The 70,861-nt window shown below is 45.7% G+C and overlaps 4 protein-coding genes and 1 long non-coding RNA gene across 5 annotated transcripts; 3 read left to right on the forward strand and 2 right to left on the reverse strand.

The window, feature by feature from the left end:
• Positions 1-3,113: 3,113 nt before the first annotated feature.
• Positions 3,114-7,696, reverse strand: LOC144106740 (uncharacterized). Its single transcript, XR_013309104.1, has 3 exons — positions 7,601-7,696; positions 5,007-5,049; positions 3,114-3,189 (listed from the first exon to the last, which is right to left on the reverse strand). It is a non-coding gene; the product is annotated as an uncharacterized LOC144106740 (long non-coding RNA).
• Positions 7,697-24,425: 16,729 nt separating this feature from the next.
• On the forward strand, positions 24,426-29,518 carry LOC144107631 (RING finger protein 151-like). Its single transcript, XM_077640732.1, has 2 exons — positions 24,426-24,741; positions 29,208-29,518. The coding sequence occupies exons 1-2, from the start codon at positions 24,430-24,432 to the stop codon at positions 29,508-29,510; spliced, it is 615 nt and encodes a 204-aa protein (XP_077496858.1). The 5' UTR covers positions 24,426-24,429; the 3' UTR covers positions 29,511-29,518.
• Positions 29,519-31,652: 2,134 nt separating this feature from the next.
• On the forward strand, positions 31,653-38,307 carry LOC144107197 (uncharacterized). Its single transcript, XM_077640206.1, has 3 exons — positions 31,653-31,741; positions 35,727-36,206; positions 37,770-38,307. Exons 2-3 carry the CDS (start codon positions 35,727-35,729, stop codon positions 38,199-38,201), a joined length of 912 nt encoding a protein of 303 aa, XP_077496332.1. The 5' UTR covers positions 31,653-31,741; the 3' UTR covers positions 38,202-38,307.
• An 8,651-nt stretch (positions 38,308-46,958) lies between these two features.
• On the forward strand, positions 46,959-50,760 carry LOC144106308 (RING finger protein 151-like). The gene is made up of 2 exons (XM_077639088.1): positions 46,959-47,511; positions 50,241-50,760. Exons 1-2 carry the CDS (start codon positions 47,200-47,202, stop codon positions 50,550-50,552), a joined length of 624 nt encoding a protein of 207 aa, XP_077495214.1. The 5' UTR covers positions 46,959-47,199; the 3' UTR covers positions 50,553-50,760.
• Positions 50,761-52,927: 2,167 nt separating this feature from the next.
• On the reverse strand, positions 52,928-62,695 carry LOC144106309 (uncharacterized). Its single transcript, XM_077639089.1, has 6 exons — positions 62,514-62,695; positions 61,828-61,973; positions 59,388-59,474; positions 57,378-57,416; positions 56,203-56,253; positions 52,928-53,059 (listed from the first exon to the last, which is right to left on the reverse strand). Exons 1-6 carry the CDS (start codon positions 62,584-62,586, stop codon positions 53,033-53,035), a joined length of 423 nt encoding a protein of 140 aa, XP_077495215.1. The 5' UTR covers positions 62,587-62,695; the 3' UTR covers positions 52,928-53,032.
• Positions 62,696-70,861: the final 8,166 nt, after the last annotated feature.

The following is a 70,861-nucleotide window of genomic DNA, read 5'->3' on the forward strand; positions in this document are numbered from 1 at the left end:
AACACGTTCTGGGCGTGTTTTGGGCTGAACACGCGACATTTAGCTATAACATTTGGTCAAAAATGGCCTGGATGTAAGCATGTGCAGTTAAACTCACAGGATTTCATCGTCATTTTTGCCTTCCTGGTCGCAGCGGCTTTGGGAGCTGCGGAATACGCAGTTCGGTCGTTCAAGACAGGCGTTTTGCCCTCTGTACATTGCCATGAATTTCCTAGCTTATTGAAGCCTAAATAACTCATTATAAGCCAATTAAAGCAGCAGTTAAGCGCTTCCCATTATTTTGTTTCGGTTCTGTCTGTGGCAACCAGCTCCCGGCGACTTCCTCCACTAACCGGCAAGTGAAGAGGGTGATTTAGCTGCATATCTTCCGTGTACGCTACTAAGCCGGATAACGGCATTCCTTCCCGATGGGAATTCTAATGCTAACGCAATAAAAAGTTTACTCCTCCATAATTTCTTTGTAGAGAAAAAAGTTTCTGGAAGCTCAGTCGCTCATGCATTCGAGAAGCCCTCGGCAAGTGGTAAGAAGGCTGGCCATAGGCAGAACGGGTGGATCGCGCTATGACAAAGGGTTGGCAGGTCGCGTGTATAGCCTTTCGATCCGAGAATTGCATAAATTATAGAAAACAGCCAGTCTATTTCACATGCGCCAATAAGTGATATTGCTTAGCGGTCATATGCTATATCGTGCGGGAGCTGTTATTGGGAGCCTAGAGAGAGACATCGCGTAGATAAATCCCGGTACACTTTTTGTCATCGATCCTGCGGCCAAGATAGAAAGAAGATGACAGACGGATTACCAAAGACAAAGAGGGAGCAGAAAGATTAGAGACGGCGACGTGGAGAAAGAAATGGAAAGAGAAAACAAGAGAACTTAAGCTCAAGCCGTAAAGAACGCAGCAAAAAGTGGTGTGGTTTTCACGCAGCTAAACCGAGTAGACGTGTGAAAGCATGTGTTTAGCGTTGTTGGCTCATAGTTTTGCTTTGGTGGCTTGTCGGCACATGTGGCGAGAGTATTAGACATTAAAGTTCTGATCGAGGATAAGCTGATCTGATCTCTTGGCGCTACAAATGGAAGTTTATTCAGACGACAATGGGCAATGCACAGCGCGAGACTGTGTTGCAGATTAACACGAAGTGTGATTGGTTGCGTCGATAGCATAGTGCTCTTTTGCAGAGCACGACGAAGCTGATCTGTTCCCGCCGCAGCAGGCTCGAAACCTGGTCGCGGCAATATTTATTTTATTTATACGTGGGTTGTTGCTAAGCTAGGTTTTGCTAATGTCGCCTTCAAGGTTAGGCTTCACACAAAGCGGGACAGCCGGTAGACCTCGTGAAGCAGTGCTTCTGCACTAAAAACCGAAAGTCAGAAAAAAAGGGAGCATCGCTGGAAGCCTTGCGCCGCCTCTGCCGAGGTAGGCCAGGTGACGGAGGCTGCGCAGCATCCTATCGGCGCACGCGAGACGAAAAAAGAGCGAACCTTCAACAGCCGTCTCGGAGAGCTTTGTGCTAGAGGGACCACTAAGCAGCGGTAGCATAGGAAGCGCAGCCGCGAAGCAGCTTCCACCGCCGAATGATATTTGTGACGAAGCACGGCGGTCGCCAAGAGAGAGAGAGAGAAATACGGAAAGGCAGGGAGGCTAACTAGGCAGCGCCCGGTATGCTACCTTACATGTGGGAAGGCGAACAGAGAGAGAGACAGAAAAGGGAGAGAACAAGGGGATATGTTCACTTTTCCCCGTGTCCGTTGGGCGTTACTTGCAGGGTACACAAGGCACACACTGATTGTTCACAATCTTGCACTTAGTCCTGAGTCCTTCAAGAACTTAAAAAGTGCCTTCAAAGCTGTCCTCTGCGATGAAGGCTTACCCCAAGGACCCAGAATCTTGGCTTCGGTAAGGGGCCGAGCATCTAAACGGCGGAGTGTTGCAGCCAGGAGTGCACGCTCACACTGAAACCGAGGGCAGTTACAAAGAAGGTGTTCTATAGTTTCGTCGCATCCACACATCTCACATGCAGGAGAGTCTGCCGTTACGATTAAGTGGGAGTAGGCATTTGTGAACACAGCATTTTAAATAAAGTAATCAGCTAGCTTTGCCAGTTTTTGACGGTAAGCACTGTTGCTCTATCTCATCCAGATTTCGAGGTGTTTGAATTCATGTAAAGGTAGTCGCTCGGCGACCGCGTAGCCAGTGGGGAATGGCCTCGCAAGCGAGGACATACCACCGAAGAGGGACTCCAAGAAAGTAAACCTCGACGCCTGCAACCGTTGTGGGAAGACGCCCGACAACGACGTGCCGGTGAAATCGACTTCGCAAGACAACCGTGCTTCCAACAGACGTAGGAAGACGCCGAACAGCGGGGCGCCCACGAAACCACCGATTATGTAGGCCAAATCAATAATCGACAACATGTGAAGCCGGTGTTTAATGTAGCAATAAGGACAACAGACTTATTGCGAGCAACACGACATGGTAGTGTATTCGACCACGTTTTCACTACAGGAGTCGGCTTAATGACTTGCAAATACATCTCCTTCGCAAGTGTACGCTGACCGTTCGCCTCAATACTAGGAACGGAGAATGAAGGCAACAACGACCACGTTGAGGCTATGGATGAATAATGATTACTCAAAATAAACAAACTGCATCGTTGTATTCATACTCAGTTGAGTATAATGACGAATGCACTCGCACTTTATAGATAACCAGTACAGTGGTTTCAGGAACATTCTCCTCTTTCATATCTCTCCGCGTCTGCATCCGCCCGTTTACTTTCCTTCTCTTTTCATCTATCTTGGCCGCTTGGATAGGTTCTAAACATTGCAACTAGCTTCAACCGTGCAGCGGGAGAGGGTGGACTTCCAATAATGGCTCTCGCCGTAAAACTACGTGTCGTTCCGACGCGAGAGCACTCACTGATAGCGGTGGCCAACTCCCTCGCGGTCTACTCCGTGACCTTATATGACGTGACGGTTTGGCGTCGTCATTTGAGGCAGCGTATAAACTCCCTCCTTGTCGTTACGGCGAAACTCTATGACCAGTAAATATTGTAAAACTCTGGTAAGATGCGAACTGTTTCATACCTATGAAGCTCATACCTTTAAAAAATGCCATTACGTCGCGCAGCTCTTCGCTACTCCAGGTGCTGTTGTCTTTGTGGTCATCCTTTATATCTTCTTCCGGCTGCCTGCATACAAACGACCGAATGCAATTATTACACGTGCACGATTTTGGTGCTGTATGTTGGTGCTCGGAGTCTCAGAAAGCATCTGCAGATAATTTAATGAAAGAAGTGCTTTTACAAGAGAAAAAATCCCGCGATTGCTTTAGTCGACATGCTTGATAGCAGCGATTATTTTACAGCCCTAGCTGTTAATGTCAAGGTTACCGGCCTCTGCGTAGTTGTGGTAGTAGCTGTCAACGTCTAGTATCCGCAAATTTGCATCCAGAGCGTAGTAGAAGCAAGAGGAGGAGGAAGGATGGGGAGAAAGGATGAGGAGCAGAGAAACGGAAGTCGCGCCGATTATGGAGACGTTGAGTCGCCCATACAATCCGAAAAGTGGCGAGACAGTATTCGCAGCCTTTATGTACGGTGTCGCCGCCACTCTGCCGTCTCCAGAACCGGATGAACGGCGATGCCGGTGCAAGGCGTACGGCGTTTCCCGCCCAACTTATTTTATTTTAGTTCAGTAGCACTGACCTTTTAGCATATTTCTGCGTTTTGGGTTGCGTTTTGCACCCAGCCTCATCAGTATGTTGATACAGCACGCAGCGTGCAGGATACAACAACGCCATGTTTACAAATAAAGGGGAGGTTCGCGGCAGCCGGATTCGACCGAAGGTGTAAAGTAGGCTTAGCACCCATAAGAATACGTGCAAGCAAAACGTTGAAAAGCAGCGTTTCTGATTACACGGTGCACCTGTGATGTTGACCCTTCATGAATATTAACCGGTTTTATCCTAGAACAGGTCGTCAAAGCGCTCGTGCGCAATGAATGTATCAGCTGCACTGTCTGCGACTTGGCTCTTCCGTATACACGTGGTAGCAGCATAAAAGTCGAAGCCAACGGGGCTGGCGTCGCACACCATGTGACCAGCGTGGGCAGCTAGGTATTCAAACTTTTCTAATCGCTGCCGCTATCTGATCCAAGGCTATGCGCATTAGCTTGACTTACAACACTGCCCCTCTAATTCAAAGTAAAAATATTTTTTCGTCCGAGAGCAACGAACAGGTGATTGAGCGACCAGTTTTCGAACAGCAGCTTCTGAAATGATTATTTTTGCATGCAAATACAGAAAAGCACCCTACAGCAGGCCTCGCTCTCTCTAAGACGACGCGATATCATAGCACTCAACCATTATCTTTGCTTCGTGTTTTTGTAGCGATAGCTACATTACGCTAGCATTTCGAGCCTTCAGCGTGGCCACCGTGGCGGCGTCGTGGCTGGTCACGTGGGTGGTCACGTGGTGCGGAGCAGCTGCCGAAGGCGCGGCGCGCCGGCCAGCGAAACCAAGCAAAGGGGGGGGGGGGACTGGATAGGGGGAAGGGTAGAGAGAGTGGATCCACGTCCATGGAGGAAGATGAAGAAGGAACGCCCAGCGAAACGCAGCGGCGAAAGGCTGACTTTACAATTCGACTGAGAGAGTTCCACTCGGCCAGCTGTAGCTATCGCGTCACTCCAGGTTTAACCAGCGCTAAAGCACAGCCATTTTTTCTTCCTGCGTTGTTCAGCTCATGTCTTCGCGCTGGCGTTAAAGCTGAACAGCGCGCCGAACATTCTCAGCAGTTATAGATTTTGTGATATCTTAGTTTGCGAGTTTGATACAGCCAGTATATTCGTCCAATATATAAATGTCGGATATGAATTGCATGACGTAGTAAAAAAATAAAAAAATGAGCGCTTCAAACGCATTTCGTGGAAGGGAAGCCGCCCATTAATATACCTACATGTCCACAGGAATCTGATGCAAGACCGTTATCAGAAAGAATTTCAAAAAGCTTACTGGTTATTCTCAGGCTCCCTCTCAGGTAAGTCGCATGATGGCCCTGTAAAATAACGCCTTGTTAAAAACACAATTGTACGCGTCTTCGAAGCGGATGCCGCTATAAAAATGGTCACGGTATGCAAAAATACTAATACGTTGTGACATCATGGCGTTGAGCTGAAGCGTGCTTAATGGATTGAGTTGACGTGCATGCTTTGTTAGGCGAACTCATTGACTCCCCAGGAAACTCGCACATTAAATAATACACGCTCCATCTGAAAGCCAAACTTACCAGTGCAGGCTTCGTCTCCACACTGACTGGCGGATGTCTCGCTACCTCGCGTCTTTATGTCCCCACTCAGGTTGCAGGTTACCCCAACAACGGATGAACGACATCAATCTTTTATGGTAACAATTCTCGGATTACAAAGTGGCATATTGACAATATTAATCTTTCTATGCCACGAGCAATAAGAAGCTATCACGAACTAAAAGCCTTTAACCATCGTACCAAGATACTGAAATGCAGTTTTCTGCAGGTACCATAAAACTTTGAAATCCCATCCTGATACATCGCCGGTTTGAATTCCAAAAGATATATAGACATCAAATCATTTAAGCTCCGAGAAAGCTTGAAGCTTTATCGACAGTCTAAGGCAGATATCTTAGGCAACCAAAAAATCACAGGACAGGTACGAGTGTGTAACCTTAAATGTGTTACGGTTAGCTGTGGTATAACAGTAAAAAATATTTGACGGACGTGTTCAGTTTTTTTTTCTCGCAAAGTCAACGATACGGAGATGGATCCGCATTTGCCCAGGACTGCAGGCGCACTGCGCAGTGGGTTGTGGTACTAGGTTTATGCGGCTTTTGAATCAACCACCTCCCGCACCCAAGGCGGTCGTACCAGCCATAGGCCAACCGTCGCCGGCCAACTTCTTCCCTCTCACTTTTTCCCCTCTCTTTACTCTTCACTTTTGCCACCCGTCATTAACGAGGTCCTCTTTCTTCCCTTTCCAATTTTCTCTCTCCGCCAGATCACCTAAGTGGGGAACAGAACATTTTTGCCTCTCTTCACTTTGTCGCCTGGCAACTCAGGTACGTGGCTAGTGCAAAGTGCCAAATGGCAGGTGGCAGTGCGGACGCCAACGACGACCACGGCGCGTAATTGAGATATGAGCTAATAAAAGTTAACGCTCTAAAATGAAGCTATGCTGAAATTGATGTACAAGTAGACTTGATTTTCTGGAAATTTTCCCTCGGAACGGTATCCAGCAAAGATCGGTTTCAATACCATCGTTCTTTTACTGTTGCAGAGCAATTTGTAGTGTTCTCATCACCTTCGTGGTCGTTATTCTCTACATGTTCTGGCTGCGCTTCCAGATGCGCAGTGGTTCGTGCGCAGTGGTACTGAAGGCGTGGATGTGCTATCGAGCATACTGTCAAAAAGTTGAATGGCTTCTCATGTCGTGAAAGACAGCTTTATGCAGCCTCAGGCGAAGGCGTAGGGCACGTCAAGGAGGCCGAAAGTGCCGCTAATGCATTTTCACGTCCACTTCACGTCAATCAACGAAAGCAGCATGGGAAGCAGATCCCACTGTCCAGAAACGAAAAAAAATAACCTGCTTAAGGCGGCCGCATGAAACGCACAACGCACATAAACTGGCAATAGACGCTGAGAATTCGAACCACCAAAAACAGAAGTTGGTGATGGTGATGGGTTCTCAGGCCAAGAACGTAGCCCTGTAAAGTGAGCTTGCTGTACATTTCGAAAACCAGAAGCGTGCGGAGATAGCAGTATGTCGAGCACACTAGGGTTCTCGCTAATAAGCTCTTAAGGATTGCGGCTAACACCGTTAGCGAGGCGTGCTAGAATTTGCTGCGCCTTTATTAAATGTACTTCATGCGTCTATGTAGTCAGTGGTTAGGGCGCTCGACTACAGATCCGGAGTTCCCGGGTTCGAACCCGACCGCGGCGGTTGCGTTTTTATGGAGGAAAAACTCTAAGGCGCCCGTGTGCTGTGCGATGTCAGTGCACGTTAAAGATCCCCAGGTGGTCGAAATTTTTGCGGAGCCCTCCACTACGGCACCTCTTCTTCCTTTCTTCTTTCAATCCCTCCTTTATCCCTTCCCTTACGGCGCGGTTCAGGTGTCCAACGATATATGAGACAGATACTGCGCCATTTCCTTTCCCCAAAAAACCAATTATTATTCATCTATGTAGTCTTGACGAATGGACGCATAAAAACTGTCCAGATACTGCCTAGTACTTATTAGCGTTATGCATTCTACTGTGTGCTTTCTATGTGGTGCTCACTGTGAGTTAATTGTTTGTATTTGGGGATTCTTTAAAAACCGCAGTAGTTGTAGAAAATATTGATTTCAGGTATTCATTGAACAGCGTGGAGCATACGTGCCAATTTGCTGGAATATCTTACGCCTACTGCAGGTTCTAGTATCTGCGTGCTTACGCTACCATTTAAACATATTTAGCTAAGATCGACCAGAAAAAAAACCCTGGCTCTCTTAAAGTGTGCAAGCGTTGCCGTTATCCAAATTCCCGACAGAATGCTTTAATTGATACAAGGTTTTCACCATACAAACATACTTACTGAGCTCACCGAATTCTTCCATAAGCATGTGTGCTACGTCGGATGGCATTCTTTTTTCGACAAGATCTTCAATCGTTAAAAGCTTAATGTCTTCCACAGTTTTCACGCCCATAGATTTCAGCACATCCATCGTGTTGGCGAGGTTGTCGATGTCGTAGAGGTCATTTGCTTTCAGCACTGTTTTTATGTCATTGCTGAGTTTCCTGCTCAGGAAGGAGAAAAAGCGACCGCCCGTGACTATACAAACCTCCCATAAACGCTTCGTAAAATTGCTCTGGACAATTTGTTTCTTTCTGATGCAGCAATTATGCGTCGAAGGCAGGTCGTTGAACAAATTAACTCTGAGGCGTCTCGACTCCTTGAGTTCGAGTTACGGAGGGTCAACTTGAGGCCTTTGCCTTGAAGTGGGCGTACTCAGGCTGATGATTATGATGATTATATAGGCGCATAATTAAAGGGCCTCATAGATGTTTTAGTATTTACCTTTTTCTTGTTCTCTCAGATAGAATTAATAACACTTGATGCTTGCAACCGTGCTAACACATACGAGACTCTAGAGCTACCCTTTCTTGCGGGCTTCCCACGCGTTTTCTATATGACCCAGGAGCCAATATGGCGACGCACAGATAGCGCTTTTGATAACTCTTCACACAGTGAAGTTGAATCCTCTTATTCGGAAATCTATTCCCAACTTACTACCGGTTTATTCAAACGACGGTCTGGTCCCGCGAAAGTCAAGGGAATCAAAAAATGCTCTCCTTGGAGCCAACTTCACATAATTCGCAGAAATCATCGACTCCTCGAGTTCGCGTTGCGGAGGGTAAACTTGAGTAATAAGGCATCATGGCATGTGCTTAAGGCATGGTGCGATATGCAGTCGCCTGTACTTTCGCGGCAATGGGGCGTTGCATAAGCTTCGCTTCAGCTACTTTTGCAGTGGTTTATGCCGCACTAATCTTGGTAGCCTTTGTCTCAGCGTACCCTATCTTGGCGAGCTGTGTGGCGGAGCGAACTTGGCGCAACGTTCGTGCCTTTGCGTCTAACAACGTTCACTTCGCCATCCATTTCCAGTTACGAGTGGTGCGACGGGCGCCACAGCCAATACGGGACTGCGTCGGTCTCCAGAATCATGAAAAAAATTTATCCCAAGCACCTATTTCCTTGCCTCCGCAGAGCGGTCATTTATTCATTTCTATTGGTTTCTTTGTTTACTTTGTTTATCTAATTGCATATAGGTATCTATTTAAAAGAAGCTGAACCGGGTTAGCCAGCACAAACATTGTTAAGGTATGACATAGTTAGGGTATGTTACACTCACAATTCTTGAAAAGTAGCTCGCTCTTCGTAGTTGAGGGCCTCTCCGTTGTCTCGGTGGGACGGCGACCTACTGAAACAGGAAAATGCCGCAAATGGCCCATATCAGTGGAAAAGCGGCTCATGTTGACGAATGTGGAGACAAGCAGGGAATCTAAAAAATTTTATACTGAGCAGTACTTCTTCATCGCTACGAGAAAATGTGATCTGAAAGTGCGGGTGAAAGTGCTGAAATATGGGGAAAAACCCACCTGAAAAAAGTGAGGCCATTGGAAACATAGCTTTTACATATATTAATATGTGGTGGTGATGCCGTAGCTGGGAGAGGGGGAAAGCTTATGGTTTCGAAGACATCCCAGATGGCCTACGTGGAGTCACTGATCCCAGGGACTTAAGCTCTGCCCGGCAGTTTCAAATGTCACATGCGTGGATGATGACGGTCAAATCAGCGTTGTCCGAGTCTATAGGCTCTTGAGCTCCGAAGATTTACAGGTGACAAACCATCGTTAGCTTTTCACTGACCGGATCCCAAAGTCTGTCAAATTTATTCTCCTCTGCCTTTCAGAACATCTGTAGTATTCCTGCATATAGAGCGCCCTCCAAGCCCGCGGCAAGGCGACCTCCCTCAAGGCACAAATTCGGAGCCTATAAAACGGAGGAAACGCGGAGTTTAAATCGTGACGGCGTCTTGACGCTTGTGGATGGCGTCACCGCCAGTGACGTGCCCCATCTTTTCTCTGTTTGCGATTCAGTGCCTGGTTTTGGTTTCCGGCAAAGCACCCCTTAGTATTGGTGGTCACTGTGTGAGCACATACGCCACCACTGCCGTACATCTCGTACGGGGTTTAACCTTTTTGATCAGTAATACGCAGTTTCTTATGCTGAGAAACTCCGCAATTGCGCATACGCCTTGAAGAAGCATTGCATCAGTGCTACCAAAGTTCTATATGACATCCTCTCTGCGAGGAACTGGCCACTGCTTGCAAGACAGAAGAGCTACAGCGCCTCTCAGGGGTGCAGATCAACGCGAAAAGTCCCACCCCGGTGGGTCACCGCCAGTTGTCATGGATACCTGACTCAAATAATATTGAACGAGTAGCAGCTGACAATCGCAGCGCTGAGCGTTCGCGGGCTCTGGTCTCGGCAAAAGCAAGTTCAAGTGATCCTGTTTTTTTCGCAATAAACTTGATCGCTTAAAAGGTGACTAGAAATTACTTTAAAAAGACCTTCATATGCTGAAGTTATATACTCGGCTGACTTGGAGGAGCACCTTATATGTTGCGAGTTTGAGTGCTATGGCATATCGTGGAGGTTAATCATTGTATATGCTTGCAACTATCAGGCGAAGCGGCCACGTTTTGTAGCGAAAGCTACATTGGCCACGAACTGGCAGTTTCGCCGTGCTCCCATTCCCACCGTGAACGCACCACATGAACAACCGCGGGACAAACCACGTGACAAACATCCAGCCAGACAACCAGACTAACCTGGACTTGCAATCAAGATTAACCAAGGTTGACCAATCTATGCCTTAGCTTTCACTAGGTATATCCTGGCATAGCCGAACTAAGCCACTGCCAATTTTTTTTTTATAATAATGGGGCTCCTTGGGACTGTTATACTTCTGTTGTTTTCATGAGAGACTTACTGCGTGTGTCACAAAAAAAAACCGTGCTGGACCTAGCCAGAAAACCGATATTATATCTTCAGTGCTGTCATGCACCACTGAAAACGTTATCTGCCATGCTTTCCCTCATTGGATTTACGAGTCCATAACACTGTTTAATTGGTGCATTTCTTGTAATACTCAGCCTAATTCATTTCTGATCAGTTCATGGCCATGGCGCGCATCTGGAAATGCGTCCATCTCAAGTTTAATCCGAAAACGTCGCTTTTGAAGCGCAATTCTTCGCTTACAAGTGAAGATGATTTCTATATAGCCAGCGAGGAGCTAGATCTTTGGGATCTTGCATATCCATACCTATTCCATTATTTGCAGGCATCGGATGTTTCAGCAGGGAGTTAGGGATAGTCACTTAGGACAGTTCCATAAGGTCATTCCGTAAGAGAGAGATGCTGCGGCGGCGATCTTCACCCAGTCAATTAGCTTTCTCTCCTTTTCCGAGTTCCCGCTGGAGAGCGCTGCCTTCCAGATGCTTTTTTGTAGCATTATATATTTTGGGAGCTCCCCTTATATTTTGGCAGCCCCGTGTGGCGTGATATAGGATATGTTCGTCCCCGCGCCAAGGACAAACGCTTTGATATTGTGTGAGGTGAATTTTATTTACAGCGTGAAGAGTGCTAAAAGTTTTGTCTTTAATTGTCTCCAGTGAACAAGCCGTTCTTTATTGATCCTGAAGTGAGATTTTGGATATCGCATGCGGAACCGCTGGAGATTTTCCAGGATAGCACAATATGCTTGAGAGGCCTCTGCGGATTTCCGTTCACCATTTCCCGCTCGGTTTTTGCAGTTTCGACCGATATCATCAGCGACATAATTTTTCTTCACGTCGTCGAATCCTGGAGTTCATGTAACGTTATGATGCTTGTCATGAGACTCCTATTGCCTCAGTATATTAATGTTCTTCTCCAGAGTACGCATTTTGTGAGGTTTCGGCAGTTAGTTTTGGGGTCTGATATTATTTTCAAGAATTTGCCTTGTGTACTGCCCTCGGACATAGCTAGAGCGATCGCTATGTCTTCGACTTCCTGTTCGGGACATTTGCGTCAAGTGACGCTAACGATCTCACGCTAATTAGTGTTGACCACTGTAGCCACCATGTCTGTACTTTGGGAGTAGCCAGCAACGTCCTCATAAAGGTACGCGGGTTCGCCTATACCATAAAAAGCTCACGTGGAGCTGTTGCTCGAGATACTTTATAAACTCCATGAGCTTTAATGGAAGGCTCTTGGCTCCTAGGAAAAGAACAATGCTACTATAAAAAATCCACCTCCAAAAATTCGATGCGGACAATTATTGGACGGCCCGTTTGCAGTACCGCAATAATCTTCTTTCGCACTCTAGGGAATCAAATTGAGGGGCTTGCTTGATGTGTGCCGCCTCCGGCTGTCAGCGAATTCCGGAACGCTCAGTAAAAAAAAAAAATAAACTTCTACGCGTGAAATCAATTATGAGTTTGAAAAAGATACCATGAACCTCTTTCTCCATGCCACCACTTTAAACACCTCAGATGCTGTTCCTGCAGCAGGCGTAGTATCCTTTGTAAGCCCCTTTCAAAGGATGAGTGTACCAAGCTGACCGTTAACGTCAGCAGAAAAATTATGTCACTGACCAACTGTCACTTTCAAGAACTCCCAGAGCTGATGACCTTTCAAGAAATGTTACGAGACATTTATATCGGGCTTATCGCCTCGTCGACTCCGGGTGTACACGACCAGTGTAGATGTTAGAATTCTGCTACATCAACTTTTGAAACGTCACAATTCTAAAAAGAAGTAATAAAACCGCGTTGCTATTTATATATTTCTACAGACCTATCACGTTTGCTAATGTAGACTAAAAGATTTTCGCAAATGTCCCATTGAATAGGCCGCAGATTGGAATGTGCACTTCAAATGAATATCACCAGATCTGTGTCTTCAGTAGCCTATTCACACAACCTAACCTTCAAGTTCCACGCACAATATTCAGTGTTTTAGCGACTGTCAGGATCAGCTAATGAATATGCAAAGTGATCTTGAAGAGGTGTATATTATATTGCGCCTCTCGTACCTTTTTTGTGTTTTGAGCAGGTCAGTTTGAGCTCACTAGTTTTCAGTAGAACATGGCTTGGACTAACTGTTCCACACGCTAGACTGTAAACGGTAGTATTTCTAAACCAGTGACAAAATATGTCTTCTGTGAAAAAATGTTGCCCGTTATCTCGTAAGATGTTTTTTGTACACTTAAACTGCTTTATATGATGACTCTGAACGTTGCGTTCATGGGTCTTGTATTTTGAGTAACGAGATCAAGGTTTAGCTTATGCAGATGATCTTACGTCTTTCTGTGCTCACAAGGCGAGCATGGGTGAAGTTGTTTAAAGTGATGACATCAATCCTTCCAAGATTTGTTGTCTGTGACTTGATATACAGCTGCATTTGAGGAATACGCTGGTGTCGCTTAGACGAGTAAGTTTCCGAAGTACATTGACGGTCCTTGGGATGGATTTAAACAGAGCAGGCATCACTGGAAGGAACGCGTATCAGAGCTACACTCATACTTCTGTCCCTCATGATAACTCTATATATGGAAGGAGAACACTCTGTAATAGTGTGTGACTAAAATTTATTCCGTCCCGGAAATTATTCTTCCTGCTAGACTTTATACACAGCACATCTACCGAGTGCTTGCGACTTTTTCTTGGGATTCATGTTGAGAATCTAGGACACGTGAATAACCTTTTCCGCCCTGTCACCGCTGGTGTCTTTAGCTTAGGTCATCTTGGTGTGCAAAAGTTTGTTCCGTGTTTTGTTTTTCTCCGAGACTCTTCACACTAAATACGTCGTGCGCTTTAACTATTCAATTAAGTTTTCCTTCCTTTTTTTGCCATGTAATATATCTCATTTGCCTTTTTATGGCACTTAATACTTGAGATGTGTTTTTCTTTTCGGTTCTTAGTGTTTCTTTGTGGGCAGTTCATATTCTCAGCGGCACGGTAACGGTTGAATAAAGATTCGGGTTCTATGCTGTTTTCTCCGCTTATGCATCGAAAAGTATATTTTAACGTGTTGCGAGATGACTTAGTTTCGATAGTACGTATAATTCCTCTTTCAGTGCACGCAAAGACTCTTCGTTAAGCAACACATTGATATATCGGCTGTTTAAACTTGGTTGAAAAAATAAACTGATTTATGTTGTGGATAAATTGTCGCCTCAGAGATATGCCGCAAAAGGTTGTGCATTGCTATTTTGGGATGTCGTGCAGCGCTCACTGAAAAAGCGAATTTGATTAAGAAAGTTTTACGATACCTTACTGCTCTAGCTGTAATGTGTTGTTGAATGCCTATACATGCTCTTCCTTACTGGGGTTCACAGCTAAAGGAAAACACGCATAATGGACCGGCATTGTGAAACCGTTACTGCAACAAAATATGATTCCAATCGAGTTATTCCTAATATGAGGGAAGTGTATGCGCAGAAAGGCTACAACCCGGAGAGGCATTCCGTCTCGTTGGCGTGTTGCATGTGATACGAGGGCAAGATAACCGGTGCTGTTTAAGAGTAATGGACTGTATACCAAAAGAAGGCAAGCATAGCAGGGGGCCACAGATAGGTGGGCGGATGAGATTATAATGTAGGGTTAATTAGAGGGATATGAAGGAGACTTCTGCATTGCAGTGGTCTTAGTCAGGCTGATGACGATGGCGCGTTTACTGTGGACGTGCCTTGTTCAGAAATAAATTTCGTACTCCTTCCTAAAAAATTTCTAAACCGCTTATCTAACAGAACATCATTTTATTATAAAAGAAGCCTGGTAACATATAATGTGGTGATAGCCGAGCTGTTTAAAACGTAACACATGATACCGGTCAAGCATTCAAAGGGCATAAGTTCGAAACCCGATGAAACCCGAAATTGTTTTGGGAATATTTTATTGTCTGCACTTTACCTAGCTGGGCGACGTGTGTCCCGAGGTGTCACATCAGATGCATTTCTTCATTAAAACTACCGTGAACATAAAAAAGACCCAGATGCTCTCCTGCTTGTATTATTATGCAGACTTCCTATACACAAGAAATCAAGACTACACCATCGTATAAAACAAAGAAAACGAAAACAAGCAAAAACACGAATGAAAATTCTAAAGCCTGTAGTAGAAATATTTGCAGGCAGTATTTATAGGCTTGCAAATTTTTGCGCTGAGTGCCGTTTTCAGTGCTTCAGTATCTACGTATACAATCAAAGCATTCTTTCTAACCTGAAACAATCAAGCGTGCTTAAACGGGGTACTCCGCCGTTCACTGTTAGCTCACTGCTGTGCGCCTCACATACAGATCAGCACTTACATTTTTTTCCGCGTATTTTGGCGTTCTCACCGGACACGAAATAACTCGTTCCGTAGAGGTCGGCTGCACAAGCCTTGGCAGCTGCATTTGCGAGGGGGTGAAGTGCAAAGAGAAAGTGTGTTGAGATTTCGCTGCATCCTGAGCCCACAACTCCAACATGCCTTGGCGCGTCTAAACCAGTTGATTAACACCACTGACGCCGTAAAGCAAGCTTCCTTCTACGCCCCCCAACCCATAGAGAGGAATCTATTTAGTCGCCCCTCTCAGTTTCTTCATGGACGCATAGTACTTTTGACAATTGGTTGCATTCGCGCATTGCTGGATTCCAAGCGAAGGCTAGCGTAGCAGGACCGGCGAAGAGTGAGTGGGAGGGGATTTAACAAATTTGCTGAGATAGGTCGACCGCTGGTGGTGGAGGAGAATGCTTCTTGATGGTCAGTGACCGAGGTGTTTCTCTTGCAGTAGGCGTTACATAGCCGATAACGCCCATGTTTACGTTGACTGACTGACTGCATCGACTACTTGACTGCATTCAGACTGGCGAAACATGAACGATATAACGCGAAGTCTTGAGCATTATTATGTCGAAATGTCGCAATTTCTTCTACGCAGTTTGTTTAAATTTACGGGAGTTGGGCATTTGTTGAAAGAAACTTAAGTGTAACCGATTGCCCGCCAAACAAATGCTTGTATTTGCCAGTATTGCCAAATCGCATGACATTCTGGCATCCGTACAAGGAAGATTGTTGTTTTAAGTATAATAAAAACAAGACATGATCGAATTGCAGAGTTCCATAAGAATATACTTGAAAGATGGACTCACCCCTCGAATTTACGCCGCATTTTAAAGTAGAATACTCCAAGACAGCGAGAATGCAGGTTCCGGCGAAACCCCTACAATCGTCAGTGCGTATCACGAAAGGTCTGCGCCTACTGGTACTATCGGTCACTCTGCTGACAGTCTAGGTGAGTGCTACGCGAGAAGTTCCCCGTGCACTGCCGTTATCGTCGGCCAAAGTACCTCCGCGATACAACGGAGAGTTGTACTATCGGTCGGACTTTGCACGACACTATTACAAAAAGAGAGCAATACAACTTACTCGTTCCCAATGGTGCATAATATCTTATTTTTGTGGTAGCAAGTAAGCAGTAAATAACTTACGCTTATCGGGGTTTAACGCCCCAAGTGAACTCAGGCTATGAGGGACATCGTAGGGAGGGGCTTTGAATAACTTCGACCGCCTGAGATTCTTTAATGTGCACTGACATTGCACAGCACACGGGCCTCTAGAATTTCGCCTTCAAAGAAATGCGAACACCGTGGCCCGGACCGAACACGCGTCTTTCGGGTCAGTAGCTGAGCGCCATAACCGATGAATCACCGCGGCGGCTTGGCAGTAAATGAGATGGCCACCCAGCAATAGTGTAGCGGGCATACTTGGACCTGTCAAAATAAGGATTCGGCTGTGTAGGCAGACATGCTTAAAACCTAATGTCAGTCAAATTTTCTGTCTTTTTCTTTCTTTTGAGGATCCCAGTAATAGCTTTCAAAGATGGTAAGGAAAGCCAGAAACCTACATAGAATGTTTACTACATTCGAATCAATGCGAAAGTAACGATTTTCGTTACTTATAAGACGACGATGAGCGGGAAGGGCAGCGGGACGGAGTGCTCGTGCTAGGCGAACAAACAACACGAACAGAAAATTTACGATTTTGGTCGGGTTTGGTGCCCATTATATTAGCGCTTACGACTAATACCGGGCTTATGTAGCACCAGTGATAACGGTGATACAGAACGGCCCTCCGACGTTTCCATGATAACAAAAACACCAGAGCAAAGGAAGGACCAAATAAAGGTTAAAGGCTGGCACGCCCTTCCGCCCACAAAAGCTTAAACCGGCCAACCAGGCACGTTTGTTTACTTTAACGTGATAGCCCAAGGAACTCGTTCTGCTCAAAACCAGGCGTCGGCCGTCGTCGTGTGTCAATGGGAAAGAAATGCCAAGCTCCTGAAAGTAGAACAGAGAAAGAAAATAGGCGTCATTGGTTCTCGAACCTACGCCCTCTGCGTGGCAGCCCGACACGGAACGCATATGCATGATATTTATTAGACTCAACATATCTTATATTTACATCGACTGTTTACAAAAATTTCATGAAAGGGCACGCAAGAGTTCTGAGAAAGGAACAACGGAGCACTACACGGGAGGTAAGACTGAGGACTTCAGAGAGAATGCCACTCCGGTTCAAAGTCGGTATGTTCATACACTTCCCTCAGTTGAACAAACATTTGGCAGAAATGGGACTTCGACGAAACAACTGATTCCCAGTGCCGGTACATCATTATAGTTTTCAATAAGTGGTGTAGTCCTATCAGAAAAAAAAAACACATTGCCACGTGCCTAGTACCGTGCGGCCTCTGCGCTTTGTCGAAACAGCAACGGTGGTTAGCTCGAGAGGTGCGCTTGGCCTAGACCTGGCTCTGAGATTAAATACGACCGGGTGAATAGCAGCCTCTGCCTCCCGATTATTGGCCGATCTCCGAGTGTGGGTACGCGCCATCTTTTGAAAGGCTAACAACAACAACAACAACAACAACAACAACAACAACAACAACAACAACAACAACAACAACAACAACAACAACAACAACAACAACAACAACAACAACAACAACAACAACAACAACAACAACATAAACAGGACGGACCGGCCTCGTTATTGGGTTCTCCTTGGGTCGTGACAATATCAAGAGCTTCAACATATTGCACTGCGGTGACGCATTTAATGGTATCTCAAGTAAAATAACTTCGCTTTTTCAAGGTGCATTGCAGGATGTCCGAGAACAGAACTACGTACTTCGACTTGATGAAGCAATCTTCAAATGTTTCAGGAATATCACAGAGACAGCAGCTCACATATGACACGAAAATGCTTTTTTTTTCTGAAGCTACGTCTTCACGGGCAATGTTTCCACATGTAAATTGTAGAAGAAAGTCTTAGTGCGATGAGAAAGTAACATTTTTCTCTCCCGCGTAAGGACAACATGTCCTGGCAATGCGAAGTTCATCAAGCGGTAAATACAAGGAGGGAAAAACTCTGAAATCAAGTCTTTGTGCAAGCGTTTTCGCGACAATGAAAATAAGAACTATATTGAAAAATAGACTGCCAGAAAACGAGCAGCAAAACATACCTCATGTAGAAATCCCTATTAACCAGGACGGTCAGCGAAGTTAGAGGACCCAGTCAATGTGGCCAAAGCAATAACTAAATTTGTCTGTAAAAATACTAGAAGTATTCTGGGGAAGTATCACGAAAAAACAAAGCGGGCAGCAACCGGCCGCACATAAAGATGAACTAAACCTAGCCTACCCGCGCTGACAGGACGGAAAAGGTAATCACGTCACATGGCTTCCTTAGAAGAACCCTAAACAAAAGTTGCAAAAATTCTATGAAAGCGATGAATGGAAGTCCTAGTGCAAAGGGTAACCTGCAAAACAAAAATTTTTGCTTCATGAAACAAATTGCAGGCGGTAGCCTTGCCGAATATTGACAGACCATGTGGGACTAATGTCAGAGCATAGCGCTGTACAGCTGATTCGCGATCTTTCCAATAGTTTTCACTCTGCCTGTACTCCCCCTTAATGGCACGCCAAGGTACTTGCGCGGTACACCCGTTCTTGCCACGCGATCATATTCAGCTGCTGTAGATCCCCATAATCCAAACCACAGACCACAACCTTCAAACGGTTTTTTTTTTAACAGCGCCCATCCTGTCATGTCTTTCTGTATATTCGTCAAAATATAGCACTGTTAAATTTAAAGAATAGAAAATACGTCACCAACTAGCCCGGCAACGTGTTTTATTAAGCCAACTTGAAACAGTTATCTGGGCACCCGAAGCTGTGCCAAACTGATCAGTTGAACAACTTCCTCCTAGCTAGATTTGTCTTGTCTGCGTAGCAAAGCACCAGATAATCTGCATAAGCCAATACTTTGAGCTCACTATATATTTAGGATACGAAAACCTCGAATGGCACTACTCTACAAAATGCTCATTCGTAGCGGCTCTAAGTAGAGTGCGAACAGAAGCGGCGATAATGGACACCCCTTTTTGAAAGACGAAAGGATGGACACGGGTTGTCAGAGAGACCCATCCAAATTCAAGCGGATGGAGCAATTATTGTAGCAAAGACGTATTCCTTCGTCGACTGGCGAATCCCCCCGGCTGGTTTGTGTCATGTTTACTGAGGTCTAGAGCAACTACAAAACCGACTGGCTAGTTTTTCTGGGATTCCGTACTGTTTAATTTCTTTGCTCGTGGAGTTAGTCGATCTGCCATCGCAACTCCAATTCAACAGCTGAGGCATAATAACAATAATAATAGTAATAATAATAATAATTGGTTTTTTGGGGAAAGGAAATGGCGCAGTATCTGTCTCATATATCGTTGGACACCTGAACCGCGCCGTAAGGGAAGGGATAAGGAAGGGAGTGAAAGAAAGGAAGAAGGAGGTGCCGTAGTGGAGGGCTCCGGAATAATTTCCACTACCTGGGGATCTTTAACGTGCACTGACATCGCACAGCACACGGGCGCCTTAGCGTTTTTCCTCCATAAAGACGCAGCCGCCGCGGTCGGGTTCGAACCCGGGAACTCCGGATCAGTAGTCGAGCGCCCTAACCACTGAGCCACCGCGGCGGGGCAAATCCAAGAAATTATCCTTCACCCCTCTTCATATTTTCGTTACAGGAATGTGGAGAATGATAAAAATTGCGACACTGGGCCTACCACCAAAATGGGTTGACACTGCGGTGTGGAGTCTCTCCCATTGTTATATACCAAGTTGTTAAATGCCGATTGCTATATATATGCCATTGTTATTGTTGTTGTTGTTGACCTCACACAATGTTATATGCCAAGTAAGGCAGAGTAACTTCATCTTCCTCAGCGAGTTTCTCCGACTGATCGCCGGCATCCGTAAAGCAGCCTTCTTCTGATTCCTACTTGAAGGTGTCCCGTTGCCCACGCTTCACAAGGCAACAAATAGCAGGAGTTCTTCATACCTTATTCGCACACCAAATCCACTTGGAAAAAAGCGTCGCATATCTGCGTGGCTTCAAATACTTCGTAGGTTTCCTCACCAGGGTAGTGCGCTCGACAGGCGCGCCAGAGGTATACACCTGCGACATGGGCACAAAAAAATGAAATTAGGCACCTAATGTCTTATGCTGCTTAACGCCATTAATTCTTTAGCCAGTGCTGCACGCTGAGCTTTAATGTCATTTCACTAGGCGATCATGATGGTCTAGATGGAAAAAAAATGTATAAGGTATGACATTCGCTGAAATTGCTATGTTTAAAAATATAATAATTAATGTATGTTTCGGCAAAATAGTGTTCATCTCGCTGTGATTCTTGCCAACTTCGTGCGTTTTTTTTTTTTTGCTGGATTCGGTAGCGTTTCTTTACAAGTGTGAAATTCTGCTGCGATAATTGCCGGTATAGGCGCTTTTTAAACTAAGTATCGTTACTACTTTCTTTGTTGCTTAATAGATGGTTTCTTAATTTATACAAAAATATATGCTAGTGGGCCTAAGCGCTTGGCACGAGTCTACCCATTCCATGGTTTAATGAAGGCTCAACGAATGGTGAGGTACTCATTAGGTCGCGGATGTAATTAGGACGAATGCCCTTACGCTTCGCTTATGTAACACCATGCGAAAGGCATTAAAAGTTAAATCTTTAGGTGCTTAATGCCATTTTTTTGTGCCTATGTTTCAGGGGTATCAGAGTAGGTGCGTTTTTTTTTTTTGTTACGGTACGGGAGTTGGTGAAATCGCAACTTTTTCAACGCTCGTATACCGTGCAGTCAGGACCCTAAGGCTTACGCCAATGTCTTCGGTAAACCCTCAGAGTGAATTAGCGTCTAGGCACTCTGTATAAATCGAGCCTTCAATATGAACGATCTCTAACCAAAGCAACTAAGCCGTTGGGGCGCAATACGAAATTCGTTCTGCTGCTGAGCACCAGGTTGCGGAGGCCGCATCTCGACGCAGGCAGAACTCGTGCAGAGCGCTGCACGTCATGAGTGAGGGTTAAAGAGCCACAAGTGGTCGAAGTTGTCCTGGAGTTCACTTAGGCGACTATTTTACGGCGACATTAAAGTAACTTTAACAAAATTAAGGGCCCAGTAATGGTGTGCACACCTTAAGGAAAAAGTGCACAGTGAGATTGAATGAAAGAAGAGCCGCAGTGGAGGGCTCCGGAATAATTTAGACCGGCAGGGGATATTTACTGTGCACTTAGTCACACAGCTCACGGGCGCCTTTTAACGCGACAAGATTTAGGGTGCCGTTCAGCTGAAAAGCCGGCGTTGTAGTTTGTGGCGTTTTGTCGAGAAAATTCGAAGGGGTCGAGAAGGTCCTGATGTCACAATCACATGAGCTCGCGCGGGTAACTAAACACCCCACAAAGATCACACAGTGAAACAGTGATGACACCACTTCCCAATTTATCATTTGTCGGCAGAGATGCGGCGTCGATCCACCATCATTACGTAGTGCCTCTGATAAAAGAAGAACAATTGCGTTGAAAAGAAAAATGGTTCAGCCGGGACACGAGCCACAGCTCCTTGAGCAGCCAAACCGAGTGCTCTACCTCTCGAACACTGCGGAACGTTCTTTCGATTTTCTTAAAGGAAGGCGTGGCGTGTCTTCTGGCAAGAAAATGTTTTAGAGATAAAACAAATAAAAATAAGAGAAGAATAAAGAATATTGTGCGTGTATGCCAAGTGACACGTACAGAAGACCCCAGGAAACTGAAGGGACCCGCTAACTCTATTGCGCCGTGGCTTCAAGCATGCGTATGAAACCGTGCCTCAAATACAGTGGCTTGGAAGGGGACAAGAGTTGGCAGGAAACTCATTAGCTTTTCGAGGATATAATTGATCATGAGGAAGTCCTACTCCTGGTGCGGCCTTCAACTGCATAGGAAGGGATGAAGTAAAGAGCAAAATGAAGATGAAATATGCTGCGCACGGTATGACTCCGAATTTTGAGAACCTGGGGCTCAAAGTACATTGACATTATTTAATATTCATAATTTAACTTCGGGGTAAGGCAGGGAAACACACAGAACACAAAATTAGCGGTATAATCCGTGCACGCTGTACGGTGTTTTGATGTTATCCATACCCAAAGAAGAACACAAGGAAGGTTGTCACTAAAGAAACCTTTACACCCATATTTCGTTACGTCCCTTGGACGCCCGGAGTGACAAAGTAGCGTTCATGAGATGCGCGGTTGGAATCATCGCCTTTAATTGGTGTCTCGGCGCAGGCGTCATCAGCACTGCGTCGAGAAATCCACGTCAAGCATTGACGTCTGGAATGAAAATAACTTAAAAGAGGACTGAGTAGCGATTGATACCCGCGGCTCTTAGGTTGACAGGCAGCATGGAGGAAGTAAAAAAATTAGGAGAGGTTGTTAATTCACATTTTATTAAGCCGGAAGTGAGGGCGCCCCCTCGCTAGTTGGCCGCCGTCTCTGCGCACTTTCAGACAATGATGCAGCCGACGCCGCTGCGCCTGTCTTTACTTTTGGCGGCGACATCGACCAAAGACTCCAGTAGCCCTTGCGAAAACACGTGACTTTCGGCACATTTTTCATCATGCAGCTCGGATTGCGAGGGCCTCCCTTAAGCTTCACACATTCCATTACAGGAAGGCACGCTATGGACTAGGCCGCCCAGACACGCTTGTGCGGCTTAGGTACAAGCAGGGTTTCATATGTAAGCTGTGCTCTATTTCACATAAAGCGGTTCGAATGAGCGCATGCTAATAAGTATGTTTGTAATTGGAAAATTCTAATGAGAGAAATAGTAATTAAGCAGGCAGCAAAGTACATGTTGGCGTTCAATCTATTTGCTTGAAGTGACATAGTGGCGCCGACATGCAGCGGCCATCGGAAAACCGCGGTGATCATAAGTACGCAGCTGCAGCAAAAGATGGCGCGGGAGCTGAGTAAAGCTTTCTCAGTGCGAAACATTTGTGCGGAACTGCGTCCGGTTGACACGCTCCTTTGCCGCCATGTGATTGTGTATAGTGCAGTGAGTACTAATAAATGTCTATGTATATAGAAGCAACCTTATGTGCGCAAACTGCAGTGTGGAAAAGTTCGAAGAAAACAATTTGGAAACTGTTTTGAGATAAGCGACATAATGCGAACAATGAACAGTGAGTTCGTATGAAGAGAAACGAATTTAAGGGAGCCATTAACGCTATAGCTGCATACTCTTAAAGGCGGAGCTAAAGTGTCCCTTTAATTTTGTTAGATTGTATTTTCTCTCGAATTGTGTCTCTCGTTCTAGGTGAGATCGGTCTGGCGGATGCAATAATAATTGGTTTTGGGGGAAAGGAAATGGCGCAGTATCTGTCTCATGTATCGTTGGACACAAGAACCGCGCCGTAAGGGAAGGTACAAGGGAGGGAGTGAAAGAAGAAGGGAAGAAGGAGGTGCCGTAGTGGAGGGCTCCGGAATAATTTCGACCGCCTGGGGATCTTTATCGTGCACTGACATCGCACAGCACACGGGCGCCTTAGCGTTTTTCCTCCATAAAAACGCAGCCGCCGCGGTCGGGTTCGAACGTCTGGCGGATGCAAGGAACGAGTGCTGTAACGTCGGAGGAAGCATGTTTACAGACATTATATGTTAGCGAAGAGCCTACCAAACGCGCAGAAGCTATCACACTATCAAACTATGAGTAACTGTTCGGTTATTGATTTTGAGGAAAGGAAATGACGCAGTAACTGTCTCACTTCTAGGCGGACATCTCAACCGCTCCCAGAGGGAAAGACGAAAGATGGTAGTGGAACAAGACCCCCGGGGGTCGGGCTCGAACCCGGGAACTCGGTCTCAGAAGCCGAGTGCACTAACCACTTAGGCACCGCGCCGGGTGCTAAAGGTCCCCAAGTGGTCGAAACTATACCGGAGCCCTCCACTTCGGCAATCTTTCTCTCTTTCTTCTCTCACATCCTCCTTCATCTATTCTCCCACGGAGCGGCTGAGGCGCGAGTTTAGATACAGTTACTGCGCCTTCCACTTTCTCAAAACCAATTTTACGTCGTTCGACTGCTGACGACAAGGGCGCGTAATGAAATCTTGGCCGCTGTGGCAGATTTTCGACGAAGGTTATTTGGAAAAGGCGTGTGTAGAATGTGCAATGTACTACTCCTTTTGTGCACCGTTATCGTGCGGAGAGCTCGCACGATGTGATATGTAGCCTGCCCGACAACGATCAGAATCGCAGGCAGAGCAAGCCACGCTTGTCCTCTCAAAACATCAAAACGTGCGAACCTGAATAAGATAAGTTCAAGGTAGAGGGGCGAGCCCTTTCAGTGTCGCCCATGCCATTATGGACGTCCCGTCATGCTTCGCCGCCTATCAGTGATACATCTACCGTCTCGGAGCGCCCGTCCTCCATCGCTGTAGGTCCGCACGGCTGTCATGGAGGAAGGCGGGCGAGAGCCGCCTCTGCATCGGGTGCGTCACCTGCTGACAGGCGTCAACTGGAGGCCGACGAGGTTCGTGGACGACGTGCCGTACTACCACACGTGCGGCCTCTGCAATGTGATACCCAAGAAGACGATGCTGCTTCCGTGCTCGCACGTATTGTGCGGGTCTTTCCACAAGGGAAGCCTTGAAGATGAACAGGGAGAGGGCGGCGTTAGCGGAGTGTGTCCCCTGGACCGGAAGCCTTTTAAAATGCGCCAGTGTGCCAGGATCCAGTTGTCAGCGAAGAAAGCGAACAGTTTGCAGGTGAGAAAGCGATTAGCTTAAGCTTCTCCGAGGTTATTGTGCAAGAGCTTGAAGATATCAGTAAAAATTCTAGAGATTTAATTTATATTAACACTGCTACAACATTTTTTGAAGCGCGAGCTGGTCATCAGATTTCCTACAGAGTAAACGGCGCCTGTGTACTGTAATTTCGGACAAGAAGAAATGTAGAGTGAAGTAAATCGGTTAATGCAGCGGGCTGCGCAAACGCACTCTTTTCGAACACCCGTAAAGTATTGTGTTGTCAAGGCGGTAATTGTCTTTGTCTACTTTTTCTTGCTGTTCTTTATCGTCCTTTCATATGTCAAGCTCGTTTTGAGACATGAATAAGCCATCCTGCTGCCTACACGACCATGTAAATACCGTTCAGAGAGGAGGCTGGGAGGCTCGCGGCATATTCTCTCCGAATATCTCGTAAAACAAGCACTACTGTTACTAGCTGCCCATTGACGAAAAGCCGCTGAGTGACACATATGAAAGTTGGTAGTAGAGAGTGCACTTAGCACTTAGCCATCTCTTGAAGAGTATTTTCTGTTCAACCGTAATTTAACCTTATTTGGAAGGGTACCAGAGTAATCAATGCACTAAGCCGGATTGGACGATGTTTTGCTACTTAAGATTATTCCTCGGTGCTTGCGTTGTGAGCTTACTAAAGCTCAGACCCAAAATCATCCAAGTAGACCACAGAAACGAACCCATTCCTATAACAGATCTCTGTAGGTTTCGGCTCACACTTCGTATGAAACTGAGGAGAGACGTACTAAAGCCTTGGTTAACGCCTGGCGTAGCGTATTGCCTTCAACGCTTCCACGAGCAGGGCCATCAGGGGAGCTCTGGGAGCTGTTCCTGCAAAGCTTCGGACAGAATTTTTTACTGCGCTTGAGCTCTTCCTCGACAACCGACAACACAGCATGATCTGACTGCTTTGTAGTACAATTTGTAATCAATCTGTAAAAGGTGTTTCGGCGCAGCAGTGGAGGACGCGCACATGAAGAGTACATAGTACTGAATGCCATGCTGTATAGATATGCTCTGTTGTGACTTGTGCTGCAGTGCCGAGGAATTTTTAGGTACCCTGGTCAAACAGAGGCTTTCAATTCTCTATTGAGTTCATTGCCTTCGAGGTTATCAGTCGGGAAAAAACTGTAAGGAATTGCGCTGCGGCTAGAGTGCACAATCTTGGCAGCTGCCAAGAAATTTGATTGTCACCAACAAAGCTCTTGTGGAATTACCGTCGCCAATAATAATGCTTCAAGTAGAACCTCAGCGGTGGCCTAGTGTTTGAGCATCCGCCTCGCATGCGGGAGGTGCGGGGCTCGATCACCAGTTCTCTCCGGGTACCCACCGGCTATACAATGGGTACTTTTCCCTGCCTGGTGCTCGGCTTAATAAGGGTTGTGAAATGCTTGGGAAATGGGTCTTTGACCCCCACCTTGAGCATACGAAAAATACCTTGTGCCATGGCGTTCTTTGGCCGCAGATGCCCTTGCGCCATAGAAATTCACTATCATCATAAATAATGATTCCAGCTCACAAACAACCGCGCTTCTAGTTTAATCTAAAAAAGTTAAAAACACAGTTCTTGAAATGAATGTTGTTTTAGAAAATTTGCAACAGCAATCAGGCATTTTTGAGCAAGAAGTTGGGTGTTTTTTTATTTGTGCCTTATCGACAAGGATACTCAGCTTGCCTCATTGGTTTGAGCCCAGTCGGCTTTTTGACAAAATAAGTTCTATACTGTATACACTGTAGCATAGCAAACATATGTGTTCCGGTTTGGGAAAAATGACTTCATAGTACCAGGCCAGTCGTTAGAACGAATTTTCAGCGTATGGACAGCCCCATTTGAATTATATCCAATTCTTCAGGTACCACTCACAAAAAACTCCTTGCTACAATATGTATTTACATTCTAAGATACTTCTGAATCAATACAACGCCCCAATTTCGTATCTGAGCCCATAAGTCTCAGTACCCCAAGTCCAAAGTCGACGCTGACTCCGATCGAAGCCCCTCGAAATCTCGAGAGTGTTCCTTGCTGCTCCGTCGAATCGATAAATGTTCAATTGGTGTAGAATAAATCAGCGCATGCTGCATCGCTCAAATACTCTTACAGTGATACACTATCGGTTAATGGTCTTTCGAAATAATAGCGTGACGCTGATATAGGCATCATAGCACTTTATTCAACTGCTGCTCAAGAATTCGAGGCCCTCCACTACAAAGAAACTTTTGTAGTCCCGGGTGGACGGCTCTTAAAATTTGCTGAATAGAATGCGGACCAAGAGCGTTTTGCGGGGCCTGCCTGGATGTCAGCCTTAACGCACTTGTGGGACGTGTGTGCGTGTCGTCCATAGGTAGGTACACTCGGCCACTCTCCGTCCAGTCACTGTGCCATGACTCTCCCATCGTCCCCCCCCCCCCCCCCACCCCTTTTTTCTTCCCGCATTGTTCACTTGTTCCTCTACGCTTTCCTACAGATGCGGAGAAAATGAATTAAATCATGCTCCACTCTCTCCCACTTTCTTCATCTTAAAAATCCGCTTCGTTCCTTCGGCTGCTTACACTGCTCGTAACGCACTGGATGCGACCACCCCTCATGACCTTCACCTCTTTGTATTACAATCTATGTTCTAAAAGCACACAGGAAATCAGCCACCCGTTATAAGATTAATAAGGCCATTGTAGCCAAAATACACGTCTACAAGTGGCATAGCAGACAGAGTGTGTAGTTCTAAAGCACAAAAGTTGCTGAATTGATTCCCGTCAAGCATTTTGTATTTTTGTAGTCCCCCTTCCAACCTGCTTTGCGTGGATCTTACATCTGTGTAAATCCACCAAGAGACCTCGCTACAGCCGTGGATAATAAATCATCGAGAGCGAACAAAGCACAAAAAAAACAGAAATAAGTGTTGAACTAAACATTGGCCATTCGTTTCTTTTCGTTCATCCATTAGTACTTGATTCATTCTGAGCGCTTTTTTTCGTGTTGTCTCGCATCGAGTGCCAAATCTTTTTAAACGACTTAACTTTCAAGGCAACCGGAACAAAATTTTATTTCAAATAAACATCAATTACATGGCTCATTCTCGGTATGCATATGCTTTTCCACAACAAAAGGGTGAATTTACTGGTAATAAAATTTAATTTGATAAATTTCCCACCACCGGTCGAAATTCTTGACGCCTACACCAAAAAATATTCCGTAATCACCGTTTGGAAGTGAATGACGCCGCAGCCCAGCCTCAGAGATCCCAGAGGGCAGTATATCGGCGCCTCGAGGTTACTTTCAAAATGAGGGGCTGATGGAGACACCCCACTAATTTTTTTTTTACTTTTAACTCACATAAGAGTTCCGTTTTTATAAGTGACGCCTTTGGCCTACCAATATTCTAATATTTTTATACAGGCCAACTTCGAATTCCCCTATGCTTCCCTTTAAGTTTGCGCCCAAGAGGATCGCTTTCGTTACCAGGAAGCTTACGCAGAGCCAAAACCACGCCGGAGATGCAACATGATTATCAAAGTGAATTAAACGTAAGTTGTACAGGAACTATAACTCCGGATGTCAATTTAGGCTTGATTTTTTATTGTCACGTCTGTGATTGTGATTGTGAAGTTTTCTATAGCATTTATACACTCCCGTTTAAATTTTGCCAGTTTCTCTCTGAACTCGTTAGCCTCCCGTGTACTTCCTTGATTTCCAAACCGTAAGAGAGAGAAACGCGCTGTTCTAACCTTTCTGTAGATGTATACATTAGGAGCATCCAAACGTGTCGTAGAAACTCAACAAAAAGCTTCGCGGCCACCCAGCTCAATTATAACTGTGGCTGGAGTATATTGCTAAACTGCACTAGTGAATATTATGGTTTTCTGTTATATTACGCATAATTTTTACAGCACTGAAGATTAAATGTTTCTACCATGGCTGTACTTCTTTTCATCGGACCAAGACGCTGCTGCAACGTTGTCGCCTAGCACGCACAGGATGTCAATTTTGAACTCCCTCATCATACCGCGCATTCTTTTACCATCATCATCGTCATCATCAGCCTGACTACACCCACTGCACGGCAAAGACCTCCTCCATGTTTCTCCAGTTAACCCTGTCCTTTGTCAGCTGCACCCACCGTAAGCCCGCAAACTTCTTAATCTCATCCGCCCACCTAACTTCTGCTGCCCCCTGCAACGCTTGCCTTTTCTTGGAATCAACTCCGTTACCCTTAAGTACAGGCAGTTATCTTGCTTCTCGGTACATGCCCTGCCCAATTCTATTTCTTTCTCTTGATCTTGAAAAGGACTTCATTAACCCGCGCTTGTTTCCTAACCCACTCTGTCCACTTCCGGTCTCTTAAAGCTGCAGTTATCATTTTTCTTTTTATAGCTCGCTGCGTTGTCCTAAAATTAAGCTGAAGCCTTTTCATTAGCCCTCTTCTATTGTGTTTCAGGCTTACTGTTGGAACCAGGAGCAGGGCTGCGACTTTGTGGGAACCCTGCAGGACATACTCACACACTGCGAGGAAGAGTGCGCATTTCACGTCCTCGCGTGTCCGCGTTGCGGCGACAGTGTGCTTCACGCCGATCTGCCCGCGCACTATACGGCCTGGTGCGGCAACACCATGGACAACGAGGACGTCAGAGAATCGTCGGCGGACCAAGATGAAGCGACTCGCGAAAACGGAGACTTCAGACTGGAAGACCTAAAGACGTTTCTGAGGGAGCTTGATGTCCTAGACACGGAGCCTTTCTAACGGGAAAAAAAAAAAAGACATTGTGATGAGGTGGACGCCCCACGAGTTCTGTTGAACGATGCACGCGCTAAACCACTGAACATTCATTCTTGATTATTGCAATGGGCCTATATCCGGCTGCCTATGTAGCTTGTCGCGCTATACTCATTAACGGGAATGTTCTGAAAGGCCATGTTGATTATTTGTTCAGTATCCCTAGCAGTGCACCTGGGATACAAATTTTCTTTTTAAACGTGGACTTTAATACTGAACTTTGCGTGCGTTAAAAACTCTAGATGAATACCATGGCCCCAATTAAGAATTGAAAAAAAAATGGCCGGGGTTCAACGTGGCTTGAACCTAGTTAGTTATACGAGCGAAAGCTCTGTTAAGCATGGTCTCCACTGCGTCAAATCAAATGTCAACGGTCAAGCTCAACGGTCAAGGTCAGGCATCCGATGGTCATAGCCATATGATCACGTGGTCATACTACCACAGCATGGGCCATAGCACCACGCAGTTAAGCTCATTTTGATCTTGTGAGATATTGAATGTCATTGTCTCCACTAAATCGAAATCGGAAGTTGTACCATGAGGAGTAGGGCTCTCGCTCAAACGGATTGTTCGTTAAAGCGAGAGGCGTAATGAGCTGCTTCGAATCCTTTACATACATCCGTTAGCCCAAATAACACGCCGAACCTCGCGTGATAGAGCTTACTAGGTATCGCAGATTACAGACATTTACACCGCGCGAAAAAAAAAAACTTTAACAAGGGTGAACGTGCTACGTACTAGAAGGCCATAAACAATTTAGGGGCGATGAATTAGATTTATGCTGAAGAAATGCGATAGCATTCTTCTTTCGCTACCTCGGTCATCTATTTCAATTTCGATTCTGTTTCAATCTTGACCGTACTCCACCTCTGAGTTCGTTGTCATTCATTCTACAATCTAATCCAATTCTGAATATATTCCAATTGCGACTACGCAACTAGCCAAAAGGTGTCATATTGATAGAACGCGGCGAATCCTCCTATCACTACCGATGCAATTGGGCAGCGTTTATGAAATGCCCTACTGCACCCTCCCACTTTGCTTAAAATGTGGGACGACCAAGACCACCCGCATGCACCCCCAACCCATGGCTCTTCCCCCATACCCAATCCATCCCCCTCCTTGGGAGGCCGCTCTGAGGGCTGCCCAACCAGCTGGACAAACATGGCTATTGGACAGAGCTCTCCGTGAGGCTCAGGTCCGTGGGCTCCTGGACAAGTAGGAACCCACCCTTGAAAACATTTTGTTCTTTTCTTACAATAACGTTGTTTCTCTTCCTCCGGCAGGTGGTTGCTTCAAACAGAGCCACTTGCTAATCCTCAACCATGCGTGAAGGAATACATCCCGCCAGTCTCATTTTTGGACACACAGTTCTACCTGAGGCTGTGTATTTGCAAGTAGGCCCTCTGCTGTTTTCGGAGTCATTTTATTCTAATTCATTTTCATTTTTGCTTAGTCTGTTCTTTCGGCATCTATTTCCTTTCCTCTAGAAGTGGAGAGAGGAGGGAAGAAAAGGGACGGTTGACAGATGGGAAGTGGATAGATGGAAATCTTCCTGTACGAACCTGCCATGATTGGCAGGTGACGGCCTCACACACGCCGACGCCGTCGGATAGTATTCGTCTTTAAGGAAGCATTAAAACAGTTAACTCGATGAGCTTTATGCAGCTGCATTTTGCTAGTAAGGTCGCGTGCCAAGCCATCCGAACAAGTGTTTCAATGGTACACATCTGCACGTATGTGCAAGCTTGATCACATGCGCGGCGCTCATCTTATGACGCATAGTAGATCATGTGGGTATGAGCCACATGCCCATTGCCACGAACCGCACTTGTCTAACATGATATATGTTGGAGGTCAAAAAACAGCGCGACGATTGGGGACACGTCGGTCGTTTAAAGTAAGTCCATGCTGCTGCGTGAAAAAAACTCACGGTGGTGTTTTTCGTCTATTGAGAAGATTTCACAGGCCGTTAGTAGACTGAGAACAGTGCACAAAATAACCACGTAATATCAATCAAGCAGTTATGCGCCGATTTAGCACGCTTCTTCGTTCTCAATAAAGGCGTCAGCCGTATCGCCACCATCGCAAAGAAAACGAGGACACATACTGACTAGTTCTGTGAGCGTTCTCGTCGCTTGCTATTCCTTTGGCCTCTAGCCCTTTTGTACCTGAAGCACTCGTCATCAGAACAAGAGGTGAGTCCTAATGCATAACGCAATGTGCGGATCATTTTCTTTTGTTAAATAGGAACGGTTGTGTACAGACATTGTCAGCACATTTAAAAGTGAGTTGAATATCGGCAGTTAGCATTATGCCCTCAAGTCTGTTCGCTAGGTTTTCTGGTATAGGCGTCGAAGAAAATAGTGAGCTTCCAGTTCGCAGATTCAGCAACAATGACTCCGCTTATCTTCGTAATACGAGGCTGATTGATTAGATCTTTTAGTTCTACATGCAGAAATGGCTCTGGGATCAATTACACATATGAGTGTGCAGAGCTTCAGATTAATTAAACGCTCCATTTGATAACTTCTACCGAAACCTCTGTGGACAGACTTTCTTCCGCTTGGGCTCCATAATTCTTCGGCCGCTCTGGCCAGGATTAAGCAGTACGGTCTGCGCTTAGCATTCTTACACAATAGCCACTCACCCGCCTCATCGTCCATCATAACATACCCTCCGCGGGTTCAGGCGGTGTTTGGGCTGATACAGCACTAGCGACACGAGACAAGTGCGGAAACCAGGGATTCCTTTCAGTTTATTACCATACGGTAAGCGCGCGCCATAGACTAATTTCAGTGTAACGCACGCAGTGTAGACTTTAGGTCAAATGAACGCGCCGTACCGCGTCTATCTAGGTGATTCTGCACTGAGCCGCGTCAGATTATGGTGCATCATAGCACCGGTCGGAATTGCACACGACGTAGCTCGAAAAGCAGCATGTTATGTGTTTCCCCTTCCATTGCCCATCCACAAAAGTAGTCCGCTCAACCTGCGATGCTTCTCTCTGACAGAACAACTTTGTCATTCTCTTTTTTTTTTGCCTCATGCCGCACAAAAGTTGACTTTGAGGTGGTGGCCCACTGTGGGTGCAATGTGGGCATGACCGATGCTGTTTCTGCACCTCGGGCCCACACCGGTATAATGTAGACAGCCTCGCAAACTCCTTCTGTAGTAGTACTTTGGGCAGACCATAGGCACGCACGCTGCATTTGGGTTTCCACGTGGGTTAGCCCTTCCCGACATAAGTCAGAGGAAGGTTTTAGAGGGGCAAGCCCAATTCCGGCTTCCTTACATGTTCCCTGCAGGAAGTCGAAGTACGTATTTTAAGAGCTGGCCAGGCCCATTGCCCACGCGGGAGGCACGCGAACACAACGTTTTGTTCTATCTAGGATTGCACTGATCCGTTGCCTATCGGCCCGATGTCCGATGCGCGTTTGAGTCTCTTGGTAGATCTGACGCCAGGCGATTGAGGCAATTTTGTCAGCTTGCAAAAACATGGACTTAGTGCGGGCCGCCGACATCCCCGTTAATTTCTAGAGGATAGTGGGCCTAATGCTAGCAAAAAAAAAGAAAGTCACCTAAAAGTGCATTAATTCTCACTTCTCGGTGGAGGCTTAAAACGCACCGTAAGGGAAGGGAAGAACTGAAAGAAGAAAGAGAAAAATAAGCTTATTAGTGTAGGTCTGTGGATAAATTTAAGCAACTGCGGTTCTATACCATGCGGTGACGACGCAAAGTTTACGCCGTCGTCTCGGGTCTTGCCTCCATCTAAAGGTCGCCGCCGCGGGTGGGTTTGAACCCGCGGCGTTTTGATGGGGGCGAGCCTTGTGTGTTTCTCAATCTGTGTAGAACTATGAAGACGTTGGGAGAGTTACATATAGTCTAGCGCATTCGATTAGGCTTACACGGTTATTTCTGCGTGTGCTGTGCTCATATTGCTCTATTTACCGCACTTCGATGGCCATGAACATGTAATTTGATATAGTGGAGTGACCACGCCGATAATCCTAATATCGACACTCTTGAATCGCAGCACGCGGACACCCATATTAAAAATTACCTATTTACAGGAATGCATAGAAAACAAGATAATGGCACGCCGTTTTGTTCAACCCTACTATAGAAAATCGAGGACCAATGGCCTGTTTTTTGTTGGTGGTGGTGGTGATGACATTTTATTCCATGAAGAATTTTATGCGTCCAGAATTGGGAGAGGCGCTTAGTCTAACGGCCAGGGTTGTTTGCCGAGCCCGTTGATTCAGACTTCTTTGGTCACTGCCCTGCGAGGCCAACTGCTGCCACCGGTGCCACTTGTGAGACCCAGGTTGCTTTTCCCAGGGAACCTCTCGCGACCAGACATTAATTTAAATTTCATCTGCCGTGGTGGGAAGTTTGTTTACAATCCGGTGAGTAGGTTGTGACGACGTCGCAAGACCACGGCACCTAGGCGGCCCAAATGCCACCCAGGCGGGTGACACATAGCTCTTGAAGGTCGCATAGGGACCGGATAAACATCGGGGAAATCGGCAAGTGCGGGCTTTAGTGCTAGTGCACAAAAATCCCCAGAGAAGAGACCTAAGTTGCTGGTGGGTCAGCTAAGTAACGTCACCTTGTGACGTCATCACAGCCTGCCCACACAGAGGCACAGCCCTCAGACAACGGCCTCGCCGCTAAGTGGAAGCTGCAGTGCTAGTGCGCTAAAACCGGTTGGAACCGGAATGTAATGGCAACTTTATAGCGGGGCTGAAAGATACAGTATATGCTTTCCATTGTTGTACGAAGAAGCCTGTTTTCTTACAGATTTCACACAGTGACGGAGGCAGTATGTGTCGTACTGTTGACGACCGCCTCCCACTTTCTTCCATCATTTAAAGCTGCTGCCCCGTGGCGAGACGCTTGATTGTTTCTTTAAATGTTTTTATAGAGCCTTTAGCGTGACCAATTTGTTCTAATCAAAGTAGCTTGAAGCCAAGAAAAGTTATGTGCTCTTATGGGCTTCTTGTCTCGGCTTTGAAATTCTTAGAAAAGAAATAACTGAAAGATAAAGTGCAAGCTTGTATCTAGATGGTTACCGGCTGCTAATGGTCCGCTGCTGCCGCTGCCGCCGTAGGTGTAAATGGGCGATCTAAAACGTCTTTGCGACTGCTCTGTCAACCTAACTACTTATTAGAAAACTGTGAAGCCCATCACTTCATTGTTGAGACGTTGTTTAGTTTGTGTCTCGTGCTGTAAAGGCATACGGCCATTTCTCGAGAATATTTTCTACAAGATGCCAATGCATGTGAGGTCACAGCTTCTTGTGTCTTGAAGCATCCAAGTTTTATTAACCATTGCTCGTTATCAAATGATATTCAGTAGGACGCATGGTTGCTAAGAAAAAAATTCGTGCATGAATTTGAATACTGTATCTTAATTAGAATGCCGTGTGAAGTACCCCACGCTCAGCGTGCAGAAGCTGGGTCACAAATTTGGCCATCGATGTGGAGGAACGAAGTAAACTAATATAAGAAAACTTAAAAGCACACCTTACAATGGGGACTCCCGTTCAGAAGCACGGAGCTACAAAACGTGATCACCGCGAAAGTGGTGGTGACAATATGTTATTCTGCCACTAGAGTTTACCCCGATGACGCGTATATATACTCTGAATCAGAAAAATGGCTTCATAGAGAGATTTCAGTGGCGATAAACACAGCAGGTAATGTTATTTACAATCACCGGAGACAGGAGTGGGGCCGTGGAACAGGCGGCGATATTATTGTGCCTGGCAAGTGTCGACTGATCGTTAAGTGTAGGTGGAGGTGAAAAACTTTCATTAACCATTAAATCATTACAGAGAGGCGATTGGATTGGGGCTCTATTGGCCCCCTCTCCTCACAATATTAGGTGGAGCCCTTATTCTGGGGGCCAGATAGAGTACCTTACAAGGGGCCGGGTAGCGCCGCTGATCCTGCTTGTAGTAATCGGTGACGTCTTTGAATGTAAGGGCCAGATTGTCTGATTGGGAGTAGGTTTCCAAGGACAGGGGGACAACCCGGGGAGAGTGTGCGCGGGTGGCCTGATCGCATACCCACTTGTGGTCCTCAGATGCAAGGCTTGCTGCATGCACTTAGCTCCTGCAAACACTACCACGTTTCACCCGACGCCAAGTTAAACGATTTTGATTGCTTCTTATCACAGATGGACTCCATTGTGGCATTAAGGAAGGAAACTTTGTTGGATGCTCTCAATTCCATGGCCTCCGAAATGTCCACCAGCCAGAAAGTAAGGCGCCACTTGAGAGACTCGGGGATTCCTTCTGCGGAAGAGCACGACACCGCGTCAAACCTGGTTTCTATAGGAAGCAGGGCGGACTGGGAATGCAATGACGTCACCATTACGCAAAAGGAAACTGCCGTCGCCGACGTGCTTGAAATCGAACGCCAGCCGTCGTCGTTCCCGAACGACTTGCGTCCTGAGGACAGTCCTGCGCAGTCTGAGCTGGACCAGCACGCGCTCGACGACCACGCCGGTCCTCCACGCTGGAAGTGCGGAACCTGCTCCAAGTACTTAAGCAGCGAGCGTGAGCTCAACCGTCATGCACACCAGGTGCATTTCGCACGACAGCTTTATCAGTGCGACGTGTGCCCGAAGACATATGCATACGCCAAGAGCTTAAAGGTGAAGACTCTCTTCTTTCATGTGGAAATGCTTCCTAGGGCTGTCAGGCTATGTTTCAGTAGCCTGTATAACAATGGAGCTACAGGCTTACGTCAAGAAGAACGAAGATCACCCATCACTTCCCAGGCTTTTTTTTTTTACTGTGCGAATTCACCCTTTGGCATTTATTCACAATCTTACGCGGCTGATCCGAAGTTCCCGGGTTCGAACCCGACCGCAGCGGCTGCGTTTTTATGGAGGAAAAACGCTAAGGCGCCCGTGTGCTGTGCAATGTCAGTGCACGTTAAAGATCCCCAGGTGGTCGAAATTATTCCGGAGCCCTCCACTACGGCACCTCTTTCTTCCTTCCTTGTTTCACTCCCTCCTTTATCCCTTCCCTTACGGCGCAATTCAGGTGTCCAACGATATACGAGACAGATACTGCACCATTTCCTTTCCCCCAAAACCAATTAATATTATTATTAATATTACGCGGCGCTTACGCAAGGTCGCGCCTTATGTACACTGAATGCGAGGCCACGTAAACACGTGGATACGTTATTAATGTAATCCGGCTGAGCTTCGAAGAGCAAGAAGAGGAAGGGGACTAAGCATATTTAGATGAGAGAGATGTTTTTGGTTTATGTGGCTTTAACGTCCCAAAGCGACTCAGGCTATGAGGGACGCTGTAGTGGAGGGTTCCGGAAATTTCAACCACCTGGGGTTATTTAACGTGCACTGACAACGCACAGTACACGGGCCTCTAGAATTTCGTCTCCATCGAAATTCGACCGCCGCGGCCGGGATCGAGCCCGCGTCTTTCGGGCCAGCAGCCGACCGCCATAACCACTGAGCCACCGCGGCGGCTTTAGATGAGGGAGAGTAGAGCCTGTGAGCACACGTGTACTTCTGGAGCAGTTGCAGCCAGTGTTTGCCGTGTGGTGATGAAATTTTTCCCTTCTTATTTTTGAACAGTGACGGCCTGAAAGGATCGTAACAATTAATGGCAAGGAAATTCTGTGCTGTTTGGTCGCCGTGTTCATCGCAGATTCGATGTTAGTCAGTCCTCACCAGATGAAATTGCTGTGCTTGAATCCTTGATTATATTTGCGTTGCACACGCCACGGACAGGTTTTACCTTCGCCTCGCCCTTCTCAAAGAAGGGCAAGTGCTTTGTCGCTCATTTATCAACTAGCCAAATGCAAAATAAACCACTTAAAAAAACGAAATGGGGAAGCGGCCAGCTTTCGCGCTGCAGCAATAAAAACTGGTCGCACGCCTCGCAAGTGAAAGCTTTGTTCTGAGAACGACATGCAAGCTTTTTTAGAGCATTTTAAGCAAAATATTCATGCCGGGCCACTTTTTTGTTGTGCTCGGAAAACATAAATATGCATGAAACATATAGAGAACGATCTAGAAACGTTTGGGACTAAACCTTTCGCTTTACCTTCTTCTACATGTCATGTTTCTGCGACGATGGAGTCAAGGTTTTCGCTACCTCAGAGAAAAATTCATTTCTGTGTGCAAAATGCTCCTTTAATTCGGAACAATCATTGCTTATCCGACGAATTTCTCTACTCGCAGGAACACAAGCGCTTCCACACAGGGGAGGTAGCACACAACTGCCCTTTTTGCCCAGCTGCTTTTGTACGCCGGTCAGCTATGCGACTGCACGTCCAGGCGATTCATGAGGTTGCTAAGCACCGTGCTTGTGGAGAATGCGGGAAAAAGTTCGCCTTTAAGAGCACCCTCTTACGCCACTTCCGGGTGCACTCCGGAGAGACCCCATACGCTTGCCACCTCTGCCCCAAACGGTTCGCCAGGACAGACCGCCTCCTGGATCACCTGAGAGCTCACGATGACGAAGCCACACACTGCGAAAAGAAAACTGCACTGGCAGATCAAATCTCTAAAGTGCAGTCCGAGGAACCGGTCTATTCTGAGGAACCGTTGCACTCTGAAGAACAGTTCTATTCGGAGGAACCGATAATTTTGAAGGATGTGAGGATGGCCTAGTTACATGAGCTTTCGCTTCAAGCCTGGTAATCCGGAACCATTAGAAGAACGAAGACCTGTGTGCCGTTTGCCCTCTATTACTAACCCACGAGGGAAAAGTGTGTTGAGAAACAGTCAGTTTTACTCGCTATGAATTGCGCAGCAGAAATGATGTGTGTTATTAAAGTTATTCCGAGGTGGTTGTCTTTCGTGATTAAAACCCCACTCTCACTACATGCACTGAGCACAACCGCACATTTGGAGGAGGAGGCAATATAATACCCCTTGATAAATGCGGCAGTCGTCCAGGCGACGAATTTATGCATTCGTTTCGGCTTTTGTTGCCCGTGCAGTATAACTTACTTGCCTATGCCCCGTTGCGAGGAGGTACAACAGGCCTTTTCCTGCTGTCCTCACTACGTGCGCGAAGATTTTGAAGACTCACGCTTCAAGCATAATCTTTTCTCACAAGCCCGCAGTCGCCATGATGTTGGCTGATTTATTGCGGGTGGCAAGCTTTTCATTTGAAAAAAAAAAATCTGAAGGTTTTCAGACGCGTGAAAAATTAAGAGGAACACGCAAGTCAAAATAAAATTCGAGTGCGTCAAGCTAGTAACAGGAGTCCTAGACAGGGGACCCCACCCACAATCTGCTTAGGTCTCCTTTTACATAGCGAATGTTTATTATTTTTCTAGTACCGCCGCGGTCGCTCAGTGGTTATGGCGCACGGCTCCTGACTCGAAATACGCGGGTTCGATATCCCGGCCGCGGCGGATGAATTTCGCCGGAGGCGAAATTCTAGAGGCCTGTGCACTGTGCGAAGTCAGTGTATGTTAAAGAACCCCAGGTGGTCGAATTTTCCGGAGCCCTTCACTACGGCGTCCCTCATAGCCTGATTCCATTTGGAACGCTAAGCTCCCACGAACCAAACCAATTTATCTAGTCACAAAGCTATGACTTGACTTCTACAGCCTGGAGAAGACTTGTGTGTAGCGTTGGAGCGGTGTGCTACAGGACTTATGAACAGAGATACTTGCTAATCTTCTCTTGCAGGTAGAGCTGATCTTTTACAATATAGCGACATAAGATCGCGGCTAATGATAAGTTTCAGCATGGACTATCAGAAACGCCGGTTAAGCTGGTGTGACGTCATGTGAAGCCACCGCCGCAGCCGCGCGCGGTCCAGTTGCTAATAAGATAACAAGATAACAAGGACACTAAAGTCTACCACTTCTACCAATAAGTAGAACCAATACTTATTTAGGTGCTTTGTTTCAAGTGCAAAAGGAAAAAGGAATGGTGATACCAATGTAGGACTGCTGGGCTATAGCTGAAGAGAAATCATGAAAAAAAAAACAGCACGCTGAACGAAACAGATTAAAGGTGAAAATAATTTACTCATTTCAGACGGAAAAGCATTCCCCCTCCTCCCCCCCCCCCCCCCCCCCCTCTCGGATATTTGACTACCTTCATTCAGTTTATGCAGCAGCTTGACGCAAAGGAAAAAGCAACGATTGACTAACCACCGGTATACGGGAATACTCTTTGATAAAACATTTCTTTTTATATAGCATGGAAGTTCGCTCACTTGCTCGGCTCATTGGTTCTACAGTTCTCTTCCAAAAGCTAACAGTACCAACCATTTCTTTCACAAACACTAGTCACCAGACTGTAGTGTTGCGAAGTGGGTTAAATTTCAGTTACGTTAAAATGTATGCTGGGCGCAAAATCCTTGCGAGCATTTGTTTTCATCCAACCCTTTCTTCATGATTCATGCATCAAAAAACGAAAGGGGCTTATTTTTGCCCAGCTTCTTAATGACAGCTGCTTTAAGGTACACAGCATCGCCTCATGTTGCCTGGACTACAGGCCTAGTTTGTGACTCTTCAACGCCACAATCTGGCTTCACAGCGTCGTATTCAGCATGAGCTCGCTGTTATATAATAATAATATTAATTGGTTTTTGGTGGAATGGAAATGGCGCAGTATCTGTCTCATATATCGTTGGACACCTGAACCGCGCCGTAAAGGAAGGGATAAAGGAGGGAGTGAAAGAAGATAGGAACGAATAGGTCCGTAGTGGAGGGCTCCGGAATAATTTCGACCACCTGGGGATCTTTAACGTGCACTGACATCCCACAGCACACAGGCGCCTTAGCGTTTTTCCTCCATAAAAACGCAGCCGCCGCGGTCGGGTTCGAACCCGGGAACTCCGGATCAGTAGTCGAGCGCCCTAACCTCTGAGCCACCGCGGCGGGCAGCTGTTATATGGTCAGAAACCAAAATAAAACAGTTCAACATCGAGTAGCTCGAAATACTGCAAGCCAGAAAAGAGAAATGCTAACACGTGCGCAGACGTCAAAAGAGGGGTACACTGATTCGGGAGCTCACTCAGCAGAGCGGAGTTAGGAGGCGCCCACGGAGGCACCAGTCGCGGAATGGCGGGCCGCTGCTGTGACGTTGGCTACGTGTAAAGGAAAGTGGATTTTGGATTGGTGGCTTATGACGTCTCAAAGCGACTATGACTATGAAGGATGCCGTAGGGGAGGGCTGCAGATTGATTTAGACCACTTGTTGTTTAAGGTGCGCTGCTATCACGCAACACAGGGTCGATTTTGTATTTTACCTTCATAGAAATGCGACCGCCGCTTCCGGGATCGAAAGCGCGACCTCGTTATCAGCAGTGAAGCTCGAAAGCCATTTGGCCACCAGGAGGGGTGGAAAGGAACTGAATTAACGCCTTGTACAGCCAAGATGGTATTGCACAGGCGCGCATGCGCCGCAGCGGGCGGGATGCCAAACGCGGGTGCGTCACGGGGCAACAGTGCGTACAAGAGGGGGCAGTAGTGTCGTGCTGGTGTAGTAGGTTTGCAACAAACGGCGCATTAGGATATATATAACAAGTGGCATGAAGCGCCCTTGTACATTCTAAACAAATGGAATAAAAAGGGAGTAAAACTGTCCTCTAGCGCACACACTTTTATAAAAGGGTGTTCGATAGAGTACAGTTTACTCCTTTTTTACTCCCATATGGGTGCATTTGTGTTCAGAGTGTAGGGCTCTTGAAGTTGCTATTGCCGATTTTGGAGGACGCCCCATTTGATTGAATATGGCGCTTTTAGGGAAACCATGGAGGAAAAACACTTGGAGAGAGCGTAACCCGATATTTTGAAGCCTACTCATAAAAGATCCTCCTCTTATTCTACGCGCGTATCCACGCACCCTAACGCCACACGCGCATGCCATAGTAAGGCCTGCAACTAGAGAGGGAGTCAAGAGCAAAACGCTTGAAACGCGCCCGTTAGCGGTGAGTGCACGGCGTATTACATGACTCCTGTTTTTTCCTTGCTACTCACCTCTGTAGATATGTGGACTAGATGCTGGAAAAAAACTGTGAATTCTTGGTACTGCAAGCGTTCCGCTATAGTGCAAAAATATCCCTTTTTCATGCGTTCTCTGGCCTGCTGGACCATAGATACCTGGCGCAGCGACGCTTAGCGACTGCTCTGTATCGTTAGCGTACAAACGTCCGCGTAACAACTATCTTAAGATGTATTTTTGATGACAAACTCTGGCAACGAGGTCTCAACATGCCGGCGAACCCCTTGGGCGACGGAGAAAACTATGCAGTTTCGTGCGCGCCGGTCATTTTAGACTAGTTTTTTTAGTCATTTTAGACTAGATCGCGTTTTTCTGTCTCTTTTGTACTACATGCATCGGCCTTCCAAGATTTACATCGTTGATAAACATGTGCTATTTCGACACAGTTTTCTCCAAAATATGTTTCATAAATGACAGATCTGAGTGGTATTACTGTCTTTGTAACCCTCGATCAGCATCGATTACGTGTTTTTTCTTTTGTTATCAGTGTGTGTGCAGGCGCGTTTTTTACATGTCCTATATCCTGTCACTGCTCGAGGGGCGGACGGGGCTTTTGTAAAGCTGTGAAACTTGCAGCTTTTTCTCCGCTGCCCTTTTTCACCACCTGTGCCCTCTGTTGGTGAAATAAATGCTCATTGATTGATCATTGATTGATAGTTCACGGCACCATCGCAGCGTGGAGTCGATTTTGTGAAAGTCATCAAGTGTAAGGATGGGTGCCATTGTGAACGAGCAAGAATGACAGCAAGACGTTCAAGCACAGCTCCCGCTTAGTTTAAACATATTCTAAGGCATTGGTTAGCTTAGGGAAAATCCTTTTGGAAGCCTCGCGTTTGTAGCTTCGTCAGTTTTTTAACTACCCGACAAAGATTCAAAGCAATAATTTTATGTGAACACCAAACTTGCTATAAAATTTAGCTGCATTTTCTCTGCAGGGCACCGCGCCGTCCTTTTAGGCAAGCCTGCTCATGATTGTACAAAAATGTGCTTTTTGTTATGTTTAGCTCACAATTATTAAAAGTGACAGCATAAAAACACAGCCTTCAACACGCGTGTCTAGAGTGCTAGGGCGGCGTGCTTTCTTGTGTATTTATGACAATTTCCGCTACCTGGAGGGTCCGATATATCTTTCGAAGGTATGAGGAGTTAATCGCAATCCATGGTAATGTGCATCCACGATAGGGCCAGGTTTCCGGCACTACGACACTCGTGAATCACACATGTGTACTCCACTGCGTGCCATTCGAGCACTCTAGAGAGGTGTGCCGACGACAGCACCGTATTCCTCTCGTTTTGTACTGCGAAAACAATATAGAAGCAATTAGGAAACGGAACAAATATTCTAGTGAGCGACGGCCAGTGCGGGCTGTGTATTTACTCACGCCCTCCAAGGGGTACCTGCCAGGATATTCAGCAATTATAAAACTGCGCGAAGAAGACGTGACGAGAACAGACACAAAGACGCACGCCCAAAGCGCAGGTGTGTTTGCGTCTCTTCTTGTCCTGTCTTCTTCGCGGAGCTTTATAATTGCTGAATCTATAAAACGACTAGCACATCATCATGTCTTACTGCAGGGTATTCATTTCTTGCACAAATATGATGTATCCTGAACCCGGTAAATAGAGGCTCATGCGATAGTCAAGGGCGCATAGCAACGCGATAGCGACTGCGGGTTTTTTTACTGCTCACTGAATGTAAAGAAGACATTACAGGTGCTTCGCAGGGCTAAGGAAGGAGATTTTGAGTCGAAGGTCTCAAAATTTTCTGACGCTGTTTTTTGCTGCTGTCTTTGTCAACTTCAGGCCACCTCAAATCTTTCATAGTTCCTTCTGGTGATGCTGTAGGGCTTGTGCTATCATTTTCCTTTGCCCTAGTATCTTTTTGTTTTATTCAGTGTTGCTTGAAGCTACAACAACTTAAGCTGGACGTATTTTCGATGGCGTTTCTGTGCTGGAATTTTCCAGAATTCGGTGTCTGTTGTTGTCGATGAGCGCAGCTGAAAGCTCGGTGGCGTCATGTAGCCCCGTGACCACCTGAGCACCAATGTCAGGATAGCCACTCAACCAGATAGTCAGTGTGTGCATACTGATTGCCACTGAACAACAGTTATAGTGGTATTCTCGAAAGCTAGTATATTAAAGGGAAGCTTAACAGTCTGCCCAATTTTGTAGGCAACACGACGTCAAACCTGCGTACTTTGTAATAAATTTTCATTATTCGTGGATATCAAAGCAGAGAGGTAATTTAGAAGAACTTTTTGTTGGGTTAGTTGGTGCATTGCTTTGAAGAACCACGTTGCGCATTCAAAAGAGACAAACACAGGAAAAAGCCAACAAGACGGAAAGAGCGCCACTCTTTCCATCTACTTGGCCTTTTCCTGTGTTTGCCTTTTTTGAATGCGCAACGTGGTCTTTCAAAGCAGGGAGGTAATCCCGGCTAAAATTACGCTAATACTTAGCCCCTCGTTGCGCGCACAAAGCACAGGAGCTGAGAGTGAAAAATGACCTGGTGAAGTCATCGCTGGAGATCGCTCCGCGCCGCAAGCAAACGTTCTCGCTGCATTGTATCTGGCGGCGAACCCAACCACGGAGAAGCTGCGGGTGGCTGCGTTTTTCTTGGTGCCCCAACATTAATAAGAGATGCAGGCTGAGTGAGAGAGGAAGCCGTGCATACGCGACTCGACTAAAAAGCCTCTCCTGACGATGTTCTGAGCAGCCTTTAGCTTTATGACCACCTGCCTCCGCCCAGTATCTCTTTCCAGTACTTCCTGCAAGAAACGCTTACAGCGCATTGTGTCACTGTCGCAGGAAGACTAAGTGAACAATGCGGGAGAACCCGCAGGGAGCGTGACAAAGTTCTGACATGGAGACTTGTCTTCGCCTGGGCGAAGACAAGCCCTCTTGTCGAAACGTTCGCAAGCTGTCTAAGGCTTTCTCCTTATTCTTTATTTCGTGTTTGCAAGAAGCGCATCTACCTGTACTCTCTCTACCATGCTGTAGAAAGAGACGTTTCCAGCCATTAAAAATGGCATTGCCTTGCTCGGATGACCTGTCTGACTGTTGAGCCAAAGACCGCCGCCGCGGTGACTAAGTGGTTACGGCGCTCGGCTGCTGGCCCGAAAGACGCGGGTTCAATCCCAGCCGCGGCGGTCGAATTTCGATGGAGGCGAAATTCTAGAGGCCCGTGTACTGGCCGATGTCAGTGCACGTTAAAGAACCCCAGGTGGTCGAAATTTCCGGAGTCCTTCACTACGGCGTCTCTCATAGCCTGAGTCGCTTTGGGACGTTAAACCCCCATAAACCAAACCATAAACCATGTTGAGCCAAATGTCTCATGGACTGGTCTTCAGCTGATAGGGCATGGGGTCAACGACCGTTGGCACCGCCGAGCCCAATCCGCCGAAGGGAAAGCTTCTAGAGTCCTTGCATACACAAAACACGTCCGGAAATGTAAACAGGTCTCAAGGTTGCCTCCGCTTCGCGTACGTACACGGCTTTCGCTGTGCGTCAAGGTTCGCTCGAGGCCGTTTACGCGAGCACGTATTTCGCCCACGTCAGGCGTACCCACCTCATTGAGCTGACTCACACAGCGGTGACCCCTTTTCTGCAACTGTGCCGGTATACGAGGCGGATGTTTTTAAAGCGCCTGTCTTGTCTCCATCGAGACGCCCATGAAGAAGACGCGAATTTTGTCTTGCGGGGGGTGGGGGAGTGGGGGGGTGGGGATTTACGATTTTTTTCTTTTGTAGTTCTCCACGCGACCAGACAAATTTTTTGCTCGAAATACTTACGTTCCAGTTCTGAACTATTTTTGCGAAATTTTATCCACTCCCTTACTTTTCATGCGTGTTGAGGTGGAAAATATGTATCAATCAGGAATTTTTTTTTAAATGTTTCGAAAAGCTACTTCAGCGCCCCTATAACTGGGAGGGGCACAACATGCTGAGAGTGGCGCTGATGTTACTACCAGTTTTTTGAATACGAACTACAGATCAGCACAGCTTTCACGGTGCTAACTCTCTTCTCGTTGATCAAGAAAATTTGAGATCGGTTCAGAGAACGCAAAGGAATGTGAATGATCCATTTAGTCGTTGAAGGTGGCCTATATCTTTCAAGTGGACCGTTGGCGGGGCTGGTTAGATGTCATAACCAGAAGAAGAAAGGGGCGATGGAAAGAGTTTCTCCGTCGCGTCTCTGTCAACGCATTTTCTGTCATTACAACAGTTAGGCTCGCCCAGCATGTAATGCGCCTGGTGAATGCTTAAGTAGACGTTGGCGTGGCGTGCCTGTGTACTTCTCTATGTGTTCTGTGGCTGATGTGAGCCATGCTTGGCATGACTGCGGCCGCATGGAGAGAGAAGCATTGAATTTATAGAGAGCGCTCAAGAACTAGGATGCCAGCCGTGTACATTTGCTCGCCTGGTGTACCACCATTATAAAAGGCATGCTTAAAGGTTGCATTGCATTGCACCACAACACTGACTGGTAACGTATGTGAACATCTGAGCATTGTTTGAAGACGGAGGGCTTCAGTGGCACAGCGAGAAGTTGAAAATATTATTTCCTTGAGTTCATTACCTTCATTAAAAACGATCCCACCAATATATGGTTTGTATGTTTCTAGAGCCGGAAAGGTCGCCGTTTCGCATATTTTACTCAGTAAGTTACCACATATTCAAATGTTCTTTTCTAAGCTATAAGGAGGTGTGACCAAAGTTACGGACGGAATAATGCCCTCAGTGCTACCAGATTCGTTTTAAACAATAGTCACAGTTAAAGAGCTAAATACTCCTGCATATACCCGCGGATTTTTTCTTGCACAGTATGAGTAACTTTATTTTCTATTTGAAAACTTGACATGTGAAAAATATCGGGACTGCGTATGCACAACGAGCAACGTTGAGGCTTTTGCCGCGCTGAAACCGGAGGCTGCCCAGGCTCCTGCAAATGAACAGCATGCGCTTGAGATGTCATTTTAACAAAGAAGGCAAGAGTTGTACGAAATTCCAGGTGGCCTCCGAGTGCTAAAACTTTGAGGATGCTTAGCGTCGCAAAAAAAACGAAAGCGAGGCTCATTCCAATCACATTATTAGATTGTCTCGCTTCCAAACCGGTACCACGCCTCACAAGTTGTATATCGCTTGGCCGCATACTAGCCTTCTTTCTTCGGGCGTGTTTACTACTGTAAAGGTCAACAGCCAGAGCGATTCAACATGAGTAAAGCCAGTGCGAGAGATATACAGCACACGAAAAAACGGACATTTGCAAACTGAAGCTCTGCCGCTGGCTTCAGTGTCGTTTATATCCTTTCCAGCCGCTCGCAGCGCTCATTCCACAGTCCGCCCCTCTCCGCCGTTATCTTATCACCGTTGCAGGAGACCGTTATTCCGAGGGACAGCCGGCACGATGTTATATATGTAGCCCGCTCGGCAGCGCTTAGAGTCGCGCGGAGCACAACCACCACGTTCGACCTATAAGGAAAAAAGCAGCAGAACGTGCGAGCCGAGTACGACAAGTTCACGGGTAGAGGGCAGAGCACTCTAGGCATCGCCCACGCTATTATGGAAATCCCGCCACGCTCGGCTGTTTGTCCGTGACACATACGCCTACCGTGTCGGCGAGCCAGACCACCGCCGCCATGGAGGAAGGCGGGCGAGAGCCGCCTCTGCATCGAGTGCGTCACCTGCTGACAGGCGCCAACTGGAGGCCGACGCGGTTCGTGGACGACGTGCCGTACTACCACACGTGTGGCCTGTGCAATGTGATACCCAAGAAGACGATGCTGCTGCCTTGCTCTCACGTGCTGTGTGAGTCCTGCCACAAGGGAAGCCTTCAAGTTGAACAGGGAGAGGACGGCGTCAGCGGAGTGTGTCCCCTGGACCGACAGCCCTTCCAAGTGCGCCAGTGTGCCAGGATCAGGCTTTCCGCGAACAAAGTGAACAGTCTGCAGGTGAGCGACTAATAGACCTTAGATGCCGTAGGCCCTGTTGTACCAGTTACGAGTGATGCAACCTGAACTGATTTTAAAATTTCTCTTCTCACCTTGCTAAACTACATTTTACAGCACTATGTGCAGATTAGGTAAACGGCTCCTGCGTCGGGTACTTGCTAACGCAAAAAAAATGCGGGTACTGACGCAAAACGGCGGGTGCTGATGCTCCAGAAATGAATTGTCGACAACTTTCCAAGAAAGCCCGTGCATTTTCTTGAGGCTGTCTTCGCGTTTTTCGCGTACTACTTGCGCGTTTTTCTTATCTTCCTATTACTCAAGTTCACCTGGATAGGGTGGATAACTTATCCTGCTATCTTCATCACCACGGATGCAGTAGACGCTCTAAAGACATCAAAATGTGCTAATGTAATGGTGGGTGACAGTCCACAAGCTTTAGTATATATGCCTGTACAAATTGAAACAATTGTGTTGATGTACGCTCCAACCGCACTTCCATGAAGATCGAGCAGAAAGTAGGCACTGTCGAGGAGTGGGCGGGGCCAAGGGGTGTGTAGACGCATCTGTCACTTGTCACCCCCGAGGACAGCTAAAGGCCCAAGTACATTGCCTTTATTTGGAGAGTACGCCATCCGCACGCAGCCAGACTCGGCGGCAATTCCTCAATACACCACGATGCAGGCATCTGTTTTATAGATTACTATTTAAAAACATCCGCATGAGCCGCTCATGCGGAGTTATTATGGTTATTATGACACGTATTCATATGGACCTGAAAACGTTCAGCAATCCCCATGCATTGGGTCAGTTGTCAGGAAGATTATCACCAGCTTTCTGTGCGATTTCAACGTGACACCCATGCCCTCATACGGCATGCTTTCTGCTAGACTTTTCGGTATGTGCTTTTCATATAGTCCTCATAAATCATACAGAATACGTATGAAATTATATTACATATGGGCGTGCAGAAAAAGCAAGGGATTATTTGGAATATTATTACAAAACTTTCCGCTAAAGATAGACGCAAGCGTCACTAGGAGGTAATTCATGACACCACCCTGCAAAGACAAGTGAGCATGCGGAGAAAGAGCGGCCCCCGATTTCGTTAGAAGCAAGGTGAGGGAATGAGGCCGAGGACTGCAGAGTGACACTGATACGATATCTCCCCGGCGGAACTCATAACGCGACATGTGTGCGCGTAAGCATTCTCGTAGATAGGGCACGTTAGCCGGGATTTCCGAGTGACACGCCGGGAATGTCACCCATATTGTTACTCAGCGGACGGGGCTGTGCTCCTTAGAACGATGCAGCGGGTTTTGTACCCAGTGAGCAAGAAGACCATTTCTACGAAGTCAGCGCGGTTCAGGTGTCCACCGAGATATGTAAGACAGTTACTGCGTCATTTCTTTTCCTCAAAACCCATTTTCAAAAGTTTTTTTTTCGAAAGCGACAGGCGAAAATGCTGGTGGTCTCGGTTACCCGTTAGTATTGGCAAATGGAAGCCCGAAATGAGTTAAAGGCCATTCGCGTTTTCATCAAACCAGCAGTGAATTCATTCTACCTTCATGACTGTTAGAGGCAAGGTATACTAACACGACTAAAGTGTTGTCCATGAGCGCAGCCGCGCATTACCGCAGGCGTTCAGGCCCATAGAGTAAATAGGCGAAAAAGGGCCTGTTAACAGTGCACGTTTCGGACCTCAAAATAATTTCGGATTGAGCGTCGTTTTATGTTATCTGTCTTCATCTAGCCGCATATTATTATATCCTAGGCTAACAACCCTCTTCAAGCATTGGCACATGATCACTGAGACAATATCCGGGCTGTTTTTGTTGGAACAGCGCACGTTACATGACATTTATACCTAGCCGCCACAAGGGCCGACACTTTAGCCGCACCCTATTACTAATTGTCGACAGTGAAGGATTCCGGATAGTATTCGGATCACTGCGATAGAATCTTCATTACCGCCGCCGTCATCTACTAGGTACGGCCTACTGCAACGCTTACGTCACACTCGTTGGCGTCTTGCACTCTTATTGCACGAGCAGCGGTCAATCCACCTTATCAGCTTTCCCGTGTTATTCACTGCATTGATCTGTCTCCTGTTCTCGATTACTATTCTCTTTCTTTTCTACCTGCTCTGTCAATCAAGAAAGTATTCGCGGTGTGTTTCGAGAATCATATGTCTTGTCCAAGTTAAATTCCTCTTGCAGATGTCAAACACGGCACTACCGAGTACTGTTTGTTCGTATACTTACGCTGCCCTCTGTGTCCCTTAACCTTGCCCCTGTCGTTGTCATTCCCATAACTCCTTTAACTTCCGAAGTGTGACCTTGAAATTTCACGTTAGTTTCAAATTTATTGCTTTATTGGTGATTATTGCTTTGAAAAGCCGTTTCCTAAATCTCTTGAGCTAGGAGTTGATTCTCTGGCGTCATGAGAGGAGTGATGTAGAGGCTCACAGCTATAAGGTGCTCGGTTTTCAGAGTAGATAGAAAAAAAACAATGATAATCATAGGGCAGTAGTCAGGAGGACGCAGCGAAATACCCGGGAAAGTTGATAAGTTGGATTGACCACGATTTTCTGCCGCAATGCACCGTAGGTCTTGCGATCCCGGCTGTTTTATTGCTGCCTTACTGATGCTTCTGCAACACTACGAAATTGCAGGCCTTGAAAATCAGGTTCTGTTGACTCCCATATACTTCCGTTTTCTCTTTTGTTTTAGGCTTACTGCTGGAACCAGGATCAGGGCTGCGACTTCGTGGGAACCCTGCAGGACATACTCACGCACTGTGAGGAAGAGTGCGCATTTCACGCTCTCGCCTGTCCGCGGTGCGGACAGAACGTGCTTCACGCGGTCCTGCCCGAACACTACACGGCCGGGTGCGGCGCCAACTCAGCTGCCGATGACGCAGCGGAATCGCCGGTGGATGGTGACGAAGCCGCCAGCGAGAATGGGGGCTTCAGTCTGGAAGACGTGAAGGCTTTGTTGAGAGAGCTCGAAGTCCTGGATGCAGAATCTTCCGAAGTGGAATAGACTGCGTTACGGGCCTGACGCCTTACGAGTCCTCAATGATGTTCGATGATCTGAGTCCTAAATAACTGGAAATTCATTCGAGATTTTTATATCAATCCTCATCCAACTGCCGATATCGCTTGATGATGTAGTGTGTTCATTACCGGGATTATTCCGGGCGTCCATGTAGTTGGTGTGTACACTACTACTAAAAGGGTTGCTGTGATAATAGCTCTGGCTTCTCTCTTCTTTAACGCCACCCAGTTGAAGCAAGTGTGACTCGCTTTTGTTTTGTTGGTGCCAAGTAAGTTCAAGTTCATTCCATAGCGTACCTGAAAACAAGTTATCATATGTAGCTGACGACGTGCCTCAAGTCAGTAATAAAGGTTGCTGTCTTCGAGAATTTTTTTAATAAGTTGAAGGCGTTCTAAGGGCAGATAATAGCAGATATTTTCGATGAACTAACGCAAGATATTTCTCAGCCTTTTAGGAGTAAGTTCACCCCGATATGATGGATTTATGCACGGTGTGGATAGGAGGGGCTCCGGCTGATGGCCCACGGAATTTCGTTATAACATTTTGAGATAGATACCTTGTTCAATATTTAACAAAGAAAATCTTTGTGGCTTAAAACATGACCAGAGAGGATGTTTTTAACCTTCGAAAACATTAAGAAATTTTGAGGAAATCCGCCAAGATTTCTTGAGATGGGAAGGTGCTGAATAACGACTGCTTTTAGAGCTCGATGAGGCTCGATTTGCACCAAACTTTTCTTAGTACACTCCACACACTTGACGTGTACTTTTTCTGTTTTTCGAGACACGCACTGGTTAAACCAACTCGGTCATCAAATCTGTTTTTGCATTCATATTTTGCATGCTTCTTCCTGCTGGAACGCGTTTTTCACCAGATTAACTCGGAAGTTTAATAAAACAATGCTGATCTTTGGAATATGTTCAACCGAAGAAGCTTTGTAAGGCTGCAGGTTCATTTAACCACGCCTAAGCTTTTACTACCAGCAATTTATAATTGACATTAACTGCCGTGAACTTGAGCAATTTACTGACAATTTAACTTGCGGCATTCCTCCCCAGCTGTGAGCCGTCGCCATAGCATGTGGACGAAAAATGTCATTAAAGCTTCCGCTATGTCTCTGTTTCTGTGAAAGGGGCTGTGAATGTCAGCCTCTTAATGATGCATGCTTCGAATTCCTTTGGATAAGTTAATTAGCAAAACTTATTTTTTCAAACAGGTGTCAACAACACTTAAGCATCCTAAACCTATTTCTCACCACTCGTCATTCGGTGTACTTACTCTCCCTGTGAGACCACGTAGACTTCTTGCCATCTGCTTGGAAGTGCCCTCATCCACTCCCGTGGTCTACCCCATACCTCACTCCGACCCGAATTCAGAGAAGCACGGTTGTCAAGTAAGGCCCCTAATTGGAATAGTTCTTTACTGCACCGACGTAATGTCGAAACTGAATTGAGCTAGTTGCTACAGTTAACTCAAATGGCTGACTATTATAGAACGACCCTCGACTAATAGCGCCGCTACTGATGTGCTTAACGAAGTGTTAGACTTCACCTACATACTTCCCAATAGTTCTCACATTTACACCAAAGATTGTAAGATCTCACACCTACCACGAAGATCTCACACTTACGCAGAAGTTTATTTCGCCCTGCAAGTATTGACTTCGTGATTTAGGCAGGGTTTAAAAATACATCTCAGCATAATAGATGCAGGCAACTTTAATCATGCTGTCGACCACTGTAAGTCTAGTAAGTCAGAGTATTTTGGTGGTTTACTTTAAAATTAAAGGAAGTAAAAAATGTTGTTTTTTGGCTATTGCTATTCCGGCGTACATTTTATTGCCAAATTGTATAGCGTTCCAAAAAGCCGTCTAATTCATCTGTTTTTCATTTAGATGCGTGCTATAAGTTTTTGCGCGTTGGAAAGCGCTGCTGTTGCAGCGTGTCAGTGCACGGTCATGTGTGACTTTTGCATACTCCGAGCGCTTTGTTTTCAACGCGAAAAAGTTACATATAACACATAAAAATAAAAACTCATGAACCAGACTTTTATCGGGACGCGCAAAAATTTGTCGCTACAAATTCCACCCGAGACGCAGCGGCTAAATATATATTTTTCGATTTATTTATTCATTCAACTGAACAAAATTAAACGTTATTCTGACTTGCATCATACAGTGGTGAACAATATGGTTGAGGTTCCCTCTCTCTATTTTGCCTCGATACATTTTTAATCCTTAGCTAATGGAAGCTGTGAAACGTATATACATACAGGCTACGGCGACTGCTACTACAAAAATGACTTTTTTCTTTTTTTGTGTTCTGAGCACGTTGCAGAAAGATTTAGGCCCGGTGACCATCTTACATTCTACAAATTAGCCTTTATTCGCTTGTATTGTTTTTATTCCTTCAATTTCTTCCTGGACGTACGCGGCACCAAATTAACGTTGAAGGTCATAGTCAGCATCAAGTCAGCTTGTCTCGTGCACATTTCTGGAAAGCGAACAGAGATTTCAAATAACTATCGTCCAGAAAATAAATTGCACACAAAACGTTGTCATAGTCACGAAAAGTAATTTTTTTTTGTTTCTTCTCGTAGCATCGTAGCGTAAGTAGATCCACGAGGAGATTCTGCAAGCGATCAGGACAAGGCTGCAGAATTGTTTACACGTGAATGCAAGTCTGCAGTGTGCACACACGCAATAATCACATTTATGTTGACGTTTTGCTTCAGTAAAGCCGCTTAGACTTCAGGCCATTGCCTGAAAATAGTCATAAGACATTGGTTTTTGGTGTATTAAACGAGAAAATTGTGCGCCAAATTCAAATGAGTTCAGGCAGAGAAAGAAATTTCGCAACAGCGCCTGTGGAGAAGGTGCTCCTTTACTTTAGAAAATGACATATAATATTTGCTTAAATTTTCTAAGCCTGCGAAAGCAGAATTTCATGAACGATGACGACGACCATGAAGAAAGAGAATTCTCTATCTTTTCGCGCCGCAGATAAAAGTATTCTCGTTTGGAGCCACCGTAATTGGGTACAACCACAAGTCTGTTTTTACCGCCGTCCAAAATTTTTTAATGGAATCAAATCGGCTACCTTGGCAACATTTTTTTCCAATGTTTATGTTATTCTTACAATTATCATTATCATTTAACCACTCGGCTATAAACGTGCGTTATGCATTTCCCGTTTCATTTCGTTGTTCCTTTTTGTTTACTTCTTCCTTCCTTAGCGCTAATTTTACTTTCGTCCAGGAAATATTTGCATGAAAAACTCTCTGTGCCCCTCAGTTGTTGGCCAATCCACCTATGTAGGCTAGGCATGTGCCATTGTATGAGGGTAACAACAACAACAACAACAACAACAACAACAACAACAACAACAACAACAACAACAACAACAACAACAACAACAACGACGACGACGACGACGACGACGACGACGACGACGACGACGACGACAACAACAACAACAGATGGAAGTTGTGCGAGAGTGTGTTGCAGTTTAACACGAGCGAAGTGTTCGGCTGCGGCAGTAGCCTAGTGCTATCGCGCAGTGGCCAGTGAAGCGGATCTGTTCGCACCGCTGTGGATTGGAATCCCAGTCCCATCATTATCATCATCATCATCACAAGCCTTACTACACCCACTGCAGGGCAAAGGCCTCTCCCATGTCTCTCCAATTAACCGTATCCTTTGCCAGCTGCATCCACCCTTTGCCTGCAAACTTCTTAATCTCATCCGCCCACCTAACCTTCTGCCGCCCCCTGCTACGCTTACTTTCTCTTGGAATCCACTCCATTACCCTTAAGGAGCAGCGGTTATCTTGCCTTCGCATTACATGCCATGCCCAAGCCCATTTCTTTCTCTTGATTTCGACTAGGATGTCATTAACCCGTGTTTGTTCCCTCACCCACTCTGCCCGCTTCCGATCTCTTAACGTTACACCTATCATTTTTCTTTCCACGGCTCGCTGCGTTGTCCTTAACTTAAGCTGAACTCTTTTCGTTAGCCTCCACGTTTCTGCCCCGTAGGTGAGTACCGGTACGATTATGCTGTCCCGTATATCTGATTTATTTTCATTTGCTTCTTGCAATTGGTACAAACGCACAAACATCGCAAACCTACAATCATCGCACAATCTTGGTCGGGGCTTACCCATCGGAATAGTGCTTTTCCAGTAAAACGAAAGCGTGACATAACCAAAAACGTAAAAAAAATCTACTCGTCATCTCAGCAGATTGAAAAACATTACCGCTGCTACGGTGCAGGGGCCGAAACAAGTGTGGCTTCAAAATGTTTACTGTGTCCCGATTAACAAAGTTTAATATAAGGAAGGCCGTTCGGCTACGAGGCTTTATGAATACCAAAATCAAACAGTTTAAGAAGGTCTTCAATAAAAGTCCAAATCGGCAAGCGGAATGCAAGAGCGGTTGGGTTTCACAACAGGTTGTTACGCGTTTGTGATGTCAGAAAGTGTGCCTTGTTTTTTTTTAAGTAGTTTTTCATCTGCCTCCTCCCATCATCATCATCCCCCATCGTGACCCTCTTTTTTCTCCTCTTCCCGTTCCCCAGAGTAGAGTAGCAGGCCAGATATTTACTTTTCAGGCCGACCTCTCTGCCTTTTCCTATCAATAAACCCTCTCTCTCTCTCTTACTAAGCGGTTAATTTTGACTAGCTTTCAGGGAAGCGGTGTATTACTAACAGCGGTGACAAAAAAAAATGCTATAAGATTTGGAAAGTGGTGCACTGTCAAACCGGAATAAAAGAATGGGTCGAATTGTCGAATTTCGTGGCTTCAAATTGCAGAACCCCTGAAGTCATCAATGGCTCTGAATCCTAAATTGTGATCTGTGTTGTGAATTCACTAATTTCCCTAAGGAATGAAATTACCAAGAGGCCGTGGGGAGGAGGAATCACAGGATACGGAATTTCAAGTAAATCCAGCTCTTACGGATTGCGGTACATCATGCGTCAGTAGTGGAGTTGGTAACTTACGCCGGCACGCAACCACATGAATAACATTGATAAAGCGCGAAACTTCAGCGTCCAAATATAAATCAGGTGAACTACTGTCATATTATAGGGCAATGAAATCATTCCGAATGCAATAACTATCCATAACGGGATCAGAATAACCCTGTCCAGCAGTTCAAAATTAACTACGCGCTTCCTCAGCACAGTGCCAGCGTTGTAAAAAAGAACTGCTGTGGGTGCTGAGCTCAAGAAGAGTAAAATAGGACTGATCGGAACCCGACTGTTAGACGGCGGCGCTATCCTTTGGAACGTTTAAGGTGAATGACCCCTTGAAGTTGGTGAGTATATGACAGAATGGTTACGGATTAGTCCTTGCCACTAATATTGCGATTAAATATAATTTTTTTGTCTTGTCATTCATAGCCCATGCAAAATCGATTACTGTGCCTTTTATAAAACATCTGTCTTCTGCCACACTCACACCATGACCAGTTCGCTCTGCGAACTTTTGTAATAAGTGGCAAACACATTGCTGATTTCTCTGAAGCCCTAAAATGAAGGGCATTTTTCATTTTTCGCCCAATTCTCAATAATGGTCTTTTTGGAATGGACAAACAAAACTCTAAAAGGCGTTTTTTATCCCAGACTGTACTTACCAATGAGGAATCAATGAGGGCTATGTCTTCGCTCGTGAGGTCCAAGTTCTCCTGTCCATTTAAATATAAACAATTTGATTGTAGAATTCATATGACCAACTGTTATTTAAAAATGCTCCGAGCTTTGTTCTATGGTTTAACTCGACCAGTAAACAATCGATAAATGTTTTATTCAATAAATTAGAGTGCTGAGTGATATTCGTTTGAGAGGTTTATCATCATCAGCCTGACTGCGCCCACTGCAAAACAAAGGCATTTCCCATATTTATCCAATTAACCCTTTCTTTTGCTAGCTGCGGCTACGGTATCCTCCCAAAGTTCATAATCTAGTCAACTCACCTAACCTCTTGACGCCCCTGCTACGCTTGGAATCCACTCCGTTACCCTTAAAGACCAGCGGTTATCTTGCCTTCGTATTACATGCCCTGCCCAAGTCCATTTTTTTCTTTCGATTTCGACTGGGATGTTATTAACCCGCTTTTGTTCCCTCACTCACTCTACCCGCTTCAGGTCTCTTAATTAACGTTACACCTATCATTTTTCTTTAAATAGTTCGCTGCGCTGTCCTTAACTTAAGTTTAACCCCTTTCCTTATCTTCGACATTTCTGCCCCAAAGGAGAGTACGTAAGATACAGCTGTTGTATTGTTTTCTTTTTAGGTATATTGGTAAACTATCATTCTTGATCTTAGAGAACCTGCTGGATGCGCTCCACCCCATTCTTATCCTTTTAGTTATCTCGCTCTCTTTATCAGGATCTTGATCAGGATGGTATCACAACAGCTGCTGAAGCCGACACAGAACGGCATGTCAGAAGTTACGGATTTAATTGTATACAACAAGCAGCTGACAATTTAATCACGTTATTTATGTTCGCAAATCTTTAGCGCTTCATTCCGAAGAAGAAAACATCTTTTAGAAAGCCACAAAATATTATGTGGCGCGGTCAACGAAGTCACTGTAGTTTTCAAGAGCACTCCTGAATCGCACTTCTCACTGAGCAATTTTCTTTTCTTAGCAGGATATTGTGCTTTTTATGTAGACAATAGCACAAAAGTGACTCAGAGTGCATTTGTACCTTTAAGCAAAACGTTTATTCCTCTCAATGCTGACTGGCAGCTGCCCTAGCGCCAGAGACTGTGTTTGATCCAGTGCACGTAGTTGAGGAAATCTTACCTTGCTTATTCTGATTGGATCCAGCACGCAGAATACCGCCTGAAACGAACGTGTATGTGCTTTAGCACTAATGTCTCACTGAAGTCGTCGTCATTTAAGTTGTCTTATCTGTCCCACTGTCTTCTATATAGAGCGTTCAGATAACAGGGGAGCGTAGCTTTTGGTGATAAACCGTGTGCTTCAAACGTCCTCCACTCTACGTATTGTTCGCTTCTCTATCCTCTAGTGTGATCTCTCCGTGTATACATCTTCAGCTTCCCGTATTTTACATCTCGTTCTTCACCTCACGGCGAGGCACAGCTTGCCTTGTTTCACATAATTTGGCAATATTCTCTGGCCCAAACCTCCGCCATTTGCCAGTGTAGTTTCACCTCAGATAATCCGCAATTTTCAAAAATATATTTTTCTGAGGTACAGGAACGCTTTTTTTTCGGTACAGCATTTCTAGCTGTGCAGCGCATGGGAATATAACTAGAACGTGACGACTTGTAGGCTGGTTAAATTATGCTCAATAGTTAACATTTCAACTATTACTGTTAGTATTATTTTTTGTGGAGAGGAGCGTACCTCACTCACCGTTAGTAGTATGCATATCACTATTAAAATGTTGAAAACGCAGTTACTACCGGCGCTGTCGTCCAACGAATGTTTCGAAAGCGCACGTACTGTAGCGTGACGTAGCAAAGTTAGCTACATCGGACCACAATACGTGTTCTTTCGTAAAGCTTTCAGGCAAAGGAGCCCCGCCAGTGCACGCAACTTTTCAAACCAGCCAAAATTTCTGGGGCCATAGCACCGAGGGTAACTGCGTTTTCGGAATTCTGAAAACTGATGCTCATGTTACGGTGAGCTACACGTCTGTCAGTAAATAATACACTAACAGCAACCATTAAAAGTTAACCATACAATATCAGTTAACCAGTCTGCCAGTTACCACGTCTTAGCTGTATTCTGATGCTGTGCGCCGCGGATAATGCAACGCCGAAAAAGCACTCTGCGAACTCAGAAAGCCTACCTTTAAAAATTGGAGAACATCTTAGGTGAAACATCCAGTATATCCCGCCACTAATTACTGCAGGACAAGCGGCTGACCTACTCCACCAGTCCTATTCTCCGTCTGAAGATGCAGGGCCCTGAGGTGCAGCTACTGCAATTCGAAGTGCCCCCCCCCCCCCCCCTTCCTTTCCCTGGAACAATTTTTTAATAAATTTCGCTGAAGGGCAGCCGTTGCCACCATACGTGCGATGGAATAAAAAAAATTAAAGTATTGTCTTCTCAGGTGAGCCTGCAGTAAGAGGCAAAAGCTGGTGAACTTCTCAGTACGATTACAACTCTCTTTCTATACTTCCTGAAGAGAGCCATCAGTTGAATATTCCAAAAATCACATACCTTGCCCGAACCCATTATCCGCGACTTCATGTTGAATAAATAAGAGCATCAATACATACAGGTTGATACCCTGAATATAGAGGATGAAAATTTTTGCTGAGTGAGGCCACTCTTGACAGAACTTGAGAATAGCCGTGCTTCAAAGTTTGTTTCAAGAGTGGATACTTGGGCATGCAAGTAAAGGCGATTCTTTGCATGAAGGGAGTGCCTTGGATGGATTGGTTCTTTGTAGTCAGTCTGGGTTTCGCGCTACCCCTAATGCAATAAACGCTTGTTTCCTATATTTTACAGAGTGGTGTTAAATTTGACCTTCATGCAGGTTCCGTGCAACTGTCATAAATATACGAAACAGCTTCATTTATTTATTCTCTAGTGTGGGATAACATCCACGAGCGGGTGTAATAAGCTGGCCTAGACAGAAGTCATTGATCATGTGATTCAAACGAGACATAAATGTGAGCTTTGAAGCTTTGTTTCTGCGATGCCAAACAATAAGGAAGTGTTGATGGTGCACATTTTTCGTGAAGGTCGGCAATTAACATTTTTAGAGTTGCACTCCCAGGCACCCTGGACAGTATTCTGTCATTTAAAAGGTGAGTGCTTTCGTTGGGCAAAACTCACGGCGTTTGCGTCCCACTGGAAGTTGTCCCTCCCGCTGAGCCGTTCGGACAGGCACCAAACGATGAACGGGAGGATCCGACGCATACGCTGCGAGTAAGGTCCGAGAGCAGAAATGAACTTTCCACTGCATCTCATCTTCTTAGTGATTCATGAATCCGATTTAATCAGCAGATACTCGCCGTTGCTACTAGAGCGGTATCAGTCACGCATTTTCAACAGGTACCAATTGTGTGCCCGAACAGCTGGGCCGCGGCACTGTTCCGAGAGTAGTGAAACGTGTTACCATTATTAACTGCATAGCACAAGAAACTAAAAAGTATCACATGGACTAGTGTGACGCCGAGAGAAAGAGGTTTGAAGAATCCGCTTGCGGCTGCTTCTTCATCGAGGACAACAACCATCGCGTTGCTTCAAATGTATTGACGTACCTTCAGGCAGCTGAGGACCAGACGTAATTCACGGCCACGTACAAAATTTTGAGTACCATATCCGCCCTGTGCGCAGTGAAGTACTAAGTCAAGACGTAATGTAAAGTTGCCGGTTAGTTTCAAACACCTTTAGTTTTTTTAAGAGAAGCGAAATGTTAGTAAGCAGGTGTTTTCGCATAGATAAGAAATCGGTTAAGGGAAAGATATTCCTTTTCGGGCACTTATCCATAGCCGTTAGCGGTAAAGTAAAGGAACTAACGCTTCATTATGACTAGCCCGTACCACTCCAAAGAAAAAAATGCGATATATTTGAAAGATATGCACGAAAAATAGGAAGACACGAGAAAAATCGCACAGCGGTATGAACTAAACTGCCAAGTCATACTCGGCACAAGTCAAGAAACAAATGCAGGCGTTGAAAACCAATGGACAGCCCACACAATCAAGTACAAAATAAAAGATGTCCACCTGCACATGAAAGAGACGGAAATATTGACAGACAGATGTTACGTGGTTAAAATTTGCGTATAATTGAATAATTGTACATTTCCTATACTTATTAACGTGTCTAAATGAGAGGATTCAAAGCACGTTTCTAAATTTGCATCTCTAAGGCGAATAAAAACTACCCGAAGATTTAGTGCCTTTTGCCACACTATTACCACTGGAAAACTTCCCCTTGAACCATTTGGACGTAACGGTCAGATTTCATGTGTTATTATTAAAATACAGAAAAGAGGCCGCACTGCTCACTAACAACGACAACCAAGCGTAATTGACAACATAAATTATAGCTCGTCACGCACTGAATCTAGATGCAGAAAAAGTCTGTTGCTACTTTACCTATTGACTTTTAAATGTTTACAGCTTGACTGAGCGCACGTGCTTTTTAGGCTGTGCCGCGCATTCGCAGTAAGATGCCTGCTTGAACTCCGGCCGTCAGAATGCTGCTCTCAAAGCTCAGTGTAATTATGGCGGCACCTAGTGGTAAATTTAAAAAAAGTCTATACTTGCAGTCTAAAGCTTGATGCACGAATGTACCGCACGTTGTCCTTCGCAGACGAATTTATACCATCGTCAGAGCCATTCGTATTTTACTGCAGATATCAATTTCCTCCTCCAGTCAATAAAAATGTGTAACCCCTATTAATTCAGTGGAACTTGATATTGCAAATCTCTCACTCGGCTCCCATCCGGCCACCTGTTCAAGAATAGTGCAGGAAAAACAGTGCTCTGCGCGCTCTTAGATATTTTCGAGCCGCCACGGTGGCACGGTGGTTATGATGCTTCGCTGCTGACTCGAAAGAGACGGGTTTGCTCCCGGCCAAGGCAGTAGCATTCCATTGAGGTGAAATACTAGATGCCCGTGCAATGTGTCATGTCAGATTATGATAACAGAACACTAGGTGGTCGAAATTATTTCCAGTCCTCCGCTACAGCATCCCTCATGTTGACTGAGCCGCTTTGGGACGTTAAATCCAATAATGCAATAAATATTTTTTGTAAATTATACTTCTTGTCAGGTGGACAAATAGGTGGCAGATTTTTAACGCCATCCTCTCAGGCTACGTTTAAATTTGATTTAAACGAGCATTATTTTGGCTTAATTCATTTGGTGTGATGTTCCAAAGGCGTAAAGGCAAGGCAGAAATGTGTAGTAGTGAAATATGAAATATTAAAAAGGAAGCCTGTGCGGCTACAACTTTCTTCTCGGTAATCAAGAGAACATCCTGGATTAGAAAATAGCCTTTGATTTTCGCGAAACAAAAGCAGGTTTGCTCGGGTCCGTTGGCGATGTAGCTTTGGAAGCCATCTCAGAGTAGCTTATTTAGTACAATTATCTAGTCCTTAGCTATTGCCTGTGCTGCAATGGCTCTTGAATCAGGCGCGTTTTTCTGGAATACGACTTCAGTTGTTCATTTGGGAATACCGCACAACCGGATGACACAGGCTGCACTTTAGAAAATATGCGAAACCACCGTACAGACGCTAAAGGATCTGGATTGGAGTACCTCGACGAAGTGTTCACTTTTGAGTCCCGCAGCAACGTCGACGCATTCTCCGTACTTTTGCCAGAAACGCGTGAGGACTTCGCGCTGCTTCGGGTTTTCCACAAGGTCTTTGATGGAGCTTTCGACGGCATGTCCTACGCTTCCGGCTGCAAGCGAGGAGACGTGATCAGTAGGTATCCCATATGTCTTGCAATAGCTGCCTACATCCCAAATCAACTGTTCTTTCAAGGTCGTTGTGTCTGAGTTGCCCGTGTATAATTTTCTTAGGTTAAACTGATGTACAAAATATTAACAATGTGGGAACAAAAATTAGTAGAAACAAAATGCTTTGATTTGGCGCGGTCTGTTTTAAAATGAAAATAAAACACAATCTTTGCACAGGAGTGTCCGGCTACCTTAGAAAAAGCATGAAGCATTTCTTATAACAAAATGAATTTTTTAATTTCGAAGGTGACGAAAAAAAAATTTCAAAACAGATGCTTGGGCGAGTTGGTAAGTCATTTTAAAGCAGAACTGCGCGCACTTTGACAGGAACTACAAGAAGACGCGACGCAGACAAAAAAAGCAAAAAAATGCTAAATTGCCTCTGTATTTTTCCGGTTTTTAGCAATGCCAGATATTCTGCATACCTTCTATGCTATTCTACATACCGCTGCTATTCTTCATGCTATTGTGCATACCCTTACCTGAAATTCTCGTCTGGCACTTGTTCGTAAAAAGGCACCCCAGCAGGCCTAGGTAAAATGCTGGCGTGTGCATAGTTCTTTATGTGATCCACGTAATCCAGTCCCCTTAAGTTAGTGGCAGCGTTAATACAATCACGAGAGTGGATGCCAACTAGCACAGGATAGTTATATACCTAGCGAAGAGGTCGGGAGAGTAAGCACAATGTCCCGGACCCGTACGTAGTGCACACACAGACTTCGTCCATTGGTTTGATTGCTCACGACTTTCGGGCGTATGACTGACAAGACCACGGCTGCGTATGCCTGCCGGACGTAAGGAGGCGTGTTGGTCCATCCAAAGACGAGTTATGGATTGGAACATGCAATTAACTCATCGCCTCCTCTCACGACGGATGTTAAGACTAGAGGGCAATGCGTCGTGTCTGGAATGAACGGCTGACTTGAAGACCCATCCGTGGAATTGACAGGCTAATCAAGTGGCTGTCGGCAGACCGAGCAGCTGTGTTTGCTCCGCTGTGTGTGCGTTTGGACACCATCGTGGGTCGTGTGACAGACACAGGTTAATCGCCTGCACACAGGCGCCACTGGGTTCCGGCACGCACACGCAGTCTGGACACACACTTTGGGCTGAAGAGCCTGCAAGTATTGTACACGCATGAGGTGAGTGACCCCAACCCTTTGCTAAAAGACTTAACAAAGCTAAGTCAGGACGATGCAGCGTAGTTCCTATTTGAGCCGCGGAGTGCCTCTCAGGGTTCTCTGCACACTTAGAAGGCTTGGTATTGACAACTGGACGCATGAAAACATCTTAAGGTGCGCATGATAATGCTACGTAACATGAAGTACTGCTCAACATCTATTAAGAGCTGTACGCGTGACAAAACTGCAACATTAGAGAAAATAATGGTTGCAATTTGTTGAAGATGGCGCTCCAGGCCAACATCCTGAATCTAACTCTCTCCTGGAAGTACAGGAGCAAACATATAACAGCAGCAACAATTCTCCGTACTGTTGTGCGTACTAATCACACTACGCGATTAAGCTCCATGCAACTCACTTGACATGTAGTGGGATGCGACTTCTGCGAACCTCAGAAAAAAAAACAGACAATGCCAAATTTAACGCTAGAGAGACTTCTATACTGTGTGTGGACGTGTTGCGTGACTTACGCAACTACTCACATTCTTGGATATTTCAGAATCTTTTGGTCGTGCAAAACGCGTAAATTGGTTGCCCGCATCGCTTGCGCTTAAAGCCTAATGATAAGCAAGAAAAGAACAGGAAGTAGTAAAAAAAATAGATTGCGTTGTTCCATCTCCTCTAAAGGTGATTAGATTTTTCCAACAACCTGAAATGAATGCTCGTGAGACTTTAGCAAAACACCGATAAATCATGTACGTTGATTTTAAGTGAACAACGGCTGAACCAAGCCCAGTGATAGTCTGCCCTCTTTTTGTGTCGTTAGTTGAAATGAGCTGCAAGTGACAACGAGGGGGCGCAGCAGAAGCCAATATTCGGCGCACTGTCGGGAGCAAGAACATCGTCAGAACAACTTAAATTTTCATATGACGCATTCTATCCAACCAGCCTGACCAGGCACTGGTGCCAATGTTTTACAAGACTAATAAATTTCATCCAAGCATTATGGGCTCAACTTTCACGACTATTTACGAACATTTTCAACACCCAGATTGTAATATTTCAGTAATAGTGTGATTGCTCTCAAATTGAGCAGAGCGAGAATGATAGTAGGTTTAGTTTCATTTCTTTTTACTCTTAGCTGTGATGATTATGATGGATTTTAATGGCGCCAAAGCATCGTCAAAGAGCGCAATGGTACGAGCTGTGTTCGTCTAGTCAAGGTGGGGTCAAAGACCCATTTCCTAAGCAATTCACCTTAAAGAATCTGAGCACCAGGCTAGGGGAAGGCTTTTATTCATTGTAAAAGGTGGGCACCGGGCGGCGCTGGGGATAGAACCCCATACCTCCTGCATGCGAGGCGAATGCTCAAACCACTTGGTCACCGCTTCGATCATTTTCTCTCAGTACTGTCATTACGTAAATTGCCGTTCACGTGGCGCTTCACGGCAAGCGCTTAAAACCCACAAAAAAAGACAATAGTTTTCAGTACTCTTATCTGGAAAGTTCTTCCTCCAAAAGATAAGATACGCTCGCGTGTGCTCGCACAGCTGAAAAGCCTGTCTAACCTCTTCGACACACTCCATCAAATAACGGCCCTACAAATTTCATCAGTATCTCTTTTTAGGTACGTGGAGAATGAGCATTATACAAAAATAAATTAAGAGCGTTATCGCTAACACAAAGAATTGTGCAAATGTGAGGGGCCGATTGCGAACTTCTGCATATCCTCCCAGTGGCGTTGGTCTAGCGACGATAGAGTTTCCGGTTGTATCAAGCCCTGTTCATGCATGCAACAAGGGAACAATAGGATCGTCTTAAAGGCGTAACTCGAGAATCTTTGGGGTCCAGCATTTGTCTTCTCCGCATCAAGCCGACCGTGTCTCCTCTAGGGAGTGCGAACCTAACACAATAATTAATAACTGCCATGATCAACACGTTCTTCAAACAGATCTTAACAGCGTACTAAATTGGTTCGATTATTGGCTTATGTCCCTTAATCTTACGAGATGTAAACTAATGTCCTTCACACGTCGCCAGAATCCCTGTCGGTTTCGTTAAGTGTCCAACCCAAGCTAGTACAATCATATAAATATCTAATAATATCACTAACATCATTTCAGCATCGAACAAAACACTATAGGCTTTTTTTTATAAGTGCCACCTCCGTCTTGCCCCACCACATGTGCAATTGCTCGCATATAAATCACTTGTAAGACCCGAATTGAAATATGCATCTGCGATCTGGAGCCCACATCAAGCGTATCTAATGACAACATTAGAAGCCGTTCACAACTGTGCCGCCCGATTCATTCATTCCGCATACTTATACGACAAGAGTGCTTCATCTTTGAAAGCAAATCTGGACTTCCATCCCACCCGCCGCGGTGGCTCAGTGGTTAGGGATATCGGCTACTGATCCGGAGTTCCAGAGTTCGAACCCGACCGCGGCGGCTGCGTTTTTATGGAGGCAAAACGCTAAGGCGCCCGTGTGCTGTACGATGTCAGTACACATTAAAGATCCCCAGGTGGTCGAAATTATTCCGAAGCCGTCCACTACGGCACCCCTTTCTTCCTTTCTTCTTTCACTTCCCCTTTATCCTTTCCACTACTATCCTTTATCCTTTATCCTACTATCCCTTTATCTTTTCCACTACTTTCCACTTATACGCTAGGGCAACCTTTATTCGCCAAAAAGGTAACGCGGTTAAAACGTTTATAAAGACAATATGTAGTTATTGCTTCGCGCACCCTGATTGTGCTCTGTAACGTCTCTGATCATCCTTGTTTATGGGGATTCTGCATTAGAAATATTTTGCTGTTCTTTTTAAGGCGGCTCGTTTCTCAACAGAGTTGTTATCTTTAGTGTTGCGAAAAAGCTTGTTCAAGGACTTGATATCGATGCTTTTCGCTCCTATTTACAGGTCATTGTATTTTCGAGTGCCAAGATATGATTTCCTTAGGCGGATGCGAAAAATGTTACTTTCACCGTGCATGGCGACTTCCTTCTAGCAGCTAGATACGGAACCATTGCCCGCAAAACTAAGCGCCAGAAAAAGGCATTTTTGTGTCATATCTGAACTGCCGCCATTTGTATCAGATGTGAACGTTGCTTCATCAATTGTAGGGGCGCAATTCGTTTCGGGGATGCCTTGCAATGGAAATCGAAAAAAGCAAATTTATTTGGCTTCTCATACAATAACTCAGGTAAGTGCCATTTGTCGACGAACCTATTGAGTTTTTTTCTGTCTGGACTAAAGACTTAATAAAAACCTAGAATGATGAACCGTCACTGCTAATCAGTTGTCTTCATGAAATCTAATTTCTGTCAAATGATTGTTCATCTGAGGGAAGTGTATGAACAGGCCGACTTTAAGCTGGAGTGTCACTTCCTTTGGGTTGTGTGCTCAGCCTTAACTCCTGTCTTGTGCTCTGTTACACTGTCTTTAAAGTGTCTTTCGTGGGTGTTTCCTCAAAGCTTTGTAAATAGTTCTTGTAAACAGGTCAGTTCACAGTGTAATAAATAACCACGTTCAAAACAAGCGCCTTAGAAAATTTATTTTTTCTTATTTGCTGTAGACGTAACTATTTTCTGGTCTACTGTTGACATTATGCGAGAGCGTGGTGACATCACTGAGGAACCACGTGCCTTAGATGCCGTGGGACGGTGGACGGCGGCTTTTGTGCTAATAGAATATAGAAGGATTTCACCCTAAAAGGTTTGCCTAAGTGTAATCACCTGAAAAAGGGACAAGCAAAGCTGAATTGTGGAGCCCTTTCGCAGCTGGCACGGGTTTAAAAAGTGATTAAAAGTAGCCGGTTGGATGTTGTGCCTTTTCTGTTCCTTGATGTGAAAGCGGCTAGTAGCTGCGACAATACGGGCTTTTTCTTTCTCTGTCATGCGTGGTGCGACTGGCCTCTCTGCGATCCCCATATACATAGGTCTAGGCCTATCGTCATCGCTGTAATTCTCCTAGAATTAGCGATCATTGGCTGCATCTGTGCCCACTCTGCTTGTCACAGCATGGCGTCGGTAAAAGTGCAGCCTGCATGGAACATTGCCACTTCGTCCTATGTGACTGACAAGTAACTGCCGGTGCATGAAGTGCTCTGATTGGTGCGATGCAACATTTTAGAGCGGTAGCTCTATTCCTGACGTAGAAACACAGAGAACGGCTGGTTCCGTCAGTTTCACCTTCGAACTCAGCCAAAGTCAGGCCCTCGCTCGCGGCGAAAGGCGTAAGTACGAAGGAGCAAGAAAATGCCCTCTCGGGACGACCGGCGCACTCAACAAGGAGCAAGAAAATTCTGTGGTCAATGGTGCGCCTTTCACGCCTTCCGGAGCGAACAGCGAATCTCAATAGATGGTGTCTGCGCAGCGGGCTCTCGGAAACCGGCGACCCACGCCAAGATATAGCGAGATTCTACCTATGAAGAAAAAAGCTAAATCTCTGCAACCCAATGGCCTCGTCCTTTGACAAACCAAGCAAAACCGAGCTGTCGATCGACCAACTTGGCTTAACCGCGTTCAACCACTGCTCTTTCTTTTACTCCTCGATTTCTTTCTCCCAGGTCTTGCGCCTTGGTGCTCAAGAGCAGTTTTCTCAGATTTTTGAATTGCTGCATTAAATGCCACGGAGATAAGGCGTACGTCATAGAAAGTGGGCTGGAAGGCCTGCATTGCGAGAGAGTGTGCTGCTGTTGCCTGTGAAGGAATGGCAAATACCCACTGTGGCGGATTCCGTTATGGCCGTAGAGGTCACAGAAAGAACCACATCTACTTCTTCGAAAATGTACGCAGTTGTTGTAATCGCCTTAATCGCTCTTGTTCAAGAACAAAAAATAACCTCGCTCGGAAGGATTCTTCAACGGAATTAATCGGCAAAATAGAAGAAAGAGATGCAGGATCACAGGTGCAGCTGCTTGACTAAGAGATTGACTGTGAGGGCTGCACATACTTCACAACCAGCAGGCGAAATACACTCTCTACTCCCTCCTGCGAACCTGTTTTGACGCATTTCTAGCCTCGCACTTAGGTGTACGGCGAGCGGTGGATGGAGACCTGCAGGGAGCATTTTTGTTACAAATAACTCGCCTGGAAGCTCTTCAGAAATTAAAAGTGATTCAAGGACTCCGCTGAAATTTTAAGTATTGTCATGAAGGTGGGATGGAGGTAGTAACGGAGCGTGGGGCAGAACGCAATACAGATCTGTTAATCGCCGCCTTTGTTTGTTTTATCTACTTAAGGGCGTAAGAAAGAAAAAATTAGTAGAGCTAAGCTTACTGACTTAGCGCATTAGTCGGCGCAAGCTAGTTGGAATTAGCGGCCTTTCCGGCAGGTAAGGCCGGTCTAGCGCATGCATTGAACGAGGATGGAGGCGCTGGCACAAGGATATTTGCATGTATTTTATGCATGCGAAGAGCCAACCTGACCCACAGATAGCTACTTGGCTTCTCTGCTTGGCTTCTCTGCTTGGCTTAGATTTTCTGCTTCGGGCACGTTTAGCTACCTGCTTTCGCCTCTATTATCAAATGTTTAGCTACTTGTCTTTATGCTGTTTGTTCCAAGCCCTTTTAGGTACTTGGATTAGGCTTTCTGCTTCAAACTCGTTGGGCCAGTGGGCTTCGCCGCTTTATGAGTCGGCACCATCGCTTGCGGCGCGGCCTTGCATGCTCAGTTCCAGTGTCCACACGATTTCCACTTACCTGACTTATAAACTAACTAAATATATTCACAAACACTATGAGTGTCCCAACTGTAGGCGTAATGAACATATGGCTCAGTCTAGCTAAAGTCAACGCTATCACGTCCTGTCAACATCAGAGGCTTATTTGATTAGCTGCCGTTTTGTTTTAGTCCTACCTGTCCCTTTATGGAAATCATATGGTTTCGGGATATAAATAGGAAATAAAAAAGTGAGCCGAAATCCTCGGCCTCCTTATTTGGTTCGTGCGCCGAGATAAAAAATACCGAAATTTCCTAAAAAATAGGGATAACAGACACATGCGCTTACAGCTTCGGAGGCGCGTAGGAAACGAAAACTGCGCGGCACACAAAATGGCAGCTGTCAAGCGGTGAGAGATGGACGACTCGGCGACAATTTTCGGGCCCGTCTCACGTGGAAAAACTGTCGGACGGCTCGTTTTACCGCACAGAGTCGCTCGTCATATTCGTTAGTCAGCCGCTTCAGGGAAGTATGCGCTTCAGCACAGGAGGAAGCGTTGGCTTCAATTTTCCCAGCCAGTGGCCAAAAGCAGCAAAGTAGTCAAGTAAAAAAGCGCGACAGTTTTGCAGACGTGAAGCCCTGCAAGCAATAAACTTGTGGCCGTTGTTTGGATCGAGCGCTGTTAACAATAGTAATAATAATTGGTTTTCGGGGGAAAGGAAATGGCGCAGTCTCTGTCTCACATATCGACGGGCACATGAACCGCGCCGTAAAGGAAGAGATAAAGGAGGCAAAGAATGAAGAAAGGAAGAAAGAGGTGGCGTAGTGGAGGGCTCCGGAATAATTTCGGCCACCTGGGGATCTTTAACGTGCACCGACATCGCACAGCACACGGGCGCCTTAACGCTGTTGGAAATGTTCAGTTTCTCTCCTTTCACGCTGGCTGCGGTTGGTTTGTCTTTGTGCCTAGCCCTGGCTCCTCATTCGCAGCTTATTGCTGCATAGCCAGCATTCTTGGACAAATATTTAATATTGTAAGATTTCCTTCATGTAGACGGGTTTTATAGCGCAAACAAAAAGAAGGACAAGAGAGACGATACAAGAGAGGTGGTCTTTGCTTGAGCTTATAAGACCCTTCTACATCAAGATGAACTACCAACTCCCTAACAGGATGTTGCAATGAAAGTTGTAAGCTATTGTTATGAAAATATTGAAAGTAATGGTACACTCTTTTAATGCGTAGCAAAAGATCGCTTTTAAGGTTTTTCTATCGCTCGCATCGAGCAGTTGAGACTGCCATGGGAAACCAAGGGAAAACGTTTATAAATATGGCAACACCGTTAATAAATAGCACAACAATTGAAGCCTTCTCACGGGAAACCGGCGGATATATTTAGTGCTAAAGTGAAATTTTAGAATCCGTGAAAAAATGGCGTTACATGAACTATTTCCTCTTTAAAAAATACTTTTGTCCAGAATTGTTGGGTATGTCTCATATTCATCTTCTTAATTGACTGTGTCCATGCTAAACTAATGCGATTCGAAGTGAAATATGATCTTTTAAATCGCAGAGTGGGCCAGGGACCAAACGCGAGTTAATAACTTCCTAGTCGAAATCAAGAGGAAGAAATGGGTTTGAACAGGGCATGTAATGCGAAGGCAAGATGACCGCTGCTCATTAAGAGTAACGGAGTGGATTCCAAGAGAAGGCAGGCGTATCAGGGGGCAGCATAAAGCTAGGTAGGCGGATTAGATTAAGACGTTTGCGGGGATAGGGTGGCCGCTGCTGGGTCAGGACAGGGTTAAAATGAAGACAGGGGAAGTTCTTTTGTCCTGTAGTGGGTGTAGTGAGTCTAATCATGATGGTGATGATATAGGGGCATATCAAAGTTATACCGAAATAGCCCATGCGTCATTTGTGACGCATGGGCATTTCTGATTTGAAGACAATCGACATTATCAGCCTCCCCTCCTAGAGCGTACAGCCTACGTCTACAGAGCACCGCCTCTATACTGAAAAAGAAAGTGCGATAACAAAGGCTA

Source organism: Amblyomma americanum, chromosome 10, assembly GCF_052857255.1.
Source record: "Amblyomma americanum isolate KBUSLIRL-KWMA chromosome 10, ASM5285725v1, whole genome shotgun sequence".
Classification (NCBI taxonomy): Eukaryota; Metazoa; Arthropoda; class Arachnida; order Ixodida; family Ixodidae; genus Amblyomma; species Amblyomma americanum.

What these genes read in the sequence shown, in the direction of transcription:
- LOC144106309 (XM_077639089.1), bottom strand. Translation starts at nt 62,586, where the DNA reads ATGCACACGCCAGCATTTTACCTAGGCCTGCTGGGGTGCCTTTTTACG. An exon ending in GTGCCAGACGAGAATTTCAG is followed by an intron (nt 61,974 to 62,513) that starts GTAAGGGTATGC and finishes CCTCGCTTGCAG; the next exon opens with CCGGAAGCGTAGGACATGCC. An exon ending in CCCTCATTGATTCCTCATTG is followed by an intron (nt 53,060 to 56,202) that starts GTAAGTACAGTC and finishes TTCGCTTTCCAG; the next exon opens with AAATGTGCACGAGACAAGCT.
- LOC144107631 (XM_077640732.1), top strand. Translation starts at nt 24,430, where the DNA reads ATGGAGGAAGGCGGGCGAGAGCCGCCTCTGCATCGGGTGCGTCACCTG. An exon ending in AGAAAGCGAACAGTTTGCAG is followed by an intron (nt 24,742 to 29,207) that starts GTGAGAAAGCGA and finishes ATTGTGTTTCAG; the next exon opens with GCTTACTGTTGGAACCAGGA.
- LOC144106308 (XM_077639088.1), top strand. Translation starts at nt 47,200, where the DNA reads ATGGAGGAAGGCGGGCGAGAGCCGCCTCTGCATCGAGTGCGTCACCTG. An exon ending in ACAAAGTGAACAGTCTGCAG is followed by an intron (nt 47,512 to 50,240) that starts GTGAGCGACTAA and finishes CTTTTGTTTTAG; the next exon opens with GCTTACTGCTGGAACCAGGA.
- LOC144107197 (XM_077640206.1), top strand. Translation starts at nt 35,727, where the DNA reads ATGGACTCCATTGTGGCATTAAGGAAGGAAACTTTGTTGGATGCTCTC. An exon ending in CATACGCCAAGAGCTTAAAG is followed by an intron (nt 36,207 to 37,769) that starts GTGAAGACTCTC and finishes CTCTACTCGCAG; the next exon opens with GAACACAAGCGCTTCCACAC.